At 41.1% G+C, this 72089-nt stretch overlaps 1 long non-coding RNA gene across 1 annotated transcript; it reads right to left on the reverse strand.

Moving 5' to 3' along the window:
- Window positions 1-30263: 30263 nt before the first annotated feature.
- Window positions 30264-51347, reverse strand: LOC140706329 (uncharacterized). Its single transcript, XR_013544257.1, has 2 exons — window positions 46272-51347; window positions 30264-38887 (listed from the first exon to the last, which is right to left on the reverse strand). It is a non-coding gene; the product is annotated as an uncharacterized LOC140706329 (long non-coding RNA).
- Window positions 51348-72089: the final 20742 nt, after the last annotated feature.

The following is a 72089-nucleotide window of genomic DNA, read 5'->3' on the forward strand; positions in this document are numbered from 1 at the left end:
TGATTACAGTTGGGAGAACGGCAGAGGGTACCCTTCAGGTCAGCCCTTTTGGAGAGGGCTAAGTTAATGTCCACTATTAAGTGCTGCTGTGAAAAATGTGGGCCCACTTGGTGCTCAGATGCAAGGAACATCCAGGTCATCCTTCAGCCAAGGGAAAGCACCGGAGATGGGCCCATTGATCATCTCTTTGGCCTCATTTCTGCCTTGATAATCGTCATGCGCTAACAACCGCTGGCAGTTTCCGAGGCTCTTCCTGCGCACCTTTCCATTTATTGGCATAACTAAAATATTATCTTAGCAGAGCAATCCATCTGCTAAAGAAAAACACTTTCCTTCAATTATGTCCCCAGAGTCTTTTCTCTAGAAAGGTTAAAGCATCGGAAGGTTGAAAAATATACCTTATTTGGATTTTATTCTCACCAATCTATTGCAAATGCAGCTGCTGATATGTGCTATTTTTTTCCCTTTACAGTACTGTAAAGTACTGTATTAGAAACCTGCTTATCTATAAGAAAACAGTGCAATTTGCATCAGAGGACTATATCAAGCAAATCCCTTCCCCTTCTGCCTCCTTTTAAATGTATTAACACAATTCTTGGGCATTTGTGTATTTACTACTTTATGGAATGGGCTCCCTGTGGTCCCCTCCCTCTCATCCTTCAAGAGGATGCTAAACACATTTTTGTTTTAAGAAGCATTTAAAGGCATCCTCTCTTAAGTCTTTGTCTACCATCTTTTGGAGTTTCATAGGTATTTATTTTGTATGTTTTGCTGGGTGGGTCTAGGTCTTATTTTAGGGGAAACATACCCTGTTTCCCCTAAAATAAGACCTAACCTGAAAATAAGCCCTAGTATGATTTTTCGGGATGCTCGTAATATAAGTCCTACTCCAAAAACAAGCCCTAGCTAAATGAAACCCCACCCTCCACCATTGTGCAGCAGCCAGAAGATGACATGACTGCATTTGAATAAATGCAGATGGTTGCACATGACAAAAATAAAACATCCCCTGAAAATATGCCCTAATGCATTTTTGGAGCAAAATTAATATAAGATCCTGTCTTATTTTCAGGGAAACAGGGTAGTATTATCAAATGTTTCCGTTCCATTCTTTTCAGTAAAATGCTGATGTACTGACAACATTTGGTGTAATCCAGGAATGCCCCAGGGGAATATTTTGCATATATGGAGCCAAGAAGGCCCATTTCTATTTCAAGTTCTTTTACTTTTAGATACCCCATGATCTCAGTCATATGTTGATCAGATAGATTTGTACTCAACCTTTCCACCAAAAAGGTCAAGAATGCATAGCTGACTTTCCTCTGGCCTCCTTCATCTTCATGGCAAACCTCTTAGGTGGGTCAGGCTGAGAAAGTGTGATTGGCCCAATCAGTGATTTTCATAGCTGAGAGTGGTTTCTAGAACATGGATCTCCAAAGTCCCAGTGAAACACTGTAACCAGACTACATCGCATTGGCTCTCCCAGCTGGTTCCCAGCTTCTTCAGTGTTGCCGCTGATTTTCATTGCAACTTACTCTGTATTTCTATTGCTCAAACCATTTTCTCCCTTCCTCTTCCTCCTGCCATCCTCTCTTAGCAAAACAGGGTCAGCATCCATTTAATTAGTGGTTTCACTTCACTCACAATTTCTAGTAGGAAGCCAGTCTGGAGAAATCCTTTCAGAGCACCACTCTGATCTTTTTTGTTTGAACTACCCCAAACCACTGGGTGTTGTTAGCAAATCTGAGCACTTCTTCATTCTTCCCTTAATCCAGACTATTAATGAGCAAACTAAGAAGATCCACTTTGTTGCAGTTTTGAAATGTTGTGGTTGATTTTCCTTAGCTGTGCCATGGAAATGCAGGAATTAACAGAGTAAAATAGTTACTAGTCCCCAGATAATCCACCCGTCTCTCATGAACTGGCACTTACAGTCTCAGTGACTCATTCTGAGACATTAATAGTATAAAAGAATTTTAAAAATTCCATTTATTTACAAATGCGAATATATCAGCTACAAACTATCAACATGACCGCTTTTAATAACTCTGCTTCAGTATATCTTAATAGACATTTTCCTATCAACCACCTTCAATGGACATTAACAGATTCCCTGAGGAAAAAGAACTCTCAGTAGAGAGGTGGGGCTTTTCTTTGAATTCAGACATAGGAGAAAACTACTGGTTAATGCTGTCAGATTGACAGTTCTTCCCAGTCAAACAAGCTAAAAGACACCTTGTGAGGTTGCAATAATCTCCAACCCACTTTGTATTACTTCAGAGTGAAAGGTCCATTTCCTTTTACTCAGCTTCTCAGTAACCATCACATGTCACATGCTTTCTGTCTCACAATCAAAAGGCAGCCAAGCTCGTGTATGCTGCTTCATAGCCATCCATGCTGTCACTTTGTACAGCTCTTGAACAACAGCAGGAGGGAATAATTGCTAACGGATGGAGTCTTAGAATGTGTAGCCAGAAAACAGCCTAGCCACTGCTAAATATAATAACATCTGGTGAACATCTAGATTGGACTACATTTTACCCTTCCAAATGCATGTTTGGAACTGAGCAAGTGAACATCAACCGAATTCAAGGTGGGAGCAATACGAAGCAAGGAAGACCCAAGCACAGGAAGGAATAAACAGCTCCTTCCAACCTCTACCTTAAAATGTCAGGTAGAACACCTGTGGTCCTCAGGATGTTGTTTAACTCCAACTCCCATCAGTCTCAGCTAGCATGGCCAAGGATTTTGGAAACTGTAATCAACCAACATCAAAAAGGAAATGGGAGGACAGCAGATTAAATGTCTGTTGACCAACATCTTTTCCCTTCTTGTTCCTGTTCTAACTCCTGCCTTATCAGAATTGCTTTCTACTCCTTATAAGCAATTAACGGGAGGTAGTTACATAAATAGTTTTGTTATAGTAAAGCCCTCCATCAGCTGGAATTAGTTAGCCCAAAGACAAAACTTAGGCCAAATTTTCTGCCTGCTTATCAGATATATATAGAAGGATCCAACAAGATACTGTATAAGCATTGGTGTGCTTAGTTGCCATCACTGCATAACTCGCACAGTGAGAATAAGGTAGTTGTGTTCATTAAAATGAGGAGCAACTAGAAAACCTCATAAAGAAACATGCAAATATGTTACATTCACTACTTGTGCTTCTTATTTTCTGTGCCACAGGACCTCTCACTGTCTAAATGTACTACTATAGATCTGGGAGAATTAGAAGTAGAACTAATATTCCCATTGTGCACAGAGAAAACAAGACAGCAACAAAATTCTTGGCAACCCTGAAGCTATTATGGTAGGAAGAACGACCTTCTTATTGATTGCAGTGAAATCAGGTCCACATACTGCAGCAGCAGCAGTCCTGTATACAATAAGGCTGTTTAATACCCATTAAATCAATGGGATTTAAGTGGTCTAACTTTGCAGAGGACTGCAGTCAAATATAAGTACCACCAATGCACACAAATACCTGTATTGGCTTAAAGAGATGCATTGGATTTTTGGATTGGGAGTCATTAATCAACATTTAACCTTCTAATTGCTAGAAGCTATATTAGATACAGTTTAGATACTCTTTTTGCCCCCAGCAAATTTGTATGCCATTTTAACGAAATAACAATTGCATTTTGTAAACAGGTGTGGCACTACCGTACATTTGATAGTCTACTGTGGATTATTACAAGTGCAGATATGAGTCAACAATTGAACATTTTGATTGCAGAAGGTTGCTCCTGAGTAGACATGGGAAATTCATCTTTGTCTCTCAAGGGAGACGAAGATGATTCTTGCTAGCCCAGGCAGCCAGCCCAAATAACGCATGCTCCCAGAACCCACTGGTCCACTTACTCCTTGCCATGCAGTGCACATGGACAGAGTTGTCAACAGTGCACCAGCATTACCTCAGCTGGCGCTGTCTCCTTGCTCAGCTGAACACTCCATCAAGAGTGTGGGATGATGAGTCTCCCTGCTCAGCTGCCAAATGGCCAGCCAAGCAGAGAGGCGGGGAAGCGCCAACCAGGCCACTGCTGCGAATGGCGCACTGTCAACAATGCTAGCTATGTGCACTGCATGGCGAGGGGTAAGTGGATCAGCGTGTTCTGGGGGCGGGCATTAGTCAGGCCGGCCACCTGCGCTGGTGAGATTCATCTTTGTCTCCTCTGGGAGATGAAGACAAATCTCCCATGTCTACTCCTGAGTAGTCACCAAAGGAAATAGCAGCAGCACCCCAAGATCACAGGTCCTAGATATGTCCCCATACCTCTAAGTGTTGCTTAGAGGAGGAAATGTTGTAGATGTTTTTCATGAAAGTTCTACCTGCTTAGATTTCCCCCTCCACAGTAGTATTAATGGTACAGGAACCCTGTCCTCTTTTTCAGCTGATGACCCTAATATATCTTAAGTGGGACAGGAGAGCTTACAGACAAAAATATACTTTACAACCAGAGATGGGCATGACCCACAAAAATGGTGGCTTGTGGTGGTTTGTGGCTACACATGAACCATGTTCTATTTGAACTTTTTTTAAAAAAATGAACCGGATTTCTTTTTTAAGTTTATGTCTGGGGGGAAGGGAAAACTACAGACTGGCCCCCACCCCTTTCCCATTGCCCCTGCCTCCTCCCTTACCTGGTTCTGCTGCCGTCACGCCTCCATCACTGCAAATGGGAATTTGGCACTGCCCAACCCTGATCCAGCACTGTGTGGTGCTGGATTACCCATTTGCAGCCCCACAGCCTGTCCACTGTCCCCGTTGCCTCCCTACCAGGTCCTGTCGCCTCATCCTATCCCTCCTCCTCTCCATCCTCTGCCATCTTGAGACAGAGCAGGCCTGGCTTCCCTTCCACCAACTTGCACAACGACTTCAGCACCAGCTCCTAGAAGGGAAGCCAGGCCTGCTGTGTCTCAAGATGGCAGAGGATGGAGAGGAGGAGGCAACAGGACCTAGTAGAGAGGCAATGGGGAGGGGAGGAGAGGGGAAAGGGAGTGGGGGCAGGCTGTGAGGGTGCTAGAATGAACCAGGAAATTCATTAAATCATAAAACAAGTCTGTGGTTCTGGTCGGTTCAGTTTCATCAATTTTGAGAATCCGAACCAACCAAACCAACAAACCAGCGATCTTTAACAAACTTCCTGGCTCATTTTTTAGGTTGTGCCCATCTCTATTCACAACCAAACTCAAATCTAATTAAACCAGGCTTGGCACGGATGACATGGTTGAGAAATAATGGTAAATTTGGAAGTCCAAGCACTAGTCATGAGAAACTCCATCACCATTTTCCTTAGGAATCCAAAATGTAGGCAGTTGTTTTGCTCTAACAATTTTAGCACTAAAAGTGGGAGTTTCATAAAACTGAGGCCTTAATTTTCTACCCACGACCAAGTCATTCCAAAATATTTTGATTTACAACAGGAATAACACAAAGCAATATAGTGTTGTTGTGGACTTCATCAGTTCTCCCTCTGCTGCCCAATAAGCTTAACAGAAACAAGGAAAGCTAGGGATGGTGATGGTGATTACATCATAAAATTATGCTAGTGTTTCGGCTGTACTATATCTCTGTATAGAATCATTAGAATAAAAAAGTTTCAGGGGGCCTAGAAGGCTATTGAGTCCAGACCCTTGCTTGATGCAGGAATACAAGTTAAAGTATGTCTGACAGTGGCTCTCTAACTTTCTCTTGAATGCCTCTGGTGGTGGAGCACTCACAACCTCCCTTGTTACCTCCTTCCAGTTTGAGAAGGAGTCATTGATAACCACTCTCCTGAGTACAATTCTGTAACCACCTTTCTATCCAGCCCACACCCAGTTAGCTTGCTAATCAGAATATAGTGGGACAGTATCAAAAGCTTTGCTGGAGTCAAGATATATTATGTCTACAGCATTCCCACTGTCTACCAGGGAGGTTTCCTGATTTAAAAATGAGACAAAATTATTCTGGCAAGATTTGTTTTTGACAAATCCATGTTGGTATCAAATTACCATCGCATTGTTTTCAAGGTGCTTAAAGACTAACCACTTCATAATCTGCTCTAGAATTTTCTCTTGAGATTAATGTGAGGCTGACAGGTCTGTAGTTTCCAGGTTCCTTCTTTTCACCCATTCTGAAGGCAGAGACAACATTAGCCCTCCACCAGTCATCTGGCACTTCACCTATCCTCCTTGATTTGAAGATAATAATAAACATTGGTTGCTTCTGAGAGTTCTTCAGCCAATCAATACTCATCTGGGCATTTCATGGGGCCCTGGAGAACTGAGCCCATTTGAAGTAATGAGGTGTTGCTTGGCTATCTGTTTATCAATTTCGAGCCACAGCCCTGTCCCCTCCACTTGTACTTCACATTTGCCAGGAGGGTCATAGACTCTCTTTTGGAAGACGACCAAGCAAAAGTAGGAATTGAGCACTTCTGCATTTTCTTTGTCATCTGTTATCATTTGGCATCTCCACTGAATAGCAGAGCCACTAGGATTCTATGATAAAAAAAATTCTATGTAGTAAAATGCCAGGCTGAGGAAACCTGTGTTCGGTTCTCACAGCCTGTTATTTCTCTGGGGACACCTGGGACAATCCCATTGGTTACCTGGCTGAGTTATTTTGAAGAAGGATGAACTATAAATCTGACCAAAAAAATAATTCAAGTAACCTTGCATTTCTTTTGTCATGTAGTACCTAGGAAAGAGATGGAAGACTAGGCCAGGTATGCATATCACCCTATTTTCTGTTTACTTTGGAAAAAAGAAAAACCCAAGGTTGGCTTCCATTTGTCTTCTGAAAAGTCCTTGTCTAAGGCGACTCAAGTTGTAATCTGTTTCAAGGGCAGTTGCTCCTTAATGAGAGCATTGCCATCGTGTCTATCTCTGCTTAACGAAAGAGCCAGGGAAAAAAAACAGCATGAAAGTGTATTATCAGTAAAGCGTTCCTCTTGTGTTTCTCGCCATTCTTAATGTTTTATGAATATATGATGGCAAGGTGGGAGGAAGAATGTTGTGGATTTTTTTTATTTCATTTTAATCTTAAGGGGTTTTACTTGGGAATTTTTCCTTGTGCACTTTTGAGTTAATTACTTATTCAGAGGACTTCCTACCCAGTTCCTTGCAAATGCGTTGTGCATTAATTCTGATTATGTACAAAAACCCACCTGCAAGCGGGGGGGGGGGAGAAAAAAGAAAGAAAACCTCTGAATCAGTAATGCCAGTAAAATGAGCAGCTCTCCTGGGGCTTTGCCAAGAAGCAGGGATACTGGACAAAATTAGAATCATGTAGCTAAGGCTATTCATAATGTCATTAACATAAAGGCAATTAAATGAGTTTTTAACCTACAACCCTTTATTGTTATTAATGAACATTAGGAGAACACAGGAGATGAAACTGGTAATTATCTCTGCACCAAGCTATGCAATAATGTGTTTAAATATAAAAGCAAAACAAATGATTATTGTTAGTATTTTCAGTTGGAGGAACCCCAAGGAGCAGCTCCGTCACATTTAATCACATGGTTACTACAACAAGAGGGTTAATTAAAGCCACTTCCAGTAGGCTTGGTTATTCTGCTTAATGCGGAATCAACAAACCTTCCTCATACATTTGCAACCAATTTCCAGGAGCTGGTCACCCATCCAGCACATCCACACTTACTCAATTTAACTTCTTTGGCAAAGGCAGAGAAATGTTTTACTTCTTTAAACAAGGTGGGGAAGACGTTTTCCTATGAAGGGTCACTGACCCATTGGGGGGGGGGGAATCCATTTGTGAGCTACAGATTGAATGGCGGGAGGAGCCAGAGCTCCAAGTAGGCAGTGCTTACAACGTAATTTTGTTGTAACTCTCTTTCCTAGCTGTCCTTTCTCTATTTCTCCTCCACCTATTTGTTATTTATTTATTTTATTTATTTAATTTATATCCCACCTATCTGATCGGGTCAGGACCACACACACACACACACACACACACACACACACACACACACACACACACACACACACACAAATACGTGCATCCCTGAAGGGCCATATGGAAATTGAGAGCAGAGTTGCAGCTTTTAAGAAGTTGAAGGAGGCCTGATGAAACTCGGCTTTGGGCCAGACATTTTCTAGCTCCGATAGAGAAAAACAAACTCCAGTCTGGTAATCAATAGCTTACTAGTCACTTCTTTCAATACCATATCCAGAATTAGATTGTGATAATACTGGAAGCTTGATTCACAGCCTCTTTTGTGTTTCTATTCAGATTAGGTGACCACATGAAGATCATGCTTTGTTTAGTGCCAATGCAGTTCCACAGCCTACAGCCCAGCTACCATTGAAACCACCACCACCATCCCACTGATCTCTGGGTCTCCTTTTATGATTTATGTAAAATAGTATGGCAGGAACAATGAACCACTGCCCCATGTGGTGAGTCATGTCACTGCGGCTTCTCGGTAAAGTGCCAGGAAGAACTTTCTGGATTGATTCTGTCAAGACTGACACCCGGGTCGTCCTCAATAGGATGGTATCTCAATGGAACTTTCTTTGATCAGCAAGGTCTGTTTGAATGCTGGCATGACTTCAGCTTCTGATATGCTTGGGTGCATATCAGAAGCTTGATTTTGATTGTTTGACTGTGATTCAGACTTCCAATTCCCTGATCTCTAGTTGCTTCAAACCACATCTTAGATTTTTTTTTAAACTACGACCTTCAGAATCCCTCTGTCAGCATGTCTAGTGGCTATGCTAGCTGGCAACATAGTCAAATAACATGTTAAGCATGTTCTTCAGTCTAGCCTGGAGAAGCTGATGTATCCACGAAAGCTCACATTGAAGTATAACAGTTTAAGGTACTGTATGTCTTTGTTTTTGTTTCTGTTTTTTATGTGGTCTGAACTTAGTTTTTTTTAAACAAACAAATTTTGATACACATAAATTACCCAAAGAGACTAGCATAAAATTTCACTCAGTTAATGGAACAATAAACCCAAATTAAACATTGACAGGAGCTGCTGCCTGCAGTTTCTCTGTATGAGTCACACCTCTCTTCTTGCTTCCTGCCAGTATACACATGAAGAGTGGGCAAGAAATTCTGCCCAAGCTGAGACTAGATGTGACTGAGATGTTCCTTCACTTGAGTAACTCAAGTAATATTGGGTTCTTCATAAATCAGAGTCACAGAATGAAAGTCTGAATATAAATGGCCTGGATCTGCTTCCTTAAGATAAAGAACATAATATACAACAAAATATTAAAACAGTAGAATGTGTTCAGTATGGTGCACTACATATTCAGTTCTACTGGATGGCACAGAATCATGGACTCTAAATCAGGCAGGTATAAACAAAGCTAGAAACATTTGAAATGTGGATTTATCAAATAATGCTAAGAATTCTGTGGCTGAAGTGGGTGAATGAAGAGACTAGAAATCATAGAGAAAACGGGAAAAGATACCCAAGGCAGATATTTGATAATGCAAGATAAAATAAAAGGTGAAGATATTACATTAGTAAATGTTTATGCACCTAATGAGAGACAGGAGGAATTTTTTGAAAATATATTGAGAAGGTTGGATAAATTGAGGAAAGGTCCAGTGATATTAGTAGGTGGTTTCAATATGGTAATGGATTTGAAGAAAGACAAATCAAAGTTGCAAAATGGAGAGGGGAAAATTAAATGTACAATATTAAATAGATTAATAAATAAAACAGATCTGAAAGATGTATGGAGAGAATTACAAGGTGATGAAAGAAATTTCTCCTACTTACAGGTACATAATACATACTCAAGAATAGATTATATATTTTTGTCTAAAGACTTACTGCCTAAGGTAAATGATACAGTTATTGAAATCATATAAATATAGGACCATGCCAGGGTGAGTATGGAATTGATGTTTAAATGTGATTATAAGGAGGTAAGCAGGTGGACAATTGATACAAATATTTTTAGGCACCCAAACCTGATTGAAAAGTTTCAAAAAGATTTAGAAGAGACGTGGGAAATAAATGAGAATGGAGGAGGTCAATCTAAGATAATCTGGGACACTATGAAGTGTGTGGCAAGAGGGTACGCATGTAAGGTGTCATACATGCTTAAGAAAAACCAGGGGGAAAGAATACAGGATTTAGAAGACAATATAAAGGAATTAGAAAAAATAGTCATAAGAACTAGAGATTAAAAAGCTATAACAGAATTACATGCAAAGAGGAAGGAATTTAAAGGGATTCATCTGGAAAAGGTACAAAGAAATTTAATATATCTAAAAAGAAATTTCTTTGAATATAGTAATAAGAACTCCAAGTTATTAGCTAAAGCGTCTGCTATAACAAAGAATAAAAGTAATATAGGAGTAATACAAGATATGAATGGAAAAAGATGTAATAAAATGAAGGAGAAATTGGAAGAATTTCAAACATTTTATAAAACATTACATACTAGTAAAAATCCTTCCACAATGAAAATTGAAGAGTATATAAAAAAATAATTTTAATAAGAAACTGTTAGGTGAGGATAAAAATAAAATGGAACAGTCTATCACGGATAAAGAAACAGAGGATATTATAAATAATTTAAAGACAGGAGGGACCCCTGGAACAGATGGATTAGGCCCAGGATATTATAAAGTATTAAAAAAGATTCTCATACCAAAGTTAAAAGAGTTATTTAATAAGATAATAATGGGAGAAGAAATCCCACTATCATGGAAAGAGTCACTGATCGTTTTAATATTGAAACCAGATAAAAATTGAATAAATATAGAAGCATATAGACCCATATCACTGATAAACCAAGATGCTAAGATACTGATGGCAATAATGGCAAAGAGATTAAATAGTTTTATGGGGAAATATATTGAAAAAGATCAAAATGGATACATACAAGGTAGACAAATGTCAGACTTAATGAGAAGGATGCTTAACTTAATGCATTTAGCTAAAGAAACTAACTATAAAGCCGGAGTAATATCATTATACATATTTAAAGCATTTGATTCAGTGGAATGGGGCTCGTTAAAGATATTAAACATTTAGGGTTTGGACCTAATTTTAGCCACGGAAATTCACCAACTATAGTCACAAAACACAGCCAGAGTTATAGTCAATGGTGGTATAACCAAGACAATATACCTAGGCCAAGGAATAAGGCAAGGTTGCCCCTTATCTCCAGTATTATTTACAATGATAATAGAATTACTGTATTGGCACAGATAATCAGAGATGATAAACAGATTATAGGGACAGAAAATAAAGAAAATGGTAAGATAAACTTGTTTGCAGATGATACATTATTAATGGTTAAAAATCCAACAGAAACAATTGAAAGGCTTAAACTACATTTGAAGGAATTTTAGAGTATACCTGGGTTAAGGGTAAACTGGGAAAAGTCAGAATGTTTATTGTTGAATCACTCAGATAAGGAGAAAAGAAAAATTAAAATAATATTTGAAGGTAAAATGTTATGAAATACCTAGGGATTAATATTACTTAGAATTTACAGAAAATAATTAAAATACATTTCGATAGAGTGAAAAGAGAGACAATTGGAAAGATAAAAGAATGTCAGAAATTTAAGATTTCATGGCTTAGTAGAGTAGCATTATGTAAAATGAAAATAATTCCTAAATTGAATTTTATATTTTAGATGCTTCCTATAAAGATTACAGAAAAACAACTGAAAGAATGGCAGATAATGATAAATTGCTATTGTAATGGAAATAAATGAGTGTGGACTAATAAAAAATTATGGTATGTAACACAAAAAAGGGAGGTCTTGGATTACCCAATATAAAATTATATTATATAGCAAATCAGCTTAGACATATCCCAGATATTATTAAAGGTAATAAAAATTTAATTTGGACAGAAATAGAAATGGAGGGTAAAGAAGAAAAAGTGGAAAGTATCTTCATTAAAGAAAAAATTGGAGAAGAGATTTAAAAGATTATTAACCCTTTCCTTAAAAGTACCAGTATGTTAGAAAATTGAAAAATTTTAGAGGCTTATTGAGTCCACCGATCTCCCCTTTATCTCAGGTGGTGGTGCTAAGGAATTTTCTTGAAAATCTAAAAAAAAATTAAGAATATATTAAAAAGTAAAGAGGTTAAAAGATTGGATGGAGAAAATGATTAAGAAAATATAGAAAAGGTTTTAGGAGGAGAGTGGATTTCATGGTTAAATATGATTCAATTACAGTGGTGCCTCGCAAGACAATGTTAATTTGTTCCGTGAAAATCGCTGTCTTGCGAAAACATCGTCTTGCAAAACGCGGTTTCCCATTAGAATGCACTGAAATCTATTTAATGCGTTCCAATGGGAAAATAGTCGTTTTGCGAAAATCGTGCATAGAAAACATCATCTTGTGAAGCGCAACAGCGATCGCAAAAACTAATTGTCTTGCGGATTAATCGTCCTGCGAGGCAATCGTATTGCGAGGCACCACTGTAGAAAGGTGGACAAGGGAATGGAATAGCAAGGAAGGGAAAAGTAGAAAAATGACAAAATTTGAAGAGATTATAGAAAAAAGATTGAAATCAGAGGAAAAGACAGAAAGAAAAGAAACTGTAAGTCAAATATATACATTATTAATTCAAGCTGAACAGGGCACACAAGGATTAAAAATGAAATGGCAATATGATTTAGATAAAGAAGTAATAGGTGAAGAATGGGATAAAATATAGGGTCAGAGAATTATGAAGAACATGTCAGTAAGGATAAAAGAAAACTGTTACAAGGTAATATGGAGGTGGTATTTAACGCCGGTACAAATGACCATAATAAATTAAAATGTATCATCACTATGTTTGAGGTGTAAAAAAGAGAAGGGGACATATATACACAAGTGGTGGTCATGTGAAATAAGAAACCAAGAATGGAATCAGGTTTTTTAAAGAAATAAGTGAAATAACAGGTTTAAATATTCAAATGTCCCCACTAACTGCTTCATTGAATTTGGTTAACAAGGATCAATTGTTGAAAGATAATAAGGATATAATAGTAATAATGATTACAACATGAAGATTAATTTTTCCAAGAAACTGAAGAAATGATAATCAATTCAGTTTAGAGGAATAGTACATAGAATTACTGTATGGGATATAGCAATTAATGATAAACTGACGTGATATGAAAATAAGAAGAGGCCAATCAAAAAATAATGATTTTAAGAAAATATGGAATGTAGTTTTGGAATATGTATTTCGGAGAGGGAAGGGGTATACAGCAAGGGAAGAAACAATGAATTTTTTGAGAGAAATAAAGTTTAATGAAAGTGATGGTGGCACTATGTGATATGTAATTGTATTTTATTGTGTGCTTTTTTGCTGTGTGGTAGTAGGTTTATATTTTGTAATTTAATAAAAAAAGAAATCATAAAACACACAAAATGACAAAATTCACCTTTGGAACTGTCTGCCCCCAGAGACCTGTCTGGCTCCCTTGCTGAGTGTTTTCAAGAGCAAGCTTAAGATCTTGCTCTTTAGGCAGGCTTTCTGTCCTGTCATCACTTGAATATTTTTTCCCATTTTGAACTATATTACTACTGTTTTTATTTTATTTTATTACATTGTTTTTATTCTATCTATTAGTGTTAGCCGCTCAGAGTAGACTTCGGTCTAGATGGGCGGCGTATAAATTTAATAAATAAATAATGGGGAAAAGTAAAAGACTTCAGTCCTGAGAAATTAAAAGTACAGATTGTTGCAGCTGGCCACTCAGAGTAAAATAAATGGGAAGAGAAATACAGGAGGGAAAAGAACGTATTGGCTGAAGAACTTGGAAGACAAGTTTAAATGCCCTAAGATAATTGTTTAGATCTGGCCATACATGAAGTCAGAAGGGCTATATAAAATAAGTTTCAATTTCAGGGAGGAGTGAAGTAAGCAAACACAATGTTGGACTGGGATTCATGTAAATACACAGGCAATGGGGTTTTCGTACGACCTCTGCACATATGTATTTTGGAGCAGGAATCTGAAATGTGCTTCTACTGGGGAGAAGAGTTCTCAGCAACCAGCAGTTTGAGAAACACTTGTTTTGAAATGAGGGTTAAAGTCTTTCATAAAAACCTTGAATAGTTCTTCACCTCCATGAAGCTGGCAAGCCCAAATCTTTGCCATTGAATTGAACAGGAGTGCAGTCGCTGACTTTAGTAGCTCCAGGAAAAAGTTTTAATTGCTTTTAATAAAGCCTGTAAGATGGAGCTTCTTGTCCTGAGAAGACACACTGGAATCTAGCAGGGTGGAAAATAGCTAAGGATTCTTAAAAGACAGCATAATTAAAGTCCAGCAGATTCCAGTCCCTGTGGAAGAAAAGGGAGAAAAGAGGGGCAGAAAGGACAAGATGCTATCAATGTGACTTCATGGGGCACTGTTCAAAGATCTAAGGATGTATTGGGGGGGGACTTGTATGGAAAGTAATTAAGATTGGGGGCCAAACCCAATTAAAGAATCAGTTATGGCTCATACAGACACAAAATGTAGACAAACACTGTAAAAAAACCAACACTCTTTCATGAGTCTGTTGTGGAGAAACAACATACAAAGGTATTTTTATTCATTGAAACTGATTCCCAAAAGACTTAGAAATTATAAAATGCCTTTGAAATGAGTTTTTGCAAATAGTATGGAGGTAATTAACTTGGGAAGATCAGTATAGCAAATGAAACAGAGATAAATAATGGATCCAATAAAACAAATAGGTAAAATGGGTAGAGTAAATTTCAGAGGAACCAAAAGGGAGGGAGAGGGCTTTTATAAGCACGGGAACATCTAATTAGACAAATTAGCCATTGGCCTTTTATTCCCAAAAGATGTTCCAAATGGATCTGATAGCTTGACATAAAACAATTATAACCAATAAAAACAAATACACAGGAAACACATTGAAAATGAAAGCACACATGCAACAACCACTTATATTTGATAGTTATGCGACAAAAACAGTGTCCCTCCCCCACCCCATCACCCCAGTTTCTCTTTTGCAACTACAAGAGGGTTCATTCTTCTAATTATGTCCAAGCCAGGGTGTCTCAACAGAAAGGATAGTCTGGAATAATGTGATTTAAAAGAAAAAAAACTTGAAGAGTAACAGAGACTAATCCTTTTTCTGGAATGAATTCATATATTTTTCAAATATCAAACATAATGAATAAGACTTTCTTATGAAAGGGAAGGCAAAATGGAACCCCCTTCCAATCTATTCTAACGGTAATAAATTGATGTGTGTGTTTAGTCGTTTAGTCGTGTCCGACTCTTCGTGACCCCATGGACCAGAGCACGCCAGGCCCTCCTGTCTTCTACTGCCTCCCGGAGTTGTGTCAATTTCATGTTGGTTGCTTCGCAGACACTGTCCAGCCATCTCATCCTCGGTCGTCCCCTTCTCCTCTTGCCGTCACACCTTCCTAACATCAAGGTTTTTTCCAAGGACTCTTTTCTTCTCATGAGATGGCCAAAGTACTGGAGCCTCAGCTTCAGGATCTGTCCTTCCAGTGAGCACTCAGGGTTGATTTCCTTTGGAACTGATAGGTTTGTTCTCCTTGCAGTCCAGGGGATTCTCAAGAGCCTCCTCCAGCACCACAATTCAAAGGCATCAATTCTTCGGCGGTCTGCTTTCTTTATGGTCCAGCTCTCACATCCATACATCACGACAGGAAAAACCATAGCTTTGACTATTCTGACTTTTGTTGGCAAGGTGATGTCTCTGCTTTTCAAGATGCTGTCAAGATTTGTCATCGCTTTCCTCCCAAGAAGAAGGCGTCTTTTAATTTCGGGGCTGCTCTCTCCATCTGCAGTGATCATGGAGCCCAGGAAAATAAAATTTGACACTGCCTCCATATCTTCCCCTTCTATTTCCCAGGAGCTGATGGGACCAGTGGCCATGATCTTAGTTTTTTTGATGTTGAGTTTCAGACCGTTTTTTGCACTCTCCTCTTTCACTCTCATTACAAGGTTCTTCAATTCCTCCTCACTTTCTGCCATCAGAGTGGTATCATCTGCATATTGGAGGTTGTTGATATTTCTTCCGGCAATCTTAATTCCGGCTTGGGCTTCTTCCAGTCCAGCCTTCCGCATGATGTATTCTGCATACAAGTTAAATAAGCTGGGGGACAGTATACAGCCTTGCCGTACTCCTTTCCCAATTTTGAACCACTCAGTTGTTCCATGACCAGTTCTGACTGTTGCTTCCTGTCCCACATATACTGTAGGTTTCTCAGGAGACAGATAAAGTGGTCAGGCACTCCCATTTCTTTAAGAACTTGCCATAGTTTGCTGTGGTCCACACAGTCAAAGGCTTTCGCATAGTCAATGAAGCAGAAGTAGATATTTTTCTGGAACTCTCTGGCTTTCTCCATAATCCAGCGCAAGTTAGCAATTTGGTCTCGAGTTCCTCTGCCTCTTCGGAATCCAGCTTGTACTTCTGGGAGTTCTCGGTCCACATACTGCTGAAGCCTACCTTGGAGGATTTTGAGCATAACCTTGCTAGCGTGTGAAATGAGTGCAATTGTGCGGTAGTTGGAGCATTCTTTGGCACTGCCTTTCTTTGCGATTGGGATGTAGACTGATCTTTTCCAATCCTCTGGCCACTGTTGAGTTTTCCAAACTTGCTGGCATATTGAATGTAGCACCTTAACAGCATCATCTTTCAAGATTTTAAATAGTTCAATTGGAATGCCATCACCTCCACTGGCCTTGTTGTTAGCCAGGCTTTCTAAGGCCCACTTGACTTCGCTCTCCAGGATGTCTGGCTCAAGGTCAGCAACTACATTGTCTGGGTTGTCCGGGATATCCAAATCTTTCTGATATAATTCCTCTGTGTATTCTTGCCACCTCTTCTTGACGTCTTCTGCTTCTGTTAGGTCCCTCCCATTGATAATTGGGCCTAATTGCATTTAAGAAAAATCAGCATTAACAGACTTGGGTTCTGCCCCGTAACACCCCAGGAGGGCAGCCACAGCTACACTCCAACCAAATCCATTTTACATCTCCATTATCCTCCTAGCACCCTAACTATTCAGCTCAAAGCAATTGATGTAAAAATGATACATAACAATTTTAACCTTAATTATATAAATTGTAGGGTTAGGGATACCAGCTAATCCCACCTCTCAAAATCAATGGCCACTGAATAGATTAAATCAAAACAGCTTTTCAGTCAAATCAGCCACCAGAAGCCACACGGAGTGAGCAGGGTTGAGAGGCTTTCTGGAAAGCGATGAGGAAAAAGCAGTTCTTGGCTTTGTGAGGGACAGGGACAGCCCGAGACACTTTGTGGCCTGAAGGCAGAGGAGCAAATGGCACCACCTTCCTCTCAAAGCCATTGCAAAGGCCAACCAAGTTATTTTGGCACCCAGAGCAGAAAATCCAATAATCCGTTGTTGTTATATGCTAGCAAGTCACCTCCAACTTATGGCGACCCTATGAATGAGAGATTTCCAAAATCGCCTCAACATCGCTGCTCAAGCCTGTGGTGCCTTTGGGGAGTCAATCCATCTCATATTTGGTCTTCCTCTTTTCCTGCTGCCTTCCACCTTTCTCAGCATCATTGCCTTTTCCAGAGATTCCTGCCTTCTCATGATGTGCCCAAAGTACGACAGCCTCAGTTTCATCATTTTTGCCTCCAGAGATAATTCAGGATTGATTTGCTCTAGGATGCACTTCTTGGGCTTTCAAGCAGTCCAGAGTTTCTAGAGTATCTGGAAAGCTCTCCTCCAGCTCCAAATGAATCCTTTTTTTTCCTGTCAGCTTTCTTTACTGTCCAGCTTCTACACCTATACATAGTACTGTAAATGGGAATACAGGGAGCCTTGTGGCGCAGTGGTTAAACTGCAGCTTTGCAGTAAAGACTCTGCTCATGACCTGAGTTCAATCCTAGGCTCAGGTAGCTGGCATGAGGTTGACTCAACCTTCCATCCTTCTGAGGATGTCAAACTGCATAATTACATTGTAAACTATTCAGGGAGAGCTTTAAGCACTGTGGTGTGGTATATAAGCAGCACATTTTGCTTTTTGCTTTACAAGAGTGTGGATGATCTTGGGCTTGGTTTCCCGAGATACAGCCTTACATCTGATGATCTTTTCTAATTCATTCATTAGTTCATTGCTGCTTAGTGGTGGAGCTGACCGAGCAAAAGAAGATAATTTCATCCTGATGTTAAGATCTGGCTGGTTCCCCCCCCCCTCCATTCATGTAGAAAAGTATATGTAGCAGAGGCTGACAGTACTGTAATTATCACATATTTTCACAAAGGAAAAAGAGAGATGGTAGATCCTAAGAGGAAATAGTTTCAGTTTTGTGTGTGAAGTGCTTTAAAAATCAAGCACCCATGTGACAAGGTCCATCTTCGGCCGGGGGGGGGGGGGTTGAGTAGTAAAGGCAGGAAAAAGACATGGAGGAGAGTCCATTTCTTCCAAAGTAACAACTTTATTTAAATGTACACTTAACTCAACAGGATCAAACGGATCCTTCAACACTTCATCAGTTAACACAGTATATCTCTTTGCTTTTACGATGGCAGGGTTCAACTCTTCCCTTACCAGGGGGCCGGGCCGAACCGTTCGCGATCCGTTAGCAGTCGTAGTGGGGCACTCCGCACGGCACATATGGTCCCACAACAGGAATGTCGGGCCCAATCCCCCTCTGGAGGCTTCTGCTGAAACTCTGGGCCCGGACGGATAACTCTCCTGCCCCCACCAGGGTAGCTCACCGGGAAAACTGAGACCCTCCATTCTAGGGGCTCGTATGCATGACCGTGTCCGCTAGGTAGAGAAGGCTCCGGCAGCAGTCCCCCTCCTTTCTGTATATTAGGGAAGCCTTGGGCCAAGTCCACTTGGCTCTTCATGTTCGTTAACCAATCGGTCTGCACCCCTCTATTCGTGCATCTGCCCAGCTCACCTTCCCCCAACCAACTAAACTCCCGCGCTTTTGTTCCTTCCCCTTTCACCTCCTCCCACATGATCAAGTCCAGTTCGGCTCCTCCCTCATCAACCAGACACACTTCCATCGGTCTCCTTTGTAATTCTTCCTCGCGTTCTATCTCCACTAAAATCCCTTCTGCACAACCACTCTCTTCCTTCGGGTCTTTCTCTTCTGAGGATGGCACACTCTGACCTACACCTTCACACGCCCCCCTCTCTGAGTGGGCCGTCCCCCATGGGAGGTCCTCCTTTTCCCTTTCCTGTCGAGAGAAATAGTCGGCATTAGAGTGAGCCTTCCCTTTCCTATACTGCACCTGGAACGAGAAGGGTTGTAGACTAAGATACCATCTTGTTAGCTAGGCATTGGTATCCTTCATCCTATTGAGCCATTGTAGGGGTGCATGGTCAGTTACTAGAGTAAAAGGGGGTCCTAATAAATAATACCTCAGGGCCTGCACTGCCCATTTCACCGATAGGGCCTCCTTCTCGATAGTCACATATTTTTGTTCTTGGCTGCTCAATTTTTTGCTAAGATACATTATAGGGTATTCTACTTCACCTTTCCTTTGAGAAAGTACAGCTCCAATACCTTTATCAGAAGCGTCCGTTTGTACTAGAAAAGGTAAATTAAAATCAAGAGCGTACCTGGAAGGTAAGGCCGACAAAATCTCCTTAAGTTGTCTAAAGGCATGTTGCTCAGTTGCACCCCATATGATACCCTTTCCTTTCCTTTTCCATGTCAAAACTGTTAGAGGAGCCACTACCTCTGCAAAATTGGGCACAAATTGCCTATAGTATCCCGCTAGACCCAAAAATTGCTGTACCTCCTTCTTGTTCCTCGGTACAGTCCATGACACCACTTTGTCAACCTTATCAGACACCGGTTGTATTTTCCCTCCTTCCACCTGAAACCCTAAAAACAGCACCCCTTTCCACACGATTTTGCATTTATCTGGATTCACTTTTAATCCAGCCTTCTCAATCTCTCTAAGTACCCGCCGTATGTGTTCCAGGTGCTCCTCCCATGACTTGCTGTATATTAAGATATCATCAATATAAGCCCCTGCAAATTCTTTAACCGGGGCCAGGACTTGATCCATTAATCTTTGAAAAGTCGCGGCCACACCGTGTAACCTGAACGGCATTTTTTTGAATTGAAACAACCCCTTAGGTGTCACAAAAGAAGTTTTCTCCGTGTCCTCCTCCCTTAAAGGTATCTGCCAATAACCTTTAGTGAGATCAAGTGCGGTCAGATATACTGACCCGCCCAACTTCTCTAATAGGTCGTCTACTCTAGGCATGGGGTAAGCGTCAAATTTGGAGATTTCATTCAATTGTTGAAAATCTACACACAGCCTCATTTTCCCATCTGCTTTCGGTACCATCACAGGATAGCTGCGCCAGGGACTACGTGAGGGTTCTATAATCCCTAATTGTAACATCTCTTCTACTTCTTTACTTATGGCATCTCTAAGGTGATACGGCCAAGTTCTGTTTCCTGATCTGGTAACCACTCCTATTGGAGTGTGTATCTCGTGTTGTATCAACTGTGTTTCACCCGGAACTCCTGAAAACAAGTGTTGAAATTCTCTTTCCTACTGTACCAAATCTTGTTGTTGAGAAGCAGGTAAGGTCTCATCTATAGGTAACCTGCCCTCCGACCGACCCCATGACTTGACCTCTGGTCCAAATTCATGCTCCTCTACTTCCCCCCATAAGGCCTCTCGTTCTTTCCATTCCTTTAGCAGGTTAACATGGAACATTCCCTTTTTCTTAGTCTTATCTGGCATATGTATTTCATAATCAACATCACCTATTTTTTGTATCACTTCATAGGGACCTTGCCAAGTCGCAAACAACTTGGCTTGTTCAGAAGGCATCAACAACAAGACCTTCTGGCCTGGTTCAAATTCCCTAATCTTAACCTTTTGATCATATCTCCTTTTTTGCCCTGCTTGGGCCTGGCTAAGATTGTCTCTAGCCAGACCCATTACCGTCCGGAGGTGTTCTCGCATTTCTATTACTTGCTGTATAGTTATTTGAGCTTCATCGGGACGCTCTTCCCATCTCTCCTTCACCAAATCTAAAATGCCCCTGGGGTGCCACCCATACATCAGTTCAAACGGGGAAAACCCTGTAGAGGATTGTGGTACCTCCCGTATGGCGAACATTAGTGGTGCTACCAACAGGTGCCATCGTCTGGGTTTCTCCATGACCAGCTTTCTTAACATACCTTTTAGGGTTTTATTAAAACGTTCGACTAAGCCATTACTCTGAGGATGATATACAGCCGTGTGGATAGATTTTACCTCAAGGAGGTGCCACAACTCTTTCAGGGTTTGGCTCATGAAATTCGTCCCTTGGTCGGTAAGTATTTCTTTTGGAAACCCTAGCCTAGAGAACACCTGCATCAACTCCCGCACTAGCACCTTGGCAGTTGTGGACCTAAGTGGGATGGCCTCAGGATATCAGGTGGCATAATCTATAATCACTAAAATATGGGTATGCCCCCCTTGAGATTTAAGCAGAGGCCCCACGATGTCCAAACCAATCCTTTCTAAAGGGTGATCCATGAGTGGGAGGGGTATTAGCTCTGCTCCAGCAGGTGGTTTCCTTTGGGTTTTCTGACACTGAGGGCAAGTCACACAGTATTCTTTCACCTCCTTCCTCAAATCAGGCCACCAGAATCGTTGTTCAATTCTTGCCCTCATCTTTTCTTCTGCTACATGCCCTGCCAAGGGAATATCATGAGCCAGTTCCATAACCTTTCGTCTCCATTTGGAAGGTACCACCAACTTCCTACTTCCATCGTCATGCACATAATACAACAAATTGTTATCCATCTCCCATCCCCGTTGCCCTCTTACAATGGTTCCCGACGGTTGAGCCGCCAACAAAGGCTCCCGCAACAAAGCATCATCTTGTTGCATGGCTCTCACTTGTTCCCGCGATGTTTTCTGCAAAAAATCGGACTGGTCCTTATCACTCACATCATCCCCTTGCAGCCCTTCCTTAATCGACCCCACAGTACGGGAGCCCACCCAGTCCCGACCAAGCAGCATCTCGCGGGTTAGTCCGGGCACGCCCCCAATGTTCATGCGTCTCTCTTCGTTCCCCACCTTCACAGTGGCCCACATAGTTTGGTATTTCTTAAGGTCCCCATGAATACACCGCACGGACAGTCCTCCATCCTTCTTGTTGCCCAGTAGGTCTCTCACCAGGGTCGTCCCACACCCTGTATCTATAAGGGCCTTCTTTATCACCCCATTCACCCACGCATCTATTTCCCATCGTTCAGAGGAAGGGACCTTAGGTTCCACAGGCTGAGTTAGTCGCCCCACGAACAATCGGTCCCTGGGCAATTTTTCCTCACGTGGCCCGGGACCCCACAGGAAAAGCAAATGGGCCACCCCTCTTTGTTGTCCCGCCCTACCGCTCCTGGGTTGTAGATGGGGCGCCCGTCCTTGCCCTCTTTCCAGCCCGTGCCTGGAGCGTAAATCGGCTGATGCACTGTAATAGGCCTGACGGGCTTTGGAGTAAATGGCTTGAACCCTCTTCCGCAGGGTCTGGCCGATCCGTTCATATCCGTGCCCGCCTTCGCAGTGAGATTAGAAGTCAAAAGAGAAACTTCTCCTCCTCGCGGTCAGTGTTTCTCTGCCCAGGGGGCGGTCACTTCCTTGTTCATTTCCTCCATGTTACTGTAATCCTCCAACAGCGTAATCGCCCTCTCTAGCATCTTGGGATTATTCTTTTGTACCCAATTCTTCGCGTTGGTCCCTAAGGACTGTACAAGCTGTTCTAGCACGACAGCATCCACTATCTTTTCGCCATCGTTTTCTGATGGTTTCAACCACTGCATCACGTTGGCTCTCATCCTCTGCGCTACGGTACGTGGATGGGTCCCAGGCTTCCACTTTAACTCCCTCAGTCGTTTCCTGTAGGTCTCTTCTGTCAGGTTCAGGGTGCTCAGGATAGCGTTTTTACCGCGTCACATTGTGTCGCCTCCTGAACGCCTAGGGTATCAACCACCTCTTGTAGCAGGCCAGTGAGACACGGGATGAGCACCAAAGTCCATTGATCCCACGGCCATTCCGCTGCTGTGGCCACCCTCTCAAACGTATGCAAGTAGGCTTCAGGGTCATCTGTGTTGGTCATCTTCTGCATTCTAATCGGTGCTGGCCCGGCTACTAGGCTACCCCGTACGCTGGCGAGGTTCCTCCCGCCCCTTTCGTGTTCATTCTCTTTCCTGCGCATTTGCCTCGCCATCAAGATATGTTGCTCTGTCAGGTTCTCTATAAGCCTGGCTTGTCTCTCCATTGCCTCTCACAATTTGGTCACCTCTTCGTTTCCCGCCGACCTATTCCCCCCGGCCCCATGTTGGGCGCCACTGTGACAAGATCCATCTTTGGCCGGGGGGGGGTTGAGTAGTAAAGGCGGGAAAAAGACATGGAGGAGAGTCCATTTCTTCCGAAGTAACAACTTTATTTGAATGTACACTTAACTCAACAGGATCAAACGGATCCTTCAGCACTTCATCAGTTAACACAGTATATCTCTTTGCTTTTACGATGGCAGGGTTCAACTCTTCCCTTACCAGGGGGCCGGGCCGAACCGTTCGCGATCCGTTAGCGGTCGTAGTGGGGCACTCCGCACGGCACATATGGTCCCACAACAGGGATGTCGGGCCCAATCCCCCTCTGGAGGCTTCTGCTGAAACTCTGGGCCCGGATGGATAACTCTCCTGCCCCCACCAGGGTAGCTCACCGGGAAAACTGAGACCCTCCATTCTAGGGGCTCATATGCATGACCACGTCCCCTAGGTAGAGAAGGCTCCGGCAGCAGTCCCCCTCCTTTCTGTATATTAGGGAAGCCTTGGGCCAAGTCCGCTTGGCTCTTCATGTCCGTTAACCAATCGGTCTGCACCCCTCTATTTGTGCATCTGCCCAGCTCACCTTCCCCCAACCAACTAAACTCCCGCGCTTTTGTTCCTTCCCCTTTCACCTCCTCCCACATGATCAAGTCCAGTTCGGCTCCTCCCTCATCAATCAAGCACACTTCTGTCGGTCTCCTTTGCAATTCTTCCTCGTGTTCTATCTCCACTAAGATCCCTTCTGCACAACCACTCTCTTTCTTCAGGTCTTTCTCTTCTAAGGATGGCACACTCTGACTTACACCTTCACAACCCATCTTCACCCATTCACAGCTGATGCTTCACCTTACTGTCTTTAAAGTTGCTTTTGTGTTGCTCTCAATAGACAATGGTCCCACATGCAAGTGTCATCATCTGCTTTGTCCCTATTCACTCCCTACCCCACCCCACCCGGAGCAGAAAAACCTGGGAAATCATTCCACCTTCCCAAGTCTTGCTTCCATCCTTCTTGACATAAAAAAACATCCACTCCTGGGCCTTAGATTCTCGTTCTTAAATTTTAAGGTATAGGCTGGTAGTGACTCTGCAGCCTTAGTCAGTAAAGATGCTAGTCCATATGATTCCCCCAATCCCACAGCAGGGCCAAAAGTCTGAAAGAAAATCTAAAAGCAGAAATGGAGACCAGGAACTATCAGGTCCATTAAAGATGATCCCTGTCCATTGCAGCTATTAAAGATCTAGCAATATACAGTCTATCTTCAATAGCTGAAAAACTATCATTATGATGCGTGAGTGGTAGATGCAGTGAGGGGACAGAGTTAGAGTTAGAGTTAACTTAAACCATCCCTGCATCTTATGGAGCCATAACCATTTGTTTCAGTTCTTGGAAAAATTGCTCTTTGGACTTCAATTTCCAGAGTCATCTAGTCAGCTTGAGCATTAGGGGATTCTGGGAATGTTAATTAAAACAAAAATGCTCCCAAGCCGCATCTCATTTGTGTTTTGTGTGGTTGCACAGCAAAAAGTATGGCATTATTTTAACTATATATAGGCTTAGAATTATCAGGAAGATTCCCCAAGAACTCCCTTTATCTAAATAGAGCAAGATAAAATGATCAGTCAGACAATAGTAAAAAAGAAGAAACAATATTTACTTACAAAATTATGTGCTCAAAAACCTGACATGAAGACATGGGATTGTTAATGGTAAAAAGAATAATAATTTTTAGACTGTTAAAATGGTAAATACTTTCTCTCTCTCTCAAACTCTTGGCTGAGGCAAGAGCTCAACATAACGTCACAAGATGGAGGTCAAGCAATAAGAACCAACTGAAAATAAAATACCTCAGAGTGAAAAAGGTTAAACATTTAGTGGCGGAAAGGAAAGAAAGCTGTTGATTGTTTGCTTAAAAACAAGTTAACAAATAAGTTAGTTTTCCTAGAGAGGTTTCCTCTTCTCAAGGGGATCATGTGACCAACCATGTCAGCAATTAGTCCATGCACAGCATGCTGGGTTGCAACACACTTCAACAGTCCATTTGAACCATTTTATTTTATTTTATTCCTGTGTCAGTGAGATAAAAATTCATATTTATATACAAGGGTTTTTGCAAGTCTTTGTGCCTCGTTTTTTATTCCCGTTCCAGGAAAATTGCTCTTAAGTGAAAACGTCGTAAAGCGAAAATAAAAAGCCCATTGAAACACATTGAAAACCGTTCAATGCGTTCCAATGAGCTAAAAACTCACTGTCCAGCGAAGATCCTCCATACGGCAGCCATTTTCGGTGTCTGTATAGCGAGGAATCTGTCTCTAAGCACAGTGGGGAGCCATTTTAAGCACCCGGTGGACATTTTGAAAACTCGACGATCAGCTGTAAAGATTGTCGTAATGCGAAGAATCGGTTCCCGAAGCAGGGAACCGATCATCGCAAAGTGAAATTCCCCCATTTAGACTGTTTTGCGATCAAAAAAAAGTCATCGTCAAGCGGATTCATCATAACGCGGGGTAATTTTAAAGCGGGGCACAACTGTATAGTGGGAACATCTCTATCAACTGAGTGCCTTTAGTCTCTTTTTCAGTCTTTTTCTTCTTCTTCTTCTTCATTATTATTATTATTATTATTATTATTATTATTATTATTATTATTATTATTATTATTATTATTATTATTATTATTATTATTATTATTACTACCACCACCACTACTACTACCACTACCACTACCACTACCACTACCACTACCACTACTACTACTACTACTACTACTACTACTACTACTACTACTACTACTACTACTACTACTACTACAGTGGTGCCTTGCTTAACGGGCGCCCCATTTAACGACGAAATCGCATACCGACTATGTTTTAAATGGGGAAAAATTGCTTTGCGATGATCGGTACCCTGTTTTCCTTACCGATTATCACAAAGCGATGATTTCCCCCCAGCTGATCAGTGGTTCCAAAATGGCCACCGGGTAAAAAAAATGGCCACCCGCTGTGTTTAGGGACGGATTCCTCGCTTACCGGGCAGCGAAAATGGCCACCGTATGGAGGATCTTCGCTTAAAGGTCAGTTTTAAGCCCATAGGAACGCATTGAAGGGGTTTCAATGCATTTCTATGGGCTTTTTAAAATCGCATAGCGATGAAATCGCTTTGCAGCTATTTTTGCTGCACCGATTAATGTCGCTATGCGAGGCACCACTGTATTATTATTGGAAACTACAAAGTATCTTATTTATTTGTCTCTCTTTTTTTGCTGTTGTAATAGGCAACACTGACATATATTCTCCACCCCTGTTTGCACTTTGGAGAATAAAAATAGGTGCAAAGAATTTTAGATATTATCTTCATAGATGCAGACAGTTCCAATAGCACTGAGTTTTATTTTCAGATCAGATTGTAGACAACGGAAATAATACATTCCTAAAAACAGCTTTTTCCCTTTTCTCAGCCAAATCATTCTAAATACCTGACAGGTGCTTTCTTGACAGTTACAGATCTCTCTCCACTGATGTCAAAGCTCTTTCAGTTTGCTGCTTAAGTCTGCTATACACTAGTGTAAAGAGAAGAGGCCCAGGCTATTCATGGATTCTTATAGATTTCAGGAATGATGTGCATACTAAACAGGCTTTCCTATTGCTCCTTGTAGGTGCATAAGTGGGGCTGTTTTAGTTTCTTTTGAACTTATAGATGTTCTAGGAAGCCATTAAGCTACATGAAGATGTACTTGGCTTGCAAGCTCTGGAGCAGGAAGAGGAAGACAAGATGGCCTCCAGCACTTTGTTTATAAGAACACTTTCCTTCCAGCAATCTGTGTTAGCGCCAGGTAGAAAGATGGTGTCATTTCTGTCCTTAAGGCAATGATCAAGCAGTCTTGCAGATACAAAATCTCCCATTCTGTGCTTTCCTTGAATTCTTAAGTCAGGCATTTTTCAGGTTATGCTACTGGCTGCTTTACAGGAGAAGAGACAAGCACACTGTTTTAAAGCAATACAAGTGAAAAATATATATGTCTAAATATATTACATTATATTTTACTGTATTATATACCATCTATTATTTAATCTCTCTCACACACAAACACACAATGGGAAATGGCAGTTGTTGCTGGAAGTTGGGGTGAACTACTGGCAACCTGGAGAGAGGCAGAGAGTGAAGGACAAACCTTTGCTTTCTAGGTTACAGTCATCAAAATCCTATTGGGTTTTTACACCTCTATAGCACATCTTGGTGGTGAATGACTGCAGGTTAGGAAGTTAGTGTAGGGGGTTGCTATTGCTGACTGACACATGTGACCTGGGATGGCACAGCAGTTGTCTATGTCAACTCCTTAGCTTGGGGCAATTCACCACCAAGATTCATACCAGTTGTGTTAAGTGTAACCACTGCAAGAACTCAATAGGATTTTGGCCAATATTCCCTTGTGAATCACAGCAATGCAGTAGTTAACTGTGCAATACAGTGGTGCCCCGCTTAATGATTACCCCGCTCCACAAAGAATCCACTTAATGATTAGGTTTTTGCGATCGCAAAACGATGTTTAGATAGGAAAAAAATGCTTTACGACGATCAGTTCCCTGCTTCAGGAACCGATTTTTTGCTTTATGATGATCAAAACAGCTGATCACCGGGCTTTCAGAATGGCTCCCCACTGTGTAAAATGGCTTCCCACTGTGTTCCCTTGCTTTACAGACACCAGAAAATGGCCACCCTATGGAGGATCTTCGCTGGACGCTGAGGTATTTCGCCCATTGAATGCATTGAGCGGTTTTCAATGCGTTTCAATGGGCTTTTTACTTTCACTTGACGACAATTTCATTCTGCAGCGTTCCAATGGGCTAAAAACTCACTGTCCAGCAAAGATTCTCCATATGGAAGCCATTTTCGGAGCCTGTATAGCGAGGAATCCGTCCCTAGGCACAGCGGGGAGCCATTTTAAGCACCCAGTGGCCATTTTGAAAACCCGATGATCAGTTGTTTTTGATCGTTGTAAAGCGAAAATAGGTTCCCGAAGCAAGGAAACGATCATCGCTAAGCGAAATTCCCCCATTTAGACCATCGTTTTGTGATCACAATTGCGATTGCAAAAACATCATCGTAAAGCGGATTTGTCGTAATGTGGGGCAATCGTTAAGCGGGGCACGACTGTAACATCCTGTCTTATTTTTGGGAAAACAGGATGGTAATATCAAATGTTTCCATTCCATTATTTTCAATGAAATGCAGATGTACTCACAACATTTGGTGTAATCCAAGAATGCCCCCGGGGAATATTTTGCATATATGGAGCCAAGAAGGTCCATTTCCATTTCAAGTTCTTTTAGTTTTAGATACCCCATGATCTCAATCATATGTTGATTAGATAGATTTGTACCCAACCTTTCCACCAAGAAGATCAAGAATGCATAGCTGACTTTCCTCTGGCCTCCACCATCTTCATAGCAAACCTCTTCGGTGGGTCAGGCTGAGAAAGTGTGAAATTAATTAAAGAAATTAATATAAGACCCTGTATTATTTTTGGGGAAACATGTTATTTTATTTCTCTTTGTGTGTTATCCAATTGTAGAGCGTTCACTTGTGCTATGTAAATATATGCATTGTCCCTTGTTTTGCTTTATCTGTAAATATAACTTTATTTAAATTATGTGATTCTTTTTAAAAGATGCTAAGTTGATGGGACGTGGTGGCGCTGTGGGTTAAACTGCAGAAGCCTCTGTGCTGCAAGGTCAGAAGATTAGCAGTCGTAAGATTGAATCCATGTGATGGAGTGAGCTCCTGTCGCTTGTCCCAGCTCCTGCCAACCTATCTTCGAAAGCATGTAAAAATGTGAGTAGATAAATAGGTACCACCTTGGTGGGAAGGTAACAGTGTTCCGTGTCTAGTCACACTGGCCACGTGATCACAGAAACTGTCTACGGACAAACACTGGCTCTATGGCTTAGAGATGGGGATGAGCACTGCACCTTAGAGTCGGATACGACTGGACTAAATCTCAAGGGGAACCTTTACCTCTACCTTAAGTTGATGAGTTAATTTAGATGAAAATTGAGCTCAGGCTGATTTGCATGGGAAGCTGAGAGTAGCACTGGACCACTACCCTGTTTTCCTGAAAATAAGACCTAACCTGAAAATAAGACCTAGTATGACTTTTCAGAATGCTCGTAATATAAGCTCTACCCCCCCAAAAAAAAAATAAGCCCCAGTTAAGTGAAACCCTGCCCTCCGCCATTGTGCAGCTACCAGAAGAAGATGACATGACTGTAAAATAAAACATCCCCTGAAAATAAGCCCTAAAGCATTTTTGGAGCAAAAATTAATATAAGACCCTGTCTTATTTTCGGGAAAATGCAGTATCTATATCTGTACAGTGCAGTCTTAACTCTAAGAATATAATCTTAACTGGCCAACATGGGCAAGGGCCAGTTGAGCTGACATTAGGTCAACCATACCGGTGCTGCAGCAAATTCTTCCCAGCCTAGGGGTGACAAAAAGTATTTAGGATTAGAGCACTCCTTTCTTCATGAAATGAGTATAGCTGAATTGTAATACCTGAATAGGGCTGGAGAAATATAGAGCTGGATGCCTTCCTCCAGACACATTCCAGCTTCTTGACACTCTATGTTTCTCTGAAGGGAATAGAACCTGTGTCCCAGATGTGTTACAGTTTGGATTTCTAGCAAGAGGCATATGGATCATGCTTAACCCCAGTGCTGGGCTCTCCCAGGGAAGACCCATTTGCTTTAATAAGGGCTCAAGGGGAAGCCATGCTTTCAGGGCCAAGCTGCCCATCCAACTGAGCAACCTAGAGCTTTGGAATAATAGGAAATATATTTGTCTAAAATGGCTATTGCTTCCCAGTTATACGGTGAAATAAGGGAAGAAGGGGAACTAAATTCAGTTAAACTCTCAGAAATGAAGCCAGTTACCCTCTGTCTCCCTCCCTCTTGGCTCCCCAGCATAGCTTGTTTAGACTTCTGGACTTTTGCCATTTTGATTTGATTTTTCTTTTCTAAATGGCATTTCAACATGAGCCTCCCTAGGTGTCCACCCTCCTCTCCTGGATTAACTCTTGGGCACCATATGGTGCAAAAGGCCTGCCACACACTCTCTGAAACAGTTTCTAAAGTTTTTTTTAAACAAACTGCCAGACTGCCAATTCCTTTGGCATCCTGCCTTGTGCCTCTGTTAGATGATAAGGGAGGGCTATGTAGGATGAAAATAAGTGAGATTGCATTTTGCAAGACTAGTGTGGTTACCGTAAATGCTTCCATTGGGCCTATTTTCATTCTCTTTCTCCTTTTTCTCCAAATCATACAATACTCTGTAAACACTTTTTTCCTATCACTGTTACTTTGATTTGTACTATGCTACTGATGGTATTAACAGTTATTGTTGTTACTTCAGATCACGGCTGCAGTTGCACAGCTGCAACAACAACTATTACTTCTACTCATTATACCAGATCTCATAGTTAGGGCTCAAACTTTGGAGTTAATATTAATGTAGAAAAAAATGTAAGAGGCTTTTATTTTGTTAATTTACAAAAAAGGACTCTGAAATCTGAACGCTTCATTTTTAATGAACCCATAATTTGTACCCATCTCTAGTTGAAACTGACAAGATATAGACACCAAAGCTCAAGTAGGGCTATCCCCACACACAAAACAAAAAAAAACAATAACTTCACAGCTTAAATGAGTTGCTTCTGAAAATTTGTTCTCTGTTCTTTTAAAAATATCTTTTAAAATATTTTTACAAATAGACACAGAATCCCTATGTAGTGCCTGTTGGCAAGGAAGGAGTTAAAACGTTCTCCTCCTGAGAGTCAGCTAATTTGGTCCTCACTGATAGGGTCCAAAGTTCAGATTGCCCCAGACCTAGAAGCTGTTTTCTCCTTTAAAGACTTATGTCAGGACCCTGGTCTCAGAAATGTTTACTGAAAGCACTCAGGGCTAGGACAAACACAATTCTGTGATTTTGTAATGCAAAAATACGGTACTTCAAATACAAATTATAGAATAGTATGTTAATTCTCTGGAGTTACATGGCAAAATGTCCCTTTCTGGAGGAATGTCACTCTCTTATGTTCTTTAAAACAAGCCTATTGTTTTAACTCTTCAAAGAAAACCTGTCTTTTGACTCTCTTTCTGTGACCTTTCATTGCCATACAGCCTTCCCCAACAGAAAGCTGCAACAATGTATCTGTTTTGTAACACTGTTTCTTGTAAGCCTGTGTAACTTACTCACTTTTTTTCCCTTCTGAAAGGACTTTTTTGAAGATTAGTATTTCCACCCCTGCAACCTGGATTCCTTCCAAATTTTGAAAAAAGCTTTTGGGACCAACCATCCACTTTCAATAAGGACAAATAATTTTTCCAATTCATTTGATCTGTTTAATCTGGAAATGCTTAGGTTCAGTTGTTTCTGCAGGGGGGTAAGCAGTTTTACATTTTAAAAAATCATAACTCAAAACCCCTTTGCCTAAACTTCTCCACATTTGTCACATATCAAGAGCAGACTATCTGCTACAGCTGTGCCATGTTTGGTGCCAATCTGAAGTCCAGTTTCAAAGTTATACTTTTTTGTTTGGACTGCCCCCATTTTTAAAATTGCTTCGCAGAATGTTGATTTGCTATGCTGCACAACAACATCATTGCAGCCTCATGCAGTGGTAATGTAGGGATTACCACTGATTTAAGCACTCCAGTTTCGATGGACAACATTTTGTCAGTCTGTCTCTCTCTCTCTTTTCAGTTCAGTTTCTAGAGAGCTCTGTCTCTCTTTTTTTGTTCTATTCCAAATTCAAAGAAATTTTGGAAAATTCTAATTTTAAAGAGAACGAAAATGAAATTGTCCCTGTCCCTATCTGTGCAATTTCACGTCCTCCATGAAACTATGGGGATTCCAGTGTCACCATGCATAAAGACAGTGATGTGGGTAGACTACTTCAGACAACTCACTTAACACAGTGACCACATGGGAACTCAGCAAGTCTTCTATTCTGGTTGACAGTACAATGTGTGCTGAGAGTTGATGAGCAGTGGGCAAGTCAAGAGCTCAGGGAAGTTACCTTCGGGGGACTGCAGCTCCAAAATCCCTCAGCCAGGTGAACATGGCTCAGCAATTTTTGAAGTTGTCCTCTAAAAAGGTAACTTCCAGACTGCAGGAAGGCTATTTAAGTGGATGTTGCCTATTACTTAATGGGTCACAAATTGTGTAAGTGTTGGGTATGGTGAAGAACACATGAAGCTTGTGGTCTAGCCAGAGGGAGAACCTCATTCTGCCAGTTTAAGATGAATCCCTTTCACACCACACCGGAGGTGTCTACTAGTAAAGGGCATTCAGTCCCTGTCTTAGATCTTTTACTGATGCCTTCTCAAAGGAAGCCTGCTGAGAACCTGGTATCCCTTCTCAGTAGGCAGCAGGTAGAATATATATATATATAAAGATATATATATCTTTATCTCTCTCTCTTTTTTTAAAGGAAGAATATGTGTGAGAACAAAATTGACAGGTAGCGTTGGTTATGTTGGTAGTTCGGGTGCAGCCGTGTAGGCAGCAGAGGTGTTTTGTTCTCTTCTGATGTGCTCAAATGAAATATTTGTACAATGTGTCTGCACAAAACTTAAAGAGTGTTTGGCGCTTTTTACTGTTAAGAAGAGATGTGACTTTGCTATTAATTCAGTTTGTGAAATGAAAGTGATACTGGCGCCCACTGTACTTGGATGGAACTTCTGAACCGCAACAGTGACAGCAAAAAAGTGTTTTGTGTTTGTTGTTTACTGTGCGCTAAGGGTATGAAATGTCTTTGCTGTCATTACAGCTTGTGATTTTTCTGTAGTGAAGTTAAAAAAGAGAGAGAGAGAGAGTCTGTGCCCAATATGTGTAGAAGAACTTTCAAACAACAATATTTATTATATATGTATGTACTGTATATATTTACAGCTTTGCTGTCACCACTGTGTACTGTGTTCTGGTGGAAATGAAAGGACACTAGTATCTTGCGTGCCACAACACACCTTAAGAATCCAGCGATTGAATAGGTCATAACAGGATCTCCTTGCTCAGGAAGCAAGAATCAATCAAATGGAAGCTTTAGCAAACCTAGCTGAACATTCCAAGCTTTGTATTATAAGCAGGAGAGCTGGCACTTTATCCAATCATTATACATGGAACCACCTAATACTTTGAACATTGGGTGGTGAGGAGGATGAGAATGATGATGACAGCAGTGAAATCAGACCCCTTTTTTCTTTATATGATCAGTTGCACTGTAAAAGAAACAAAATGCGGCATACTACATTACCCAAATCTTGTTTTGAAGGAAATCTGTGTGTATTTCTGCATAAAGCTAGGTCAATATAATTATGTTCATTGCACTGTTCTTTATTTAAAAATAGCAATTAGTCAGGTTTGATTCCCATCGCCTATTTTGTTTCAATAAATGAGGTTTTCTGGCCCATGGATGTTATATGCCTGCTTGCACACAGGGTGGCAGACCTAGTAACAAGCAATAAGCTCAGAATGAATTTGAATTTTTTTTTTTTAAATGAAAACCATGCTCTCTTTTTTTTTAAAGACACTCAGGGATTTCTGATCAAGCCACTCATTGTCAGGTTGTCTATGCTCAAAAAAAGACATGAAGGAATTGTCCATACTAGGTGTTTATCACACATTAGGGCTGATTTGAGGCATTTGTTACATGCAACAGTTCAGCTGCATTTGCATTAGCACATGCAGTGCCCTTGCTCCTGCACAATATAATTTGCATTGACAACACTGTGTGGGAAGCAGTGTAGCAGACGATGCTGACACTCCCCATTACAGGTTTCCCTGCGGGTATTTTCCATGTTACACCATGGCAATCTTACCAATCCAACCCAAGAACTACCATCTTTCTCCCAAGTTCCAAGTCTGCAAGTTTTCTGGGTTCTTTTCTGACATTTTCCTTGATTAATACTCTACAATTCCCATGAATTCCGAAAGCCATAGGCATTGCAATTTCATTTCTCACTATCAGCTTTTGAAGTGCATGTTTGTCGGTTTTTCATTCGCACTTAGTAAAATTATTAAACAAACACTCACCTTTCCCACTGAGAAACAAAAGTGGAAGATAAAGGTGTATATTTGGATTATTTGGGGGTGGGGGCGTGAACCTATAAGAGTGACCAAACTGAGGGAGCAGCTAGACAGGGGGGCTGTCCTGGATTGATTCAGGTTGATTAAACATTTCTTTTATGGCAGCTAAAATATTGTTGTTACTCATATTGAATATTTAATTATCTGGGGCAATTTTCAAGACAGGAGTCCATACTGCATCTCAAGTGGCAATAATTCTCCCCGGACTCACAAGCCACCTACCCTCCTTTATCATTAACATCACTCTCTTCCCTGCCTCTTAAAAAAAAATTGCAAGTGACATACCAATGAATTGATATAACAGCTTGTGAAACTGCAGCATTTTATCTTACAGAGCACTAAATTGGAAAAGCATAATTTAAAAACTTTTTCAGAGGAGACACACGAGGTACTCAGTTGAGGGGGATGCTCGCACTACACTGGGACTGTACTTCAGTGTGGCATGGTAGCCAGTACAGTGGGAACATCTCTATCAAGTGAATGCTTTTAGTTTCTCCTTCAGTCCTCCTCCTCCTCCTCCTCCTCCTCCTCCTCCTCCTCCTCCTTCTTCCTCTCCTTCTCCTTCTCCTCCTCCTTCTTCTTCTTCTTCTCCTCCTTCTTCTCCTTCTCCTTCTCCTTCTTCTCCTTCTTCTCCTTCTTCTTCTTCTTCTTCTTCTTCTTCTTCTTCTTCTTCTTCTTCTTCTTCTCCTTCTCCTTCTCCTTCTTCTTCTTCCTCTCCTTCTCCTTCTCCTTCTTCTTCTCCTCCATTTCTAGTTTAGCAACTGTTGATCTAAGCATGGCAGTTTCATAAGTGTTACATCAGTTCAGCTCTATGTCACCTACGAAAAAAATATTTTTAGAAGTTCCCCACCATCCCAGGACACACCCACCTCTTTGGACCAATATAAGTGCCAGACTCCTTTTTAAAAAGCAATGCAAGTGGAATTGATGGGGGGAAAAAACCACGCCCAACTCCCTAATGGTTGAACAAAAAGCAACGAATGCTCGTTTAAAAAGGCTCATGATCAGCTGTGTGTTGTGGAGTCAATGGAAAATATCTTGAATTTAACTATGCCAACTCCAACACAAACTGTAGGGAAACCTGCAGTGGAGCTGGACCTGTAGCCACTTTGTCAGTATGGTAGCTGTAGCACGTAGACATCACAGAGCTGTTCTGTTTTGGCCAAGCTTGGACAGGACCTTTTCGCAGCACCCAGACTGTAAAAATTCTCTTCCCTGGGGGACACAATTGGACTGTTTTATTGCATGACCCTTTCATCCACATGTGCTCAACAATTTTTGTTTTGCTACTATTTTGGTGTGGTATAGTTTCCCACAATGTCTGCAATTTTAAGATCTGGGGCTTACGGGGAGGAGAGAGATTTAAATACTGTTTTCTTAGTTTGTAAAGTTCATTTTAGCTAAAGCCGTGAGCACCTTGGGGGCTATGGGAGGCCCAAATGGTGGGATATAATAATCAATAGAACAGTCAAAGTTATAAATCCCATAGGAAACCTATACACAGATGGCTTTAGACCTCCCACCCAGCTGGCAATGGGGGTACAACAAGGGAATGGAGTCAGGAAGCATTGTCTTCTCCTTGCGTGCAATTATACATGTTTGAGGGTGAAACCCCCCAAAAAGGCTTGAATCTGACCACCAAAAAGATCACTCAGACCTACAGTGGGTTCATGATTCAGTTTATGACTCTCTGTCTAGGTCCCTATTTTTTTTAATGGCCCAAATAAATGTACATCAAGAAAATATGCTACTTATTAGCTCCACACTGATCTGCGCTAGAGGGTGTGATAGCAATCTCAGCCTTTGTCTAAGAACTATTGTAGTGAGCCTCCTTTAGACTGAAATAAAGACATTATGTGGAACACTCCTTCTTCAATTTAAATGGGGACTGCCTTGCAGACAGAAAGATTTATAATGAGAATTTGGAAAGGCTTTGTTGAACGCGGATTTAGAAAGCCGGTGGTCTAACTGTTGAGAACCTCAAACTTGAAAGGACATGAAGTTAACTGAAGTAAATACTCTGCTACAATTTTCATACCATTTTGATTGACAGAGGTTCGCATGTGAGTGAATTTTAATATAAAAGTAGGAGTATCCTTTATTTTTAATCTAACAATGCTTGCAATGTCAAGTTATCTAGGCAGGAGCAATACTTTGCATCTATCTAATAGCTTGATCAAGCATCACAGAGTTTTCAGTGTCAATTAATAGAAATCAATTACAGCCCATTGCAGCAATATTTTAAATAGAAAGGGATTAGTAGAAAAAAGACACTTTGCAAAGTCTGTCCTCACAGACAAATTCCTAGTATTTTCAGTGGATCTTTTTTCTCATTGATTCATGACATGAAACAGGTATGGGGGGGGATCCTTTATTCTTCTAAGTGTCAGAGGTTTGAATAGACAGAGAAGGTACAGCTCAGTCAGGTTCCTCTACACCCAGATTAACTGGTGCTCTATTATAACACTCCCTCCCATGTTTCGGGCCCTCTGCTTTCTCTCCTGGCTTTCTTAAAGCTCACTATAATCACTCTTATTAGAACAGCAGCACCTTATTACTCAACACGTGTAGCTTCCATTACTGTGAAGGGAAGCACGATAATAAGATCCTGAAGGCATTAGAAAGCTATGTGAAAGCTAGAAGTAAAGTACCTTTCTTCACTGGGCCATGGACTAGTTTAAACTATTGAAAGTTGACTTGGGAAATATGTGATCACACTCCCTTTGTATTAAAAAAAAAGTTCCATAGGTTCAGTCTCAGGTATTTCCAGGTTGGGACGGCACAGTCCTGGGCCCAGTGCTCTTCAACATTTTTATTAATGATGTGGATGAGAGGGTGCAGGGAATGCTTAGCGAATTTGTGGATGGCAGAAAATTGGGTAGAACAACCAATATCCAAAAACAAAATTTGGAAGGATCTTCATAGGCTGAAGCTCTGGGCTGAAAACAGCAGAATGAAATGGATAACTGCAAAGTTCTACACCTAAGAAACAGAAACCAAATGTACACTTACAAGGTGGGGGATACTTGGCTCAATAATACTATGAATGAGAAGGATCTTGGAATTGTTGTAGATGAAAAGCTGAATATGGACCTCCAGTGTGGTCTGGCTCAAAAGAAAACATGTTGTTTTAGGCTGCTTAAACAGAAATACTCTCCAAATCCAGTGAAATACTGTACTAGTTCTCCTCTGTTCAGTAGCAGTTAGACCTCGTCTTGAGCACTGTGTTCAGTTGTGGACACCACACTTTAAGAAAGCTGTAGACAAACTGGAACAGATTCAGAGGAGGGCAACAAGAATGATCAGAGAACTGGAAACTAAGCTCTGAAAGATCCAAGCATATTTAGCTTTTGAAAAGCAGATTGAAAGGAGTTATGATAGCACTTTTCAAACTCTTTGAAAGACTGAGAATAGATCCTGCTTGTCCTCTGTATGATGATCATCCCAGAGTGCAGGACATGTAATGATGGGCTCAAGTTAAAAGAAGCCAGATTTCGGTTGAGTATCAGGGGGGAAAATTCTAACCAGCAGTAGAACTAGCAGTAGAACAATGGAACCAATGACCTCGGGAGGTGGTGAGCATCCAACACTGGAGGCATTCAAAAGAAAAGTAGACAACTATCTGTCAGATATACTTTGATCTGGATCCCTGCACCGAGTGTGTGTGTGGGGGGGTGTTTTCAACTCAATGGCCTTATAGGCTTCTCCCACTTTCATTATTCTATGATTCTATGAGAAAAGCTCATTTAAGAATCTGGAAAGCTGCAATCAGTAGATAGTATGGCACTAGACTAGATGGACCCTCTGACCAAATGTTACTATAGTTCCTTGTCCTCCAGTTCTTGACCAGCCACGGGCACTCTGAGTGGGCAACTAAAGCCATTCCGGGTGCTACTTTAATTCCCCTGGAACTCCACATGGACCACATATAACTGCCATCCATGTGCCACATACTTCTGGCTACACATCTCATGGCTAGATTTGGGAGGCAAAGTGCTGAAGTCCATTAAGACTATTAGGAAAAGCTTGCTTTTCTGGGACTTCTTGCTTTACCACAAATCATGGGATGTATTATAAGGATCAGGTATTTTAACTTTAATGATGTTGATTACAATTATGTGCTATCAAGTAAATTTGGATTTACACCGACCCTTTCCAGGGTTCTCCAGGTAGAGAGTATTCAGAAGTGGCTTACCATTCTCTTCTTCTGGAGGCATCCTGGGATTGTGCGGCTTGCCCAAGGCCACATACCTTCATTCTTCTTGCAGGAGACAAAGTAGGGAATCAAACTCTTAACCTTTGGCTCTGCAATCAGGTACCCATTTCACTGCATTTTATTTAATTTTATTTGAGGGAATCTATTTTCCTGCCTTGACCCTTTGCCAAAGTAAAACAACTTGGAGCAGCTTAAAGGGTAATCAATGTTATCTGGCATAAACCTTCATGGAGCACAGTTCACATCATCAGGCGCATGGAATTGCAATCTGTAAAAAAAAATATGCCAACTAAAATCTGTCAGTCTTTAAGGTGCTACTAAACAGTCATTTCTGTTGCAACTACCACCTTCGGAAAATACTGTAAACAATTTAAATGGAGGGAATTGAATTTGTTCCTAGTCTTGAGATATGCTTGGTATGGTCATAATGTATACCATATGACACATAATCCAAAGGGGGCAGGCAAATCCCCAAAAGGCAATTGGTCAAGCCCTAATGAGCATATTCAGATATTTTCTATGACTGGAAACATGGATGCCTCACTAAAAAAAAAAAGTCATCTCAAACTTGCAAAGGAGGAATTTTCCCAACTAAGAGCTGCAGGTATCACTGTCCTTATTTGGCAGTATTAGAAAAGGTCACCTTTTCAGATGGATGAACTGCACTTGAAACATCCTCCCGGGTAATGTTGCTACAAGCCATATTTTCTCCTGTTTCAGCCTTTGCTGACTATCTCTTTTCCTTGTGTTTGCCCGTTTGTTTGAATAAAAGCTATAATAGTGACCATAACAGAATGAGAAAGTGGGTGGGGAGAATCACACCAAATTACACCCTACTTTTTGAATTTGTGTGATGCAGGTGTTGAGCTGACACAGGTCTAGAAATCAAGGTTTATAATCACAAAGCATGTATTCCCACTCACATCCCCTGCTGATCTTAGCAGAAAAAAAGATTATAGCCAGGAGGAGGAAGGGGAAAAGGAAATGGAAGAGAAACAGGAGAAGGAAGAACTAGTACAAATAAGCTTGGCAAATGAACTATCTGTCAACTAGGATGGAAACTGCAATAGTAGAATACAGGCAAGTCCTTCAAGGTGTTGGAGAAGGAGATACAGTCACTCATTACAAAGGACACGACCAAATTGCATGTGACTCAGGAGCACAGAACATCACACTTCCTCTCCTTACTCTGGCTCCCATTCCAATAGGACTACTTCAGGTCAAGCTCACACTGAGGTGTGAAGCCCACATCTGACTTGCAGCACTTCAGAGAGCAACAGGTCATGTCTAACTGGGTCCCTTTTGTATATGGAACAACCCCCCTCCTTGAGAATAGACATAATCCATACTCACTACAGTCAATATTTAAGGTCTGTCACATTCCCAGAATTGATGATACTGTGCTGTACCTCTCAGGTCATATCACTCTGTGTTTCCCCATTCGTACAAATAATTTTGGTTTGGTATGATCTGGTTTTCATTTTGGAAAACAAGAAACACTCACATAACATCACAGACGTTGACAAGATGTGAGTCGGAATATCTCCTAAAGAGTGCAAAGAGGGCCACCACAATCTGTGTACTTTATATCCAGGCATTCACTGTGTCTGAGGGCTTCCACACATGCCTACTAACTATCCATATGGCACCATGATCTACCCATGTATAGTCCTTGTTTCAAGCCAGCCCTACCATGACATAGCAGCTGAGTCAGGCTGATACGTTTGCATGTCATAAAAGAGCCGCAAATTGTTATTGGATTTTTATCGCCAGGGACGGAAAGAGGTGCATCGTTTGCCAAAATTACTTGCTTTTCTGTATTTGGAGGCAGGGGAAGAAAAAAAAAAGAACAATACAACAAAAACAAATATAATCAAACTTGAATTCCTATTAATTTTGTTAGGGCAACTTTAAGACTCTATAAGCCAGTATAAGTTAGTGGAAAAAGTGACAAGACTAGGGCTCAGGGGATCTGGGTTTAAGCTATGGAAACACATGGTGGAGTAAAGGTAAAGGTAAAGGTTCCCCTTGACAATTTTTGTCCAGTTGTGTTCGACTCTAGGGGGCGGTGCTCATCCCCATTTTCAAGCCATAGAGCCAGCATTTGTCCGAAGACACTCTTCCATGGTCACATGGCCAGTGTGACGTAGACACGGAACGCTGTTACCTTCCCACTGAGGTGGTCCCTATTTATCTACTTGCATTTGCATGCTTTCGAACCGCTAGGTTGGTGGGAGCTGGGACAAGCGACGGGCGCTCACTCCATCGCGTGGATTCGATCTTACCACTGCTTGGTCTTCTGACCCTGCAGCACAGGCTTCTGCGGTTTAGCCCACAGCGCCACCACATCCCTTTTCATGGTGGAGTAGCACTGGTAAAACTACTCCTTAAATATCTCACAAACCTCAGAAACCCGACTAGGATCACCAGAAGTTCGAATCAATTTACAACACACATAGAAGAAATAAATTGTAATAATTAAGTGCCATCAAGTTGCATCTCACTTACAGTAACCCTTTCCAGGGTTTTCTAGGTATGGAGTACTCAATAGGGTACTCTAACCATAACTCTTTCCCCTGAAATTGCACAGCTTGCCCAGGACTATGTAGGCTGGCTCTTGTGTTACAAGGCATAGTGGTAAATCAAACTCACAACCCTGGAATCTGCAGTCAGGTGCCAAACTCACTGAACTATCCAGCCAGTCCAGACTTCAACTGGTATACAGGAAGACCATGTGCAGGCAAAATCTAATTAGCACACACAATGATAAGACATCATACTTCTGCTTTGTTATATTGTTCCCAAAGCCTCTTAATTGGATACAATATATGCTGGAAATGTATTTTTGGAAAACTACAGTTCCCTGTATTCCCTCATCCAGCATGGCCTCTGCCAATGCTGGACAGAGTGTGCTGAGAAGTGTCATCTGAAGAAGTGATTTTCCAAGCTCTGCTTTTCACATTCTCAAGTTATTGCTGAGAAAGGTTCTGCCCCCAACATTAATTTTTTCCATGACTGAAATCTAGTAGTAAGTCACAACAGAATAGGCCCATTGAATCAGTGGAGATTTGTTGAGCGAACACCTTTGTAAGTACCTGTAATTCAATGGACCTACACTAGTTGTGATTTACTCTAGTTATGATTTACTACTGAATATACAGTAGTCCATGTCTTCTTCAGTCACCTTCTACTCTATTCTGTGCTGCAAGGTCAGAAGACCAGCAATGGTAAGATCGAATCCATGTGACAGAGTGAGCGCCCGTCGCTTGTCCCAGCTCCTGCCAACCTAGCAGTTCAAAAGCATGTAAATGCCAGTAGATAAATAGGTACTACCACGGTGGGAAGGTAACGTCGTTCTGTGTCTAGTCGCACTGGCCACGTGACCATGGAAACTGTCTATGGACAAACGCTGGCTCTACAGCTTGGAGATGGGGATGAGCACCGCCCCCTAGAGTTGAACACGACTGGACATTTGTCAAGGGGAACCTTTACCTTTACCTCCTTGTTCAAATGAGGAGAGTTCTAAAGATCTGAACATGAACCACACGTTCCAGCTCCTCGATCAAGTTGGCCACATTCTGAGCTTACAACCTGTCACAATGTTTAAGCCTTGCATCCTTCTCATTCATCAGCACACCAGCCATCCCTTTCAGACCAGCTGGATCATTTCCTTTTAATAGCAGCCAGATGTACTGCAACGAAGCAGCAAAGCAAATGGAAACTAAACACAAAACAATAAAAGTGGCTTACTCTGTGGTATTTGCTGAAAAACACACTTTACACCCTCAAGTACTCAAGGGGGTAAGTTTAATGAGCACAAAATATTCATCTCTAATAAGAACATACTGTCATAATCACCCTCTACACGTGATAAATAGATTACTGGGGAGTTGCAGACTTTCATTTCTTGTCTGCCCTCAGTCCCCCCACTTTTTATTAAACTAATGCTTTGGCCACAAGGTAATTTAGTCAATTCTCTAAAAGCAAATCGCAAGTTCTCAAGACCCAATGGAGGGGATGTTTTGAATTTTGGTTTAAAACCCATTTTATCCAAATAAACTCTTCCCATTTTTAAAAAAAGCTGCCACCAACAATTTTGTTGTTCATTATAATCAGGCTCCCTGTTGGCTAACTTCTTATGGAAATCGTCTCCCTCTTTCATTTGAAGCAAAATTTATCATCCAGCAAGCAAAGGCAGAAAACGTGTGAATGTCTAAAGCTTATGCAAATTAAGAGGCTATGCACACTGGCCCTAAAAATAGTAAATAATTACAACATTTCTTCAACATCTTATAATTATAAGCCCCCTGTCATCTTTTTCTCTGCTCTCTATAAGGTCACAGCTGTATTATATAAAATTTACAGTATATTACAAATTTTAAAATACACAATAATTAGCAGCTATGTATCTTCGGCCCCAGTGATTAATGTTCACACTAAGTGTAACAAAAATAATAACTAAAAATACCTAGCACTGTTTGCCTTATGTGGACAATGCACACTTTAAAGTTAATCATCAGCCCAAATTATCCAGTGGGCAATATTCTCTCTCTATTATAAAGCTGTTTGCCAAGTCCTCAGTGCACCCTTGGGCTGAATTCATTCTTAATGAAAAGACAAGAAGTCAACTCGTTGGCAGTCGTGCTGCTGATGTATACCTTAAGCATATTCCTTTACATTCAATAATGCTATCAAGCTTATTGAATTATAATGTCAAAGATATTAGGGGAAAGGATTGGAGTATTATTTCTCAAGCACTGTAACGGGCATTTGTATGGGATATTTAAAAAGATTTAAATCGTCAACTACTGGCAAAGTTGAGAGAATTTCCACTTCATTCCCTCCCCATCTGGATTTCGGCTTCGAAGATAAAGATAAGCTCTGGTTTTAGAAGGTTTTTCAATAATTGTAATGTAGGTCTAGGTGTGAGTGTACACACACACACACGCACACACGGGATGCTAATATACTAATAGAATATTATGGGAAACAACAACAACATGATAAAGGAAACAAACCAGCTCATGTATAGCAGAGCTACCGTAATAAACATGGCACTTGGTTACAAGCTGCAAAAAAAACAGAAAATTCCCAACACTCCAAAATGGAAAATTCAGCTGGAAAGAAAAATAAAACAAATTACGTCCAAACATTAGCAACTGAAAACACTTGAAAGATTCAAAACTTGAAAATGAAAAAGTAAAAGCCAGACTATGCAAAATATATGACCTAGAAAGGAAAACAATCCTTGAAACTATGGAAGAATTGAAACAGCAGCTAATAGCTACAGCAAAGAAAATTGAAATGGATGCTTGAAACAATTTCAAAATAACCAACGATTATTCTATACATCACTAGGAGAAAATGTAGGGCAAAATGAATTAGGTCCATGTAAAGATGATGCTATAAAATTTTGGAAAGAAATGTGGGAAAGCCCAACCAGACATAACAAAAACGTCTCATGGATTAAAAACATTTGTAAAGAAACTCAAGGGAAACAAATGGATGATATTGTAATAACTGAAATGATTAAGAGGCAAGTAAAAGCTGTGAAAAATTGGAGTGCATCTGGTCCAGATGAGCTGCATGGATTTTGGTTAAAGCATCTAACAAGTCTCCATCAACGTATAGCAGTGCAATTTAACCAATAACTTCAAAATTCTAAACAGAAGACGGGATGACAACAGGCCCCACATTTCTGATAATAAAAGATGATCAAAGGGCAATGAACCCAGTAATTATCGACCTATTACATGCCTTCCAACAATGTTTCAAGCTCTTCACAGGAGTACTTGCAAGATCAATACATAAATACTTAGCTGAAAACTTCCTATATCCAACTGAACAGAAAGGGAACTTTAAAAAGTCAAGAAGCACAAATGTTCAGCTGCTTACTGATACTGTAAAATGGTCCTGAAGAATTCAAAAAGATGAAAAACAAACCTTAACAGGGCCTGGATGGACTATAAAAAGGCATTTGACTCATTGCCACACAGCTGGATTAAAATGTTTGGGATTAGTAAAAACATTCAGAAGTTCCTCAAGAAAAACATGGATAAATGGAAAACCATCTTAATGGCCCATGGTGAAGAAATTGAGGAAGTTAACATCAACTTGAAGTGCCAGTTAGAGAAAGGGGTGGACTCTGGGGAACTTGTAGCTGTTCTTCTTTGTGGATTTCTTCTACTGTGTAGCAAAAGGAGAAGTTTATGAGAAATTCAAAACTCTGCAACAATTTCAACACCTTGGCAATGGGACCAAGTGCTCTACTTCCCCTCAGGGCAAAAAGGCTAGCTTAAGGAGTTTAGAGAAGGGCGGGATGGCACACATAGAGATCTATCCCCCCCTCCAGCACCTTGCCATTGCTTCCTTCCACCTCCTGTCCAGTAGCTGCCTCACTATGGCTAATGGCAGCAAAACACAGAGGTGAAAAACAAATGAAACTGTGCTGCTCTCTTCGCCATGGATTTTAGATGTTGGCCTCATGAATCTGCTGAAAATGAAGTTTTCCTTTGTAGTTGGGTCATTGTTGCTCTCTGTTGTATTCATTCTGGGAGCCCCATTGTCCAAAGAGGATCCATGCCTAATTTTCTTTCCCGTTACCTCCTCTCGGCCCTGCCAGAGCAATATAAATTGGCCTCGCTGGTGAAGGGAAGAGGCCCAAACTGCACCATCAGCAATATTTCTTAAAGTGAACTATCTCTGACAGTGCATTGTTTGAGACTATTTTCAGATGAGTGTGCAGCCTGGGTGTCAGCTGCTCAGTGGTGATCTTTCCTTCGACACCCTTCCCCAAGTGGATTGCATAAATAAACAGAGTCTATTTGAACAAGACCAATGACAGCAAAATTGCTTGCTTGTCTCTAAAAGGACTCTAATAATGTGCACCAAGGGAGAAAGCCTGCGGTTTGACAGACCTTCTTTCACACACTCACACACACACACACACACACACACACACACACACACACACACACACACACACACACACACACACACACACACACACACACACACACACACACACGGTCCATGTGGATAGCAAGGAGAAAGCATTTTAAAGTGCATCCCTAGTTAATTACATTCAAAAGAGTAATAATAAAATAACCTATTACACTTAAGAACTTCCTCTTTAAAATATCAAGCATTTGACAACTGTCATAGAGGAAATATCAGCATTCAGGACCACATTTTTTTGCGGCTTGTTTTCTGCTGGCAATTTGGGCACCAAATTAATAGAGGTGTGCTAGAGATGTAGTTCCCAACTTTGGGTGATGTAGGTGTTCTTGGACTACAATTCCCAGAAGCCTTCACCACCAGCTTGTGCTGGTTGGGGTTTCTGGGAGTTGCAGTTCAAGAACACCCGCAACACCCAAGATTAGGAACTACAGTGCCAAAGGGAAATTACATCTTCCCATTCACCATTGCCTGAAGCACTTCCACCCATGCTAACTCACAGACAAAAAAGAAACCATCTCTAGATCAGTACAGCAATGGAACCAGTTACCCTGAGAGATGGTGATTGCTCCAACACTGGAGAGAAATTTAGACAACCGCCTGGCAGATCTCCTTTGATTTGGATCCCTGGGGTTGAACTCGATGGCCTCTAGGCCCCTTCCAACTTCATGGTTCTATGATTCTGTGATCCTCACCTGAAACTTGACTTCCTGTCTGGAGACTTGGAGAAACATAGCCATCTCCTAAGACGTCAGCCAATACCCTGAGACCTGGTCACCGTTCTGAGTCTGACATTTCCACTACATGGTAGGCAGTCCAGTCCATAGGCACTCATTTGGACTCTTGTTGAAGACAGGACACTTTTTCCCCTTCACCCAGTAAGGATTTTCATTGCATTTTTCAGTACAGGGAAGGCTATGGTAAAAAAACCAACAGGTAAATTCATGGACATTTGCAAATGTCTTTATATTTGGGATGGAAAGAACGTGACATTTAAACAAACTGAAGGTGAGGTAAAACCAAACTGATAGATTTGGCTAATGGAAACATGGCAGAAGTTCACTTCAGTTCATTCTTGAAGAGGTGACCAATCTTTGCAAATTCCATGTGTCGTCAAGTCAGTTCTGACTTACAGTGAGCCTTTTCAGGTTTTTCAAGGTACAGAAGACTCAGACATGGTTTACCCTTCCATTCTTCTGGGGACTTCCTGGGACTGTGCAGCTTGCGCAAGGCCACACAGGCTGGCTCTACTCACAGGAAGCCCAGTGGGGACTCGAACTCCCCACCTTAGCCAAATAACCAAACAATTGAGCTGTCCAGAAAGCCCTATTTTGTATTAGGAATGGGAAAAAAGAATCATCGTGTTTTTGAAATGTGAAGGTAGAAACAAGCAGACCTGACAGATCTTCCCATTCTTAGATTATGATGATGGCTAGAGGCACTGTCTTCAGTTGGCTAGTGCCTACCCTGAAACATTACGTATGAGGAGCACATCAGTGTCCAGTTTGTCTTATCCGCTGTGTGAGAACTTCACAGAGCACAAATGCATTTCTTTTATTACAAACTGGGGAAAAGGTTAATCATAAATAAAGTATAAAAACAGAGGCCAAAATCCTATTATAATTCCCGTAAGCATAATGTAAATGGTGTAATTTTTCAAGGCAAATTGCTACAGGTTACAAAGACAGAGTAGACTTTCTCTATTGTACAACAAATTGCACAATGCAGGGCTCAACAAATAATATCTACACAAATTTTGTAACTTGTACTAATTGGCTGCCCAAGGTTGGATTACTTGCATTACGCCATCATTAAAAAAACCAGAATAAAATAATGGCAAGAAAAATAAAAAAAATCCTCTGGATACTAAACATATGAAATGTCCTATTCACTTGAAATGATGTATTCACATACTTCTCTCTCACTTACAAAGTTTTCAAATGAGTTAGAATCTCTCCCCATAACAAAGCCTCCCATTCTTTCACTATTGCAGATCTCCATTATTTTCAGAATTGTACCAGGGGTTTTTTTTTAAAGGGAGCATGTTACAGTGGTGCCTTGATTTACAAACTTCATCCATTCCAGAAGATGATTGTAACTTGAAATGGTCATAAGACAAAGCACCATTTCCCATAGGAATGCATTGAAATGTGATTAATCTGTTCCGGCCATTTTTTGGTCGTATCTCAAGGCGCTGGTCGCAAGTCGATGCATTAATTTCCATAGGAACTAATTGAAAAGCTGTTAATCCATCCACTACCACTAGGGGGAGACATTTTAAAAAACCCTAAGATGACATAAGTTAATAAAAGGGCAGGTAAGGAGGGAGGGAGGGGACAATGGGGAAAAGAGGAAAGAAAGAAGGTCATCACTGGGGCACACAGACCCCTCAGACAAAGGTTTGTGCTTTTAAGCACAAAAATAGAGAGGATATATGGGGGGGGGGAGAGAGACTTTGGAGTCTAAAACACATTTTAAACCCACACGTTAAACCCACACATTTTAAACCCACACATGTTAAACCAACACCTTTTAAACAAACACCTTTTAAACAAACACCTTTTAAAACAAAAGAGAGATCACTTAGCTTTTGGTGTCTTCTGGAGGACATCTCAGTGACATCTCCATCAGAGGTCTCCTTAGGTATAGTAGAGGTGATTTCTGGTTGGAGGACAGGCAGGCGGGTGGTGAGATGGTCATCATTGGGAGGTAGAGCTCCCCTCCTTTGGGTCATCTTCTCCAGGGGTTTCCTCTCTATCTCTCTTTGCTTCAGGCTCCATTCTGGTGAAAACTCTGTCCAATTTTGTCTGTTTCATCCTGTGCTGCAAAACCTTTCTGACACGGCTGACCACGTTGTTGTTCATCATGTCCAAAACTCTGCCTGTCACAGTCCTGTTTGGGTGGTGCCTCTCAAAGACGTCCTGGCACTCGGTCCATTTCTTGCAGATGGATTTATCTCCTCACTGCTAACCTGCACTCTCTCTTGCTCTTCCTCAGTGGAAAGCTCCACCACAAGAGCCTTCTGCTGCTCAGTTTGCAGTTCTGCTTCTTCTGTGGTCAACTCCTCTTTTTGGTCTTCAACCAGCTCCTCTACATCCTCCTCATTGACATCCAGACCCATGCCTTCACCAATGGAAACAATGCCCCTCACCACCTGTGGATCAATCCCCTCAGTGCCACTGTCTGTGACACATTCTGGCCACAGTTTCCTCCAGGCTGAGTTCAAGGTCCGAGTTGTGACATCTTGCCAGGCCTTGTCAATGACTCTGACACAGTGGAGGACATTGAAATGTGTCTTCCAGAACTCTTTCAGGGTCAAGGACATCTCCTCGGAGATATTGAAACACCTGATGAAGAGTGCCTTTGCGTAGCACTTCTTGAAGTTGCTGATCACTTGCTGGTCCATGGGCTGCAGAAGAGGTATTGTGTTGAGGGGCAGGAATTGACCCTGATGAAATCCTCGTCAATATCATCCACCAAGGTTGGGGTGTGTGCCAGGGCATTGTCCATCAGAAGAAGGCACCTTTTAGGAAGCTGGTTGTCAGACAGATATTTTTTGACAGTGGATTCATAGAGCCATTCCAGAAACAGCTGTCTTGTCATTCAAGCTCTTGTGTTGGCCCTCCACATGACAGGCAGTGTGGCCTTGTTAACTTTCTCTCGATGCAATGGGCGAGGAGTCTGGGAGTGGTACACCAGCAGAGGCTTGATCTTCAGATAGCTGGTGGTGTTGGCACACAGCAAAAGGGTCAATCTGTCCTTCATGGGTTTGTGGCCTGGTATTTTCTCTTCCTCCTCAGTGATGAAGGTTCTGTTGGGCATCTTCTTCCAGAAGAGCCCTGTCTCATCACAGTTGAAGACTTGCTGGGGGAGATAGTCTTCTTTCTTGATGAATTTGACAAAGTCCAACTTGAAGGCTTCTGCAGTGGTATGATCAGAACTTGTAGCCTCCCCATGTCTTATCACGCTGTGGATGCTCCTTCTCTTTTGGAGCTTTTGAAACCATCCTCTGCTAGCTTTGAATTCTTCCTGCGGTGCACTTTTGGGAGGGGGGTTTCCACTAAATGACTGTGCAGCTTCTTGGCTTTCTCACAAATCATGGCTTCACTGATGTTTTCCCCTTTCAGCTGTTTCTCATTCATCCACACCAGTAAAAGTTTTTCCACCTCTTCAATCAGGGGGGTCCTGTTCTTTGTTATGATTGTGACTCCTTTTGCCACATCAAGACATCTTTCTTCTTCAATATGGTGGAGATGGTTAACTTTGGCATCTTGTATTCAGAGGCCAGTTGAGTCACACACATTCCATGCTCATGCTTTTTGATTATGTCCTTCTTTACTTCAGTGGAGATGATCTTCTTCTTCCCTTTGCTCTGCTCTTTCCTTGGAGCCATGAGTACTGTTCAGCAGACCACACACCACACAGCAGTACTGTACAGTACACAAACTCTAGGAGGCACAGAATACAAAAAAAAAACATTCCAGCCAACAGATCCCTCAGACAAAGGTTTGTGCTTTTAAGCACAAAAAGAGAGAGGATAGAGAGAGAAAAAAGACAATGGGGGGGGGGAGAGACACTTTGGAGTCTAAAACACATTTTAAACCCAGACTTTTTAAACTGACACCTTTTAAACCAAACACATTTTAAAACAAAAGAGAGGTCGCAGTACACAAACCCTAGGAGCCACAGAATTTTGTAAAAAAACATTCTAGCAGGGACTAAAAATGCTACAACTACACACTGCAAGACCCATCAGAGCACAGAAACATAACCCCCCAGCCCAAACCCACACTGCAAAAAGCCTGTACATACAGTACTCACCAGAAAAGGCAGTCTCTCTGTTTTAAAAAAAGAAAGTCAAAAAGCAAAAAGCAAAAATCCAAAAAACAATTTTTTAAAAAAACAAAAATGGCAACAACAACAACAACAACAATATAGTACAGTACCAGGCAGTCCAAAGTCTCTCTCCAAACCCACATTCTCTAACCACTGGGGTGAAAGAGCAACAGAGAAGCAGCCTCTTCACTGACCAATGGTTAACTGAAAGCAGTTCAAATTCCCCGCCTTCCCTGCCTTTTTTCTGTTTGTAACTCGAAGCGCCGGTGTGACGTTTGCCCCTCGTGGCCCCTGTTTGTCTTCCAAACACAGAGCACACCAAACACCTTTTCACACGCTGCCACCAGTTGATTTATAAAAGTACTCTACTTAGGAAAGACAAAGGTCCATTCATCACTGTCTTTTGAATAAAACAGGTTTATTGATTACAGATGTTTCTATAATAATTCATAAGCATCTTCTTCAGGTTCATAAAGCATCAATAAAAATTGTCTATATTATCTTACAGGTTACTATTCACTCCTCAGACTAATCACACCTCAGATCTCTCAACTATCTCTCTCTCTCTAACTCTGACCCAGACTGTAGAGTAAACTCCTCTCTGGCTCCGCCTTTTAACATCTCTAGTGGCCCCACCTCTCAACCACATCAGCATAAAACATGAACAATGACTTCTTTAACATAATAAGGGTGAACGCCACAGCCGGTCACAAGTCGAGGCGAAATTTTGTGGCTGGAGCTGGTCGTAACTTGAATTGGTCGTAAGTTGGGATATTCGTAAGACTAGGCACCACTGTATTCTATGTTTTACTTGTGCTTTTAATATTATTCTTATTAAAGTTTTAATATGATACTTGTTTAATGCTTTTGGATTAGTGTAATAATTTGTTATTTGTCTTTTAACTTTGTTTCTTTTAATATCATAAGCCACCTTGAATCCCTTAGGAGAAAGGCAGCTTGTAAATACTTTAAATAGATAGATAGATAGATAGATAGATAGATAGATAGATAGATAGATAGATAGATAGATAGATAGATAGATAGATAGATAGATAGATAGATAGATAGATAGATAGATAGATAGATAGATAGATAGATAGATAGATATCCCTTTTCCTATAAGTTGAGCCATCTCTTGTGCACTTCCTGTCTGGAACACTAGAAAACATGCATTCTCTTGAGGCCATAAAACTGGACATGTATACCTTGGTGTTCATCCCATTGAATTAATAGTATTTAATTCTGATTAGCCATGCATAGTCTTGCACTGTTAGAAAAAAAAACAATACTGTACATCCTAGTGCTTAGGAAATACAGCTCCTGGGATTTTTCTGTCAATGTGGCTACTGACCACATTGGCTGGGAAGGGGGAGTACTCAGTCCTAAAAATTGAATTTTCCAGGTTCTCACCCCACCAGTGTCACAGAAACACTACTATCACCGCTAGATAAAAACTACACTCACCTTCCTTTTTATGGAGACCAGGTATAAATTGTGAGAACTTGGTGGCCTATTTTAGAGATAAACATGAAGAACATTTACATCTTCTCAAGTCCCTAAGGCATTTAATTACTTATGATCAGATCTGTTTCCTTATTTCTTGGAAGAGGGTGTATTCTTTCTAAATGGATCTGAAATGCTTCTCTCATTAGAAAAGAGCATCAGCCTTCTCACCTTTTAGAAAAATATTGAATTCACTGAGCAAGTATTGTACAAACAAAATGGAGTTCAATAATCTGGCCTAGATTGCACACCCTCGTCCATCAGTTCCTGCTCTTATGGGTTTAAATGAAGAGAAATTAAGATGTGAAGATAGCCTGCTGGGTCCTAAGACAGTATAGGAGGACATGGAGAACCTACTACTGTTTTTAAGAACAGCAGTTCAATTCCTGGCACAGAATGCAGTGAGCAGCTGACAAGATGGGGGATTATAGGCTGCATTATAGCTCCTGGCTGTGGGAAAGCTTACTTTGATATCAGCTGAGTAAATAGCACTCAAAAGCCAAAGAGGAATTGTTAGAAACAGAGAAGAAAAGCTAAGTTGTTATTATTAACATGTTACTGTTCTGCCTCAGTTTTGTATTCACATATATGTGATAGGACGTTGAAAACCCCTCTGAGAAACAAAAGAATGGCTTTCTTTCCCTGTGTAATTATTATTAACACATTCCCTTGCCATAGCTCCTTGAAGAAACTCAACAACCCTCTGAGGGGCAGGTAAGGCTTGGAGTGGAAAACACTTGATGTGCCTGATGTTTAGGGCTACAGCTCCCACAACTTCTTAACAATGACCATGTTAGGTGGGCCTGATGCAACATATAGACCAAAACATCTGGAACTCTAGGCTCTGGCCAAGAGGTAACAGCTGGTCCAAGGTCATCTGCTGAGTGTTACTGTTCAGTAGGAATTTGAGTCCAAGTTTCCTCTAATCAATACAGCATTGTTGTCACTGCATCATATTTGATCGAGATGTTTTTTCATGTGGAAATCCCTCCAAATACTTTGCAATTCTGCTTCCATTTCCAGTCCTATGAATCTGAAAACAAAATCTTGAGAAGTCAGGCCCCTCTACAAAAAGAAGGTTCCATTTCTCCCAAGACCAATTTGGAATTTCTCCAGTGGGTGTAACTACATCCCCAAAAGTCATTTTACCTGCAAGATCACTACTCTAATGGCTTTGGTTGCAAAGGAAGCAGAACCTCTCAAGGTCTGTGATATACATAGGAACAGTGCTATGCATTGTGAATAAACAGATATGTATAAAGATATTATGGGTCTTTGATGTCCTCACTTCCTCAAAAGCAAGTGGTCCTGCAAAGATTGCATCCAGATCCCTCTCAGTGTTCAGGGGGAAAGTGTGTGTGTTGGGGGGGCGGGGGAAGCTAGTAACAACAAGCCTACTTCTTTTTTTATTATTACAGTGGTGCCTTGCATTACGACGTTAATTCGTACCAGCAAAATCGCTGTAGAATGAAAACGTCGTAAAGCTAAAATAAAAAAGCCATTGAAACTCATTAAAACCTGGTTAATGTGTTCCAATCGGCTAAGAACTCACTATCCAGCGAAGATCCTCCATAGGGGCGGCCATTTTCGGGTGCCTGTGCAGCGAAAAATGGCTCCTAAACACAGCGGGGAACTATTTTGAGCACCCGGTGGCCATTTTGAAAACCCGACTATCAGCTGTTTTGATCATTGGGAAGCGAAAATCGGTTCCTGAAACAGGGAACCGGTCATCGCGCAGCGAAATTCCCCCATTCAAAATGTCATTTTGCGATCGCTTTTGCGATCGCAAAAACCTCGTCGTAATGTGGATTCATCGTTAAACGGAGTGCCCGTCTTGCGAGGCACCACTGTATTTAATTTTATTTTTTAAAAAAATTACACAACATAGACCTACTAACACACAAAGAAAAATATATAATACAATTACATAAGTGCCACCATCACCTTCAGGGCTAGCATTAAACTTCATTCAATACATTTTCCCTCCAAAAATTCATTGTTTCTTCCCTCAGTGTATACCCCTTCCCTCTCCGAAATACATATTCCAAGAATACACTCCATATTTTCTTAAAATAATTATTTTTGATTGGCCTCTTCGTATTTTCATAACTCATGTCAATTTGTCATTAATTGCCATATCCCGTAATTCTCTATATCATTCCCCCAAGCTGAATTGATTATCATTTCTCCAGTTTCTTGCAAAAATTAACGTTGCTGCTGTAATCATTATTACTATTAAATCCTTATTCTCTTTCAACAATTCATCCTTGTTAACCAAATTCAATAAAGCAGTTAATGGGGACATTTGAATATTTAATCCAGTTATTTCACTTATTTCTTTAAAGATTTGATTCCATTCTTGCTTTCTTACTTCACATAATCACCACATATGCATATACGTCCCCTTCTCTTTTTTACACCTCCAACATAGTGATGATACACTTTTGTTTAATATGTTCATTTTTACCGGCGTTAAATACAGTACCACCTCCATATCACTTTATAGCAATTTTCTTTTATCCTTACAGACATGTTCTTCATGATTCTTTGATCCCATATTTTATCCCATTCTTCACTTATTACTTCTTTATCTAGATCAGGGGTGTCCAACCTTTCACCTTCCCTGGGCCACATTAGAAGATGAAAATTTGGTTTGGGCCGCACATAAATTTGGTTTGGGCTGCATGGGGGGGCAGCCCTAGCCATCCTCCGCAGCCCCACTCCAAGCGTGCTTACCGGCAGCAGCGATCTCAGACAGCAGAGGCTGCCAGCTTCGACTCCGGTGGCTTTATGGGGCCGGGAGGGGGTCCACCTATTGATGGGGACAGCACAATGCAGTCACACAGCCCCCCTGTCCCCTCCCCTCCCACTCCTTCCTTCCTTCCCTCTCTCCCCCTCTACTGTTGTGACATGCCCCGGCCACATTCCGGCCGCAAGCACCGGCAGTGTAACTTGAAACTTTGGAATTTCTTTAAAAATAAAAAATTGCACTGGGCCGCATTATGAGCCAACCTGGGCCGCATGCGGCCCTTGGGCCGCAGGTTGGACAAGCCTGATCTAGATCATATTGCCATTGCATTTTTAATCCTTTTGTACCCTGTTCAGCTTGAATTAATAATTTATATATTTGACTTACAGTTCCTTTTCTTTCTGTCTTTTCCTCTGAAATTAGAGGAATCTTTTTTCAATAATCTCTTCAAATTTTGTCATTTTTCTACTTTTCCCTTCCTTGCTATTCCATTCCCTTGTCCACCTTTCTAATTGAATCATATTTAACCATGAAATCCACTCTCCTCCTAAAACATATTTCCAATTTTCTAACATATTTTAAGGAAAGGATTAATAATCTTTTTAATCTCTTCTCCATTTTTTTCTTTAAACAATATACTTTCCACGCTTTCCTCCTTACCCTCCATTTCTATTTCTGTCCAAATTAAATTTTTATTACCTTTAATAATATCTGGGATATGTCTAAACTGATTTGCTATATAATATAATTTTATATTGGGTAATCCAAGACCTCCCTTTTTTCTGTAACATACCATAATTTTTTATTAATCCTCACTCGTTTATTTCCATTAGAATAACAAGTTATCATTATCTACCATTCTTTCAGTTGAAACCTACTTCTTTCCTTTAAACATGGCGACAGGCTTTCAAACTTGGCATTACCTGCAGATGTGAAGCAGAAGAGACTAGCCCCCAAGCCAGTCATTCCTAGGAAGCCTTTTCAGCCATAGGTTAAGTTTTGTGAACAGGTGATTGAAAACCTGTAGGAGCAAAAGCAGTGCAGAAAGCAAGGATTCAGAATGAGACCTGCCTGGTTTGGAAGGGGTTAAGCACTCCTCTCCCTATCACTTCTACCCTGAAAATGCTCTCTCCCCAAGCTGCTTTTCACAAAGTAGAACAGTCCTTAAGGCTTACACACAGTTGTGTGTAGGACATGTTTTGTCCCAGACGCCCCGTTCTGAACCATGTCACACGGCAGAATTGACAGTCGCTATGCCTCTTTACAGTACTGAGTCTGACTCAGAGACATGTAGCGTTCCTCACTTTTCGGTTTCTTCTGATGTGTTACACTGCTGAACATTAAATATTAAGAATCTACCATTTTTACCATAAAGAAGTATAAGCCTCCTACATTTCAAAAGGCCCAGATACATGCAGAATTGAAGTGCACGTGGCTTTGCAAGGTCTAATTTTAAGCAAAAGCAGGAATGGAAAACTTTTTAAAAAACCTACGGTTTCCAGAATTCCACAGCAAACACGGCTACAGTTGCACTTGTTATATGTTTCTGGGTTTTTTTTCCATTCTGGGTGGTTGGGGGTGGGGAGTTTGTCACATGTAAGGCATGTAAGGTAATTTGAAAGCCTGGCAGCACAGTTTTGTCACCTTCATATTTTTTTTTTTATTCAGAGTAAGACTGTTGTTGTTGTTTAGTCATTAAGTTGTCTCTGAATCTTCTTGACCCCATGGACCAGAGCACGCCAGGCCCTCCTGCCTTCCACTGCCTCCCAGAGTTGAGTCAAATTCATGTTGGTAGCTTCAGATACACTGTCCAACCATCTCGTCCTCTGTCGTCCCCTTCTCCTCTTGCCTTCACACTTTCCCAACATCACGGTCTTTTCCAGGGAGTCTTTTCTTCTCATGAGATGGCCAAAGTATTGGAGCCTCAGCTTCAGGATCTGTCCTTCAAATGAGTACTCAGGGTTGATTTCCTTTAGAAAGGATAGGTTTGTTCTCCTTGCAGTCAAGGGGACTCTCAAGAGCCTCCTCCAACACCACAATTCAAAAGCATCAATTTTTCATCAGTCAGCCTTCTTTATGGTCCAGCTCTCACTTCCATACATCACTACTGGAAAAACCATAGCTTTGACTATGCGGACCTTTGTCAGCAAGGTGATGTCTCTGCTTTTTAAGATGCTGTCGAGGTGTGTCATCACTGTCCTCCCAAGAAGCAGGCATCTTTTAATTTCGTGGCTGCTGTCACCATCTGCCGTGATCATGGAGCCCAAGAAGATAAAATCTGTCACTGCGTCCATATCTTCCACTTCTGTTTGCCAGGAGGTGATGGGACCAGTCGCCATGATATTAGTTTTTTTTTTTTTGATGTTGAGCTTCAGACCATTTTTGCGCTCTCTTCTTTCACCCCCATTAAGAGGTTTTTAAAGTCCTCCTTACTTTCTGCCATCAGGGTGGTATCATCTGCATTTCTGAGGTTGTTGATATTTCTTCCAGGCAATCTTAATTCCGACTTGGGATTCCTCCAGTCCAGCCTTTCACATGATGTACTCTGCATGTAAGTTAAATAAGCAGGGGAACAATATACAGCCTTGTCGTACTCCTTTCCCAATTATGAACCTATCAGTTGTTCCATATCCAGTTATAACTGTTGCTTCGTGTCCCACATTTAGATTTCTCAGGAGATACATAAGGTGGTCAGGCATTCTCATTTCTTTAGGAATTTGCCATAGATTGCTGTGGTCCACGTAGTCAATAAAGCAGAAGTAGATGTTTTTCTGGAACTCTCTGGCTTTCTCCATAATCCAGCGCATTTTAGCAATTTGGTCTCTAGTTCCTCTGCCCCTTCAAAATCCAGCTTGTACTTCTGGGACTTCTCTGTCCACATACTGCTGAAGACTACCTTGTAGGATTTTGAGCATAACCTTGCTAGCGTGTGAAATGAGTGCAATTGTACGGTAGTTGGAGCATTCTTTGGCGCTGCCCTTCTTTGGGATTGGGATGTAGATTGATCTTTTCCAAACCTCTGGCCACTGCTGAGTTTTCCAAACTTGCTGGCATATTGAGTGTAGAATCTTGACAGCATCATCTTTTAAGATTTTAAATAGTTCGCTGGAATGCCATCACCTGCACTGGACTTGTTGTTAGGTGTGCTTTGTAAGGCCCACTTGAGTTCACTCTCCAGGATGTCTGCCTCAAGGTCAGCAACCACACTATCTGGGTTGTCTGGGACATCCAGATCTTTCTGGTATAATTCCTCTGTGTTCTCTTGCCACCTCTTCTTGATGGCTTCTGCTTCTGTGAGGTCCCTACTATTTTTGTCCTTTATCATGTCCATCTTTGCACAAAATAAGAGTAAGATTAGTAAGATTAATAAGGCAGACAGTCCTGCAAAACAGCTGATTCATTTCTTGATCCTGATAGATATTTTTGCAAAGCCCAGTTCACACTATCAGTCACAAAATACTATAGTTTATTACAGTGGACCCTCGACTTACAGACGGCTCAACTTACAGACTTTTCGAGTTATAGACTTCTCTGGCTGCAAAATTTAGATTCAACTTGCAGCCAGAGAATCGACCTACAGACCGAAAAAAAAAAAAATGGAACAAAAATGGAACAAAAACTGCCGGTTATGGATTAATCGGTTTTCAATGCATTGTAGGTCAATGGAGACTCGACCTACAGACTTTTCGACCTGCAGCCACCATTCCAATACAGAGTAATTCCATAAGTAGAGGGTCCACTGTACCCTGCTATATGGTAGCAGGGTAAACACCAACTATAAGACTAACTAGGTTCATGAACGAAGAGCAGCTGTTTTCATTCCATAGCATTATCTGCATCTCTACACTCCATCCTGTGTAGATTATATCAACGATGGAATAGCTACAATCTTCATTAGTGGACCAAACATTTAGGCAATTTAAATAGTAGGAAAAAAACAGAGGTTGTACAAATATATGTTTTAAAATTCAGGAACACTATCTGCAACCAGGTAATTATTATCATAAAGAAAACCACCCACTACAACCCACCTGTATTTAGAAAATTATTCATATTTACTGAGACTATACTGGCAAGTATGGGATTTGCTGCAAGAGTAAAACAGATAAACATAAAATTTTTAAAACTCATACTGTGAAGCAAAGACCAAAGCAAATCAGCTCAGCCCTTTTTGCTTCGAATGCAGAGTTCTTTTACATGCCACTGGGGCTTTTACGTTTAAAAGCTGAAGTGATTTGAACGGTGTATTCCTCCTGTGATCAGTGATTTTGTTCCCCAAAAGGACAGAGGATGTGGCTATGGGTGATACTCTGGTGATGTACTAAAGCTGGGCATGATGTTTTGGATAGAGAAAATACCCACCTCTGTGATCTTTCTCCCTAGTATTTTATTTACGTTTTAAAAACAAACTGCTGAGTTTAGTGCTAGATCATCTTATGACTGCTCTGATACATTAGTTTAGCACTAGATCACTTCTGCACAGACAAAAAAAGATTTAAAAAATCAATATGAGATAGAAAAAAATTCTGGCAAAGTACAGCAGACAACTCTGTTTTCATAGTACATGTGTATGTGTGTATATTATGGAGAACTTTGGAAACCCATCCCTTTCCCCTAATGCCATGCAACATTTTAAACACCATTCCAGCTTCACAATGAACCATAAAAGGAGAGCCCAGTATTAGCAGAGGGCAGGATCCAAGGAAAGGGGGTTGTTTGTTTAGTCGTTAAGTCATGTCCGACTCTTTGTGACCCCATGAACCAGAGCACGCCAGGCCCTCCTGTCTTCCACTGCCTCCCGGAGTTGGGTCAAATTCATGTTGGTTGCTTCAATGACACTGTCCATCCATCTCGTCCTCTGTCATCCACTTCTCCTCTTGCCTTCACATTTTCCCAACATCAGGGTCTATTGCAAGGAGCCTTCTCTTCTCCTGAGATGGCCAAACTATTGGAGTCTCATCTTCAGTATCTGTCCTTCCAGTGAGCACTCAGGGTTGATTTCTTTCAGAATGGATAGGTTTGTTCTCCTTGCAGTCCAGGGGACTCTCAAGAGCCTCCTCCAGCACCACAATTCAAAAGCATCAGTTCTTCGGCAGTCAGCCTTCTTTATGGTCCAGCTCACTTCCATACAACTCTACTGGAAAAACCATAGGTTATATATAGGGGGTTGTAGTGCAGATCAAAACTGCATCAGGTTGAGGGGTCAGTGCAGACACTGGCACAAAAAACAATCCATGGTATCTGTGTGATCACCTAATCTGAGCAAAAGTAAAATAGGCTGCAAATCAAGCCACGGTGATGCCAAATGGCTCCAATTCGGCTTGCTGGTGTAGACACAGCCTAAGTCAGTCCCAGAACTGCAATGTAAACAATGCAGAAATAAATTGGGGGGAGAATGGCTAACACAGAAAGGAAGTTACACTCTAATTATATTGAGTAACTTTCTGTGGAGCCAGAGGTTGGGAGTTTGATTCCCCACTGTACAGCCAGCCTGTGTAGCCTTGAGCAAGCTGCACACTCCCAGGGTGCCGTTAGAAGAAGGGAATGAATAATAAACTACTTCTGAGTATTCTCTACCTGGAAACCCCTGAAAATGATCACCATAAGTCAGAATGGACTTGACAGCACATGATTATTATAGAAAATGAAAGAAAGCTTAATAGTATGAAACAAACACATAAAAACTAAGATATGGTTTATTAATTAAGAGCATTGTTCATGAGAGATGTTTCCTGAGAATCAGAGAAACCCTGACAAAGGGAGCAAAGGGTAGTGTAGAGATAGACAGGTTATGTCAAGGGTTTGGGACCTTCCCTTTAGGGAGGCATCTCTATTCAAAATCAAGGGAAAGGCCTTTACGCTTCCCTCTTTCTACCAAAGTCCACCCCATTCAGCAGGTCCCCTGACCTCTGAGGGACAGCTAGGAGGAAGATGCTGCCAAAATGGAGGGAAACGGGCAGTGCCACCTTCCATCTCCCCTCTTCTGTATGGATTGTTTTTCTCTGGATCCAATCCAGGTTTCATCAAGATAAAATGCACCAAACTGTCCTGGAAGAGATCCTGTATTTCATTTTTGTATTACAGAGGCTGATCATCCTGATCATCCATCTTACAGTACAGTATTTGTGGAAAGACTGCTGTTGCTTGGAAAAGTTGTCACATATGCCAAATGTCTAGTTCTGTCTGACATGGCAAACCCTGGGAATGATACATATCCATATCCCCATTGACTCTAGTCAGGCTCCTAATGTTAATAAAACGTTTACAGAACTGTTGCCAGAATCCACTGCCGTGACATCAACAAAAGGCTGCCTTGTAACCTTCTAACTCCTTGTTTGTTGGGAAAATATCAAAGGCAGTAGAATAGTAGGTGTCCCAAAATGTCTTAATTCAGAGAATTAGTGTTAACTGAGTCTGATTAGCTCCATTTATCTCTAATTAATTACCTTTACCTAATTAGACACCCTGTTTCCTGTAGACATGGAGTCAAGTAGACTAGATTATTAGTGCAGTTATTGTGCCTTTACAAAATCCTGAAATTAATGAAACGTGCAAAAGAATCTGCAGTTTTAATTGCACAGGTGTTGCCTTATGGCAAAGCTTTATCATCTGATTACACCAAGGGATTATTAGTGACTTTTTATATAGAGGATGAGCCTGTGAAATGTACCTTAGCAACAGCTCATTAGTTTAGGGTTGTTACTGTATTATTTATTACATCCAGCCTTCCCCATTATCTAGATTGATTCACAGACCTATATATTTCTTCCCCTCTGTGCAGAAGGTGGGGTGGGCTATCTGTGGCTATTGCCAGTCCAGCTACAATGGGGAGGGGAATACAGAACAGGGTTTGTTAATGCTATTTCCTTTAGCAAAGTAACCAATTAAAGCTGTCACTTTTATTAACCCATGGGACTCCTATTTCACTGCTGTGATGCCAGATTTAAACTGTTAAAAATTAAGAGATCTGTGTTTTCTAAGTTTTGAGCTGTTCAATATCCCCCACCACCCCATTGACAAACTTTAGTAGACATTATAGGCTGGAAAGACTTCACCTCACATTACCCAGTTATCTTCAGGAAATACCTTCTTTTAAACCTCACCATTTCAAAGAGAACATGCTGTAGCCACTATGAACTTGAACAGGGCAATTGCCAAGCACTAAAGAGAAGAGGCACTTATTGAGAAATCAATGAAGCCTTTAAACAGACTGTAAACAAAGATGGTGATATATTGGATTATGTGACACTTTCTCCCTCCCACCACCTTAGCCATTCCCAACATGCAATCCAAAAGATCATTTTTTAAAAAATCTGTTAGCTGAGATGTAAAATACTACTGTTGTTCACTCACTGCTGAATTTAAAACAGCAGAAGATAGCAGGTGCCCCTTGTATTCTATAGGATCTGACAACTAATCTGAGCCATAATGATGAATATTTAATGGTGCTCCTTTCAAGCATGAATGCATAACTATGCATGTGTGTGCACGCATCGCAAAGCGTATAAACTTTAATCTCTAAACTACAGCTGTAATTAAGTAGGTAGATAACTCAGCGTGCATAATTAGAAAATACATACATACATATGTAATGCGCTGTTGCAGCCTGTACTCAAGCAATTTGCCAGAGTGAATGGAGCTCTTCTTAGGAGGAAAGCATGTGCATGTTAACAAGTATGGTAGGCTCCAACCAGTGTATGACTGTGTTCAATGAGTGCCCACCATGTGCAGTGAACCAAAACTCACCCATCTAAAGTTTGAAAATTAGCCAAGGAATTATAGCAGGTGTGTGGGAACCTACGTAGGTCCCTAGTATTGCCTTTGGAGGTCCTGCTTTTCAGTTCGTCCCTACTGAAGAAGAGGTTGATGGGCGTCAGTAACAGGGCCTTCTCTGAATTGGCTCAAAAGTTCTGGAATTCTCTTATTCAGAGCTTCATTAGAGCCACTCTTGGGTATAAGATTAAGATTTTTTAAAAAACTCCATATAACCTTTTAACAATTTCTGTTGTTGTCGACTATATATTTAAGCCTGTGTTTCAATATTATGTATTGTGCTCTTTCTATACTTCTATTTTATTTCAGTATCCCCTTGGAAAAATGTTTATTTTTAGAGGCAGGTCATCAGTAATTGGTGGGATGTGGTGGCGCTGCAGGTTAAACCGCAGAAGTCTCTGTGCTGCAAGGTCAGAAGACCAGTAGTCGTAAGATCGAATCCACATGACGGAGCGAGCTTCCATCACTTGTCCCAGCTCCTGCCAACCTAGCAGTTCGAAAGCATGTAAATGCAAGTAGATAAATAAGTACCACCACGGTGGGAAGGTAACGGCATTCCATGTCTAGGTGCACGCAAACTGTCTACGGACAAACACTGGCTCTACGGCTTGGAGATGGGGATGAATACTGTACCCTAGAGTCGGACACGACTGGACTAAAGGTCAAGGGGAATCTTTGCCATCAGTATTTGAATGAGTAAAAGAAATATAAATAGTGCATCGACTGATTTACTGTGCACAATGACCAGCACTGAATATATAAACTGCATCTTCCTGAAAAGGTGAAGATGACTGTACCAGACCCAAGCATATAGTTAGACATCAGAACATTAATCAGGTGCTTGAATGCAATGCTGTGGAAACTCCATGTCTTTGTGATTCCATGAGATCTTGTAAGAGATCAGTCCTCCTGCACTGAGCAGAATGCAAGATCAGCACTCTTGACTCTGATGTGACAGCACCCCCCCCTCAAAAGGGACTGCACACATTTGAGTGGGTACTATCATATAGAACTGCCATGTGTGTGGTCTCAGTGTTAAGTAATTGACAGAGTGCTTGAGTGGGATTCAGGAGACTCAAATTCATTCATTCATTCATTCATTCATTCATTACTCCCACTCAGCAATAAGTGATCTTGATTCAGTGAGTCTCTCTTAGCCTATCACACCTCTTAAGATTGTTGTGAAGATAACAATGGTTTGAAATATTATGAGAGCACCTTGGAGCAAAAGTAGGATATAAATGTGGTGAACAAAATGAAGATGCTTAGTCGTCTCGTCCATGAGCAATATCAAAAAGCAATGTTGGTTAATATATTTATTGGGGTGACCAAATATAAACAAAGATGGAAGGAGGTGGAAAGTGACCTGCTGAGTGCTTCAGAACTCTTCATTGGGTTGGGTGTTGAAAAACCTCCTAACACTCACCCTTATCCTTTAGCACTCAGAAGCTCACTCTTTTTATTTTTCTCCTTCTGCTTTTATACTTTGGTGACCCAATAATGGTACTGTCCAATAATGACTTTTAAATAAATATGGGAAACCAGCCGTGACTTCTGTGCAACGTTCCTTGAAGATACACTACAAACTGCATCAAAGGATAGTGACAGGTTTGGGAGAAACGTGGAGGAATTGTTAAATACAGTTTTGTACTATGCAACAAGTATTTGTAAGGATCATTACTAAAGAAACAAGCAAAGCTAGAATTTATCCAGCTGAGTAAATTGTAACAGCTGAGAAAGCAGGATTGGCTAACCCTGGGATAAAGCTAGCAGACCTAGCACATACACTCTGTGGTGGTGTGGGTTGGTGTCGTCGTGGATTGCTGTCGTCGTGTTGTTGTGCTGGATTGTTCCTGGAAGAAGCTGTGTCTTTGTGCTGAATATTGGGAGAACTCTGACTACTGGACTGCACATATGGTATATGACTGCTGAACAAATTTATAGGGACTTTGACTCTGATTTATGCATTGAACTCTGTGGAAACTGCTGTGTATGACTTTGGGACTGGAAACAAGGACTAAGCTGTACATGTATGTATATATCCTGTAAATAACGCAACTATTCTGCTATCAACACTGCTTTATTGCTTGGCGTCTTCATCTCTCAGGGAAGTTCTTTTGGTTAGCGCCACCTGCTGCATCCTGGTAATACTGCAATTCTATCAGATAGGATCAGGCTGAAGCCCCAATATATAATTGACTGTGGAAATCATTCTCATTGTATGGATCTCAAGATTAAGGTACAACATGCTAATATAGCTGTAGATTCATATCTATACTTATAACTGGAAGGGTATGTGGGTTGTGGGTCTCACTAATTTTGCAATACTCTTTGTGAATAAATATCAAGGATGCAAATGTCACACTATCATTATCACAGAAACAGGCCACCCAATGAAAAAATTATCTGTTGAACTTACCTTGGGATCTGAGGATGCAGGGGCCAAGGGACCAATCCAATTAAGTTGGAACCACTGAAGTGAATGAGATATACTAGGCAATACTAACGTACATTCTGTTGATTTCAATGGATCTATCCCAATTGGTAATGATAGCACATTTTTCCTATAGCGTTCAGACTAATACCCCTTTCCTGTTAGGCTCTGACATTCAGGACTAGACTAGGTTGGTGTGGTAATGGCATAAGCACAGGGGAAACTACAGAATTATCATTTAGAAATATGCATCAATGAGTGTGGATAAAATTTCATCAAACGTCTGAAACCAAAGTTATTGCTGAATAAAGTTTCCAGTGATCGGTGTGGAGCTTTCACTTTCCCACAAAATACAAAAGCAGAATTTTATATAGCAGGACACCATGTGCAAATGTGGTTAATTTAAATATTTATACAGAAGATACCCATTGTGGTGTAGTGGATAGAGTGACAGACTAGGACTCAGGAGGTCTGGGTTGGATTCCCTGTTCAGCCATGGAAACTCACTGGGGACGTAGAACTGGTAAAACCCCTCCTTCAATATCGCACTTACCTTGAAAGCCCTCTTAAGGTCGTTGTGAGTCAGCTCTGACCTGAAGACACATAACACTGATCACAGAAGTCAGATTTTAGTACAGAGTGCCCAAAGCCCTAGCTATGATGAGTCTTAGATGTAGCCTCTTTTTGCTGTTGCTATTATGGGTTAATCCCCTCCATGAATTGCTGCCTTGTCATGGCAAAGGGGCTTGAGTAATTCAGAGAAGCTATGGGCTATGCCGTGCAGGGCCACCCAAGACGGACAGGTCATAGTGGAGAGTTCTGACTAAATGCGATCTACCCGGAGCAGGAACTGGCAAGCCACTCCAGTATCTTTGCCAAGAAAACTCCATAGACAGAAACAAAAGGCTAAAAGATATGACGCTGGAAGATGAGCCCCTCAGGTTGGAAGGCATCCAACATGCTACTGAGGAAGAGTGGAGGACAAGGACAAGTAGCTCCAGAGCTAATGAACTGGTTGGGCCAAAGCCGAAAGGACGCTCAGCTGTGGAGGTGCATGGAAGTGAAAGGAAATCCAATGCTGCAAAGAAAAATACTGCATAGGAACCTGGAATGTAAGATCTATGAACCTTGGTAAGCTGGATGTGGTCAAACAGGAGATGGCAAAAATAAAAATTGACATCCTGGGCATCAGTGAACTAAAATGGACAGGAATGGGCAAATTCAATTCAGACTATTATCTTATCTACTATTGTGGGCAAGAATCCTGTAGAAGAAATGGAGTAGCTCTCATAGTCAACAAAAAGTGGGAAAAGCTGTACTGGGATACAATCTCAAAAATGATAGAATGATTTCAATACGAATCCAAAGGCAGACCTTTCAACATGACAGCAATCCAAGTTTATGCACCAACCACGGATGCTGAAGAGGCTGAAATTGACCAATTCTATGAAGACTTACAACACCTTCTAGAACTGACACCAAAGAAAGATGTACTTGTCATTATAGGGTACTGGAGGTAAAAGGAACAACATCTAAGTTTGGCCTTGGAGTTCAAAACAAAGGAGGGCAAAGGCTAATAGAGTTTTGTCAAGAGAACAAGCTGGTCATCACAAACATTCTTTTCCAACAACACAAGAGACAACTCTACACATGATGGGCAACAGCGAAATCAGATTGATTATGTTCTCTGCAGCCAAAGATGGAGAAGCTCTATACAGTCAGCCAAAACAAGACCTGGAGCTGATTGTGGCTCTGATCACAACTCAAGCTTAAACTGAAGAAAGTAGGAAAAACCACTGGGCTAATCAGGTATAATCTAAATCAAATCTCTTAGGAATACACAGATATACCACCCTGATGGCAGAAAGTGAGGAGGAATTAAAGAACCACATGTAAACTTTCCTATCGCCCCCCCCCCAAGGCTCCCTCTTGACCCAGGGATGCCTTTAAGAGCCTCAGGATTTGTGGAGCGGGCATTAATGCCTGAAAATTGCTGCTGTTGGTCTCAATGCTGGGACCAGGATTGACAGTGGCAATTTTAGTGTATTTAAGGCTCTCCTCTCTTCTGAGGTTCCTAAAGGCTTCCACAGATCAAAAGGAGGCTGTGACAGAAGCTTCAGAATCTGACTGAGGGATGGTAGGAAAATCTAAATTATAGTTCATGGCTGGTTTAACCAGCCTTTACCACGTGGAGCTGTGCAACAGGATTCCGGTCACTGAATGTCAGCCAAGAACTTTAATACCACAGTTCTTCTCAGTCTCCTGGTTTACTATTGCTCAAGCACTGAGTGCCTCTCTGAATACACGAGGCTTCTGCCTGGGCAAGGGAATACTCAATACCTTGTCTCTGAAGCACCAACTTTCTCAAAACACCATACAAGTTGTTTGCCCAACAGTATCCTACCCATGGACACAAGAGAAGCGCACTGGAGCATTGATTCCCCATTCTGTTTTCAAAGTAGGAAATGAGTTGCACTATCTAGACTGAACTCAAACAATCACATCCAGCTCTGATAATCTGTTTTATGTCTTGCAAAAATGTTGCCATTTTGGAATGATTTTCATTCATCTCCATGTTCCATTCTAATAAATTATTCTTATTTTTCAGGATCAATTCCGGGATTTGTTTCCAGCATAATTATGACATTAGTTTATAAAAATGTGTGATCTTCGAAAAGCTAAGCATGTTAGCATTTTTCAGCATTTGTAACAAAAATTGATATGAAAATCACAGCATTTGAAAGACTAATAGATTTTTTTTAAGTGCAAACTTTCATGGATTACAATCTATTCCTCGGACACAATGCATATAATAATAAGGCCACAGGTTTATATTCTTAGAGAACGTGGTAGGAGGTGAGGACCACTGAAGATGGCGGAAAAATAGTAACATTGGGCTTTCAAAATGACAGCGGCATTGTTAACACCAGTAATGATCAGTCATTACATGGGCATCCTCTTATCAGTAATCAGATGATTTTTAGGAAATGTCCTAATGTTAGTTTTATGCCAAGGAAAAGAAGATAATTTTGAAAATGCCTGAGCCTGCATGAGGTTACTGGCTAAGAGGTTATGGGAGTGGTGGTCCATAAAAGTGATATTTTCAGGCATTTTGGGAAGGGGGGATAAATCAAAACATAGTATTTCCATACCAGAAACACAATATAATTCCTAACTTGAACCACAATGAGCAAAATCCCGTTGCATAACTTTGAGTAATCCAGACTGGGTTAGAAAACATTTAATTTACATTAATTAGAAGCCTCCAATCCCCTAGTTTTAGGTTCTGAGCCTCCCTAGGGCTCAAAAATTGCTGCCAGATCCAACACTCCGTCGAGGTTACACCAGTGCAAAGTTACACAACAGGATTTTGCCCGATGTATAAGACAAGCATTTCAGAACAAACCTCAATTTATTTGATAGAATATTCCCACTTTGATACAATTTTACACAAACACAAATACACACAATTGCAAAAACCTTTCTTTAAAAGAGCACATTTCATAATAAAATGCGTTTTGTGAAAATTCAGGACAGTCCTGGAATTCAATAACACCAGGGTACTATTTTGGAGTGCAAAAGTAGCAATTTCTCCTTTATAATTATTTCTCTCAAAACTTTGATTTCTGAACACCTCAGTACTTTGACACAGAGTAAGCATTGTTGCCCCCTTCTTGGATGCACACCTGACTCCCAGCCAAAAGCAATAACCACCAGGAAAAGAAACTCCTAACAGGTTCACCCAAGATGGAATATTCATAGCTGAGGCCCCAGACCAAGTCCACCCTCTTCAGGAGTAATGGCTGCATCAGCAAAAGAGAATGGATAGTCCCAGTGATGATGCAATGGTGGAGAAATTTCTGGAGGGCAGCTACTGGACAGGTATTGTAACAAAGGCTTTTACTTTATATGGAGCAAGATATGCCTGGCGTTCAAGCTGGATTCCAAAAAGGAAGAGCATTCGAGATCAAATTACAAATATCTCCTGGCACCAAAGAATACCAGGTCAGACTATGCTTTATAGACTACAGCAGAGCTTTTGGCTGTGTAAATCGTGAGAAACCATGGGATGTTCCGAAAGAAATTGGTGTGTCTCAGCACTTGATTGTCCTGATGCATTGTGAACAAGAAGCTACTGTTAGGACAGAAAATGGAGAGATACTCTTTGTGCAGCTGTCCACTCACTGTGAATTTACTTGAAAGTAATAATATTTAGCTGTTTTTAAACTTTTTGCTAACCCAAATTTCCTGAAGAACATTATTAAACATTTTGCTGAAATCAAATTCAACAAAATGGCCATCATAGCATTCCCACAATCCACTTTGTAAGAAACTCTATTGGAAAGAGAAAGAGATTAGACTAGCAGGGTTTTTTTTTCTTAACCAATCTATATTGGCTTCTGTTAATCACCCACATTGTTATCAATGGACTATCAAACTACATGTGTATATCTATTCTAATACCTTCCTGGTAATAACGCAGAACATCTTTTACCCTAATAGCCCAAAGAGGGTGGAGTGACAAGAAGCCCAAGCCTTAATGAGTTTATCTCCAGCACCTTTAGGTGTATGCAGAGAAGCTGTGACTTCACTGAAACTAACCATATGACCTAGCCCACCACCCCAACTTTATTGAAATGTGAAATAAAATATGTAATGGAGAGTTTGCTCAAGCTCATGGTAAGCTACCTGCCTTCACTACCAGGTCTCTGTCACGTTTACCTTTACCCGTTCCTATTTGGTTGTTGGGCCTCCCTTTGTCATATATAGTGCTAAAGCTACTGCAGCTGGTTTATTTGACAAGCAAGATCTGGCGCTCATCCTCTCTTTTGCTTCTGGCACTGACTCCTGTGAAGAGCTGGCAGCAGCTGTTTGGATGAGTTGGCCCGCCTAACCCTTGGAGGCTTTGTGCCAGCTATTTTGATGAGCCAGGCACCATGTTGGTTAGTTGGCTGAGGGGTATGCCCCTTACAAGCCAGCAATGGTGACTGGTGTGCTTTACTGCCCCCTGTAGGAATTACTAGACATAGAAAGAGCTCACATAATTTTCACCTTCTTTGTTGGCCATTTCATGTTCAGTTCAAATGAGTAAATCAAGTAGTAGTTAGATTGATTAAACCAACAATAAAATATTAAACAAAACATTTCATGGTATAGTACCTAGAACAGCACCAGGGCCACAGATTTTGCCACCTGCTTCTAATCATTCAGCATTTTGCATTTCAGCAGTTGCTTTCTGGGGGGAAATCTTTATACCATAATCTCCAATTCCAGGAACTACTGTGTTCAGTGTAAAGTTAAGAGGAATGCATTTAATTCCAAGTCAACAAGTCTTACTCATATCTAATAATCTTAATACAGAAAGATGAAGAATCAAACCTGTAAAACCCATTGCACCTTAGCAGGGCTCTCTTTAAAGAGCAATATCAATAAGCAATGGGATTACTTGGTCACAAAGGACACCTCTAAATTGTTGCCACTGCAGCTGAAAAAGTAGCTTCTCCCAGTGTCATCAGGCATAATATGGAACAGCAATGTTCAGCCTTAGATTCCTATGTGATACATTTCACATCTTCACATCCTTAGGACATTCAGGAAATTCATGTGCAAAGATGGGAATAGCTTGCTTTGTGAGATTCTACAATTATTTTAATATTTTGGTAATAAGGATGAGGTGCAAAATAATGAACTGCAAACTGAGAAGTATTGAATTACTAATGTGGCATGCCCTGTATTAAAGTCCATGATAAAGTGCCATTTTTGTTTTAGTGGTTAAACATAACAAGTCACTTGGACTGTCAAATTGAGTTGACATTTCTGCAATACCGCCAAATAGGCAAATTCAGACTCATGAATTGCTTTCGTCTGCTGCGACTAAGGCTTGTGAACTGCATTAAATTTCCAAAGTAATTCTAAGCACAGATTCCTGTCAAAATGGACAGCTTTATAGCTGTATGGAAGCTTCTGGCTTAGGAAGACTCCTGAACTGCTGAAGAAACAAGGAATTTCAGTTGGATGTGCATATTGACAGACTATCCCAGCCCCTTATATGATATTCTTGAACATACCCCCCCAGTCAATATACAGAGTGCACTCTCTCTTACCTGGCTAAACTCTACACTGAAACTAAAAATGCACTGCAGCCCCCTGTGAGTGGAGTCATCAGAGGATCAGGGTCCTACTCGTTGCCCTGAATGCACTGACCATTCCTCCCCCCTCCCCCCAAAAATTCCACAACTCCTTCACAGTGAAGTCCTGGTGGAATTCGTCTTTTAATCAAAACTTACTTGCAAACCTCTACTGTTGGAGAGTATTTTTCATTTAACCTTTATTTTACAGTCTCTTTAATCATCTCGTGCACCTGCAAACCAGAACTGCTTCAATGATAAACAAGCAGATCTGCAGACTCCTCTAAATTCCTGAAGAACACAAGCTGCTGGGTGTAGTCCTGGCAGCTTGGGGGGGGGGGGACTGTTAATGTTACAAGAAAGTAGGGTGAAGTGGGACAAACTATTGAAATTATGCAGAAAACATTATCCTTCCACAAAGGAAAGCTGCAGATGTGGATCCCTCGTTTTCTACACCAATTAAAACTGGTTGAATACTGAGGGCACAGTTATTAATCATATACCTGATATGCATCTAATGAATGATTTATTCCAGCACTAGATTATTTGTAGCATGATTTGTAGGTAGCCAACGTTTTTTCATACGAAATACAGAGCCCTTTTTGAACTCTTTCCTGATCTAAGTTATATTTTCACTCTAATTTCTTTGTCTGAGTACTCCCATTTGATTTTTGATTGCAAAGGACAATGGAGACTGTTTACTTTCACATTTAGGACAGCAAACCTAAAAACATCATTCTGGGATTTAAGTGAATGGTATTCTAGGTGCTGCAAGCATAGAAACAGGCATATTTTAGTACAACAGCAGCACAACAGCTTCCACTCTCTACACAATTAGAAATACAGAACCTTATCAGAGGCACAATAAATTTGGCCACTAGCAGAGAGGACATTCAAGAAGGTTTTCCTAACTTGCCAGCAAGGCAGACATCTCTCCAGTCTGCAAGTGCTAGTTATCAACAATGATAGATGGCTATTCCCACCCTGTACCACTTGAAAGCTTCCTCAGGGCACCTAGTGACCACTGTTAAGAGACAGGTTTGATGGACCTTTGGTATGGCCTGCTAAGGTGATACTGATTCCTTAGGCA

Source organism: Pogona vitticeps, chromosome 4, assembly GCF_051106095.1.
Source record: "Pogona vitticeps strain Pit_001003342236 chromosome 4, PviZW2.1, whole genome shotgun sequence".
In the NCBI taxonomy this organism is placed as follows: Eukaryota; Metazoa; Chordata; class Lepidosauria; order Squamata; family Agamidae; genus Pogona; species Pogona vitticeps.